Source organism: Nomascus leucogenys, chromosome 7b (genome assembly GCF_006542625.1).
Source record: "Nomascus leucogenys isolate Asia chromosome 7b, Asia_NLE_v1, whole genome shotgun sequence".
Taxonomy (NCBI): Eukaryota; Metazoa; Chordata; class Mammalia; order Primates; family Hylobatidae; genus Nomascus; species Nomascus leucogenys.
In genome coordinates, this window is record NC_044387.1 from 7,729,717 (window position 1) to 7,800,412 (window position 70,696).

General features: G+C 51.6%; 1 protein-coding gene across 1 annotated transcript; it reads left to right on the forward strand.

The window, feature by feature from the left end:
* The first annotated feature begins 2,346 nt into the window (after positions 1-2,346).
* On the forward strand, positions 2,347-30,515 carry A4GALT (alpha 1,4-galactosyltransferase (P blood group)). Its single transcript, XM_030815422.1, has 3 exons — positions 2,347-2,381; positions 26,600-26,740; positions 28,532-30,515. The coding sequence occupies exon 3, from the start codon at positions 28,578-28,580 to the stop codon at positions 29,637-29,639; it is 1,062 nt and encodes a 353-aa protein (XP_030671282.1). The 5' UTR covers positions 2,347-2,381; positions 26,600-26,740; positions 28,532-28,577; the 3' UTR covers positions 29,640-30,515.
* The last annotated feature ends 40,181 nt before the right edge of the window (positions 30,516-70,696 follow it).

Consider the following 70,696-nt stretch of genomic DNA (forward strand, 5'->3'; position numbering starts at 1 on the left):
ATAGCCAGGAAGAGCGTGTGGGTCTGGGCACAGCTCCAGTGATGGCTATTATAAGAAAGCCATTCCCTTCTCAATTCTCTTTTAATCCCTTTGCTTAAGTCCAGAGGCAAGTCTTTGCTGGATGCTGGCCTGCCTTGAATATCTCCCTACACCTTTTGAATCTTCCTTTTTTTTTTGAGATCGAGTCTCACTCTGTCGCCCAGGCTGGAGTGCAGTGGCGCGATCTCAGCTCACTGCAAGCCCCGCCTCCTGGGTTCACACCATTCTGCTGCCTCAGCCTCCCGAGTAGCTGGGACTACAGGCGCCTGCCACACGCCTGGCTAATTTTTTTGTATTTTTAGTAGAGACGGGGTTTCACCTTGTTAGCCAGGATGGTCTCGATCTCCCGACCTTGTGATCCGCCTGCCTCGGCCTCCAAAAGTGGTGGGATGAATCTTCCTTTTAACAAGGAGAGGGTAGGAGGAGCTCAGCTCTTGGAGAGGCAACAGGAACTACCCGGGCTTTATAACATTGTTTTAGTTTTATTTTTACTGTTGCCTTCTAGTCTCTGAGATACTGGTGTTCCATTTAGGGTAGCAATACAAAGTTTCCCTGAAAAATAGATTTGTGATCATGGAAAAGCCAACATAAAGCAAAAGCATTAAAAGTATTACAAGTGGGCCAGGTGCGGTGGCTCACACCTGTAATCACCACATTGTGGGAGGCTGAGGCGGGTGAATCACTTGAGGTCAGGAGTTCAAGACCAGGCTGGCCAACATGGTGAAACCCTGTATCTACTAAAAATACAAAAATTAGCCATGGTTGTGCACGCCTGTAGTCCCAGCTACTCAGGAGGCTGAGGCAGGAGAATCACTTGAAACCAGGAGACAGAGGTTGCAGTGAGCTGAGACGGTGTCACTGCACTCCAGCCTAGGCAACAGAGCGAGTCTCTTCTCAAAAAAAAAAAAAAAAAAAGAATATTACCAGTGGAGAAAGGGTCCACAGGTCCACATTCATTCATTTTTTTTTTTTTTTTTGAGACAGAGTCTGGCCCTTGTCACCGAGGCTGGAGTGCAGTGGCATGATCTAGGCTCACTGAAACCTCCGCCTCCTGGGTTCAAGTGAGCATGTCCAGCTAATTTTTGTATTTTGTAGAGATGGAGTTTCACCATGTTGGCCAGGCTGGTCTTGAACTTCTGATCTCAGGTGATCTGCTTGCTTTGGCCTCCCAAAGTGCTGGGATTACAGGCGTGAGTGCTTGCCCGGCCTCTTGTTTCCGTTTTAAGATGGGAGAAGTAACAGCCTGTGATGGGAATGACCCAGGGAGAGCGGAGAGAGGGCAGGGTTTCGGGATCAGTGTTGGCTTGAAGGGTCGGGATCTTCTGGAGGGGGTGGTGGTGGCCAGGAGCTGGACGGGTTCAGCCCGGTCCCAGGAGGGAAGGGAGTGGGTGCTACCTCAGCGGGTGGGTGGGGGAGCTGGTGGGAATTTTCTACTGATTCCTTCATTCGAAGTGTATTTATTAGGCACCCATTGAGTGCCAGGCTCTTTCTCAGGGCTACGATAGGGGTTCCATTTTCTCAGTGGCTTGAGCACCGGGTCATCAGCCGAGTGAGAGGATGGGCGTCAGCACTCCATAAGTCACCCAATGGTTTCATTTTTTGCAGTCTTTGTTGTCCCAGAGGAGTAAGAATTAAAAGCACTAGGGCTGTGACATGCTGGAAATATGGCATGTTCCAAAGAGAATAAAATACAGTTTTATGATACACGAATTGTGTGTGATACATTCCAATTCTTCACATTGAACAAATTACCAATAGCAATATGCTGTGAAGATGGGCGAGGTGAGAGTGAGGAAGAGAAGGAGTAGAGAAAGGACGGGGCGGCGTTAAGGATACAGCAAATAACTGGAATTCCGCAAACACTGGGGTGATGCAGGCAACGCCCTTAGCACGGTCCCGGCAGGAGGCGGTGGGATCAGGCCGACCCGGGTCCCAGGGGTGACAGCGTCCCTTCTCCACTGCAGAACATCGAGGTACTCAACCTTCTGAACCTCAGTTTTCTCATCAGTTCAATGGGGAAAACAGGATGGTAACCCGTAATACTGGCGGCGCGGAGGCCGGCGAGCGCTCCCTACCTGTTGGCCGGCGGGCTGGGGACGGTCTGCACCCGCCCCGGGGAGGAGCGGGGGCGTGCGGGCGGGGTTGCGGGGACCCAGCAGGGGCTCTGGGGACCGGGACCCGCAGGGCAGGGCGGGACGGGCGGGGCGGGGCGGCGCTGACCCCGCCCCGGGCCGGAGGGGCGGTGCTGCCTCCCGCCGGGCCCCGGGCACTGCCCTCCGGCCGCCGCGCCGCCCGCCCGCCGGAGCCCCGCTGTCCGCCGCCCGCCGCCGCGGGAGCCAGAGGTACGAGGGGCCGCGCCGAAGGTGCGGGGGACGGGGGCTCCAGGCGGATCCTGCGGCTCCCAGTGGAGAGGAGGCGCCTCGGGAAGGCAGGGGCAGGGGCGGAGGGGCTGGGCCGCCGCCCTTGCCCGGTCCACCTGTTCTAGAGGCGACATTTGTGCGCGCACGAACCCCGCGCGGCGGTCCCGGCCACCGCCTCCACCCCAACTGCGCCCCGAAGTGGAGCGCGGCGGCTGGACCCGGAGCCCCGGCCCTCGCGGGCAGGACGCGCCTGGCTCCGGAGCCCTCGAGGGCAGCCCCACCCGGTTGGGTCCCGGGGCTGGAGAGGGGGCGTCGGGGAGAAGCCAGGTTCGAGGCAGGGTCTGCCCGGCCACCGTGGGCGAGTCGCGCCCCTCCGTCCGGGGGAGGCCTGGGCGTCGGGCCGTGCTCGCCCCGGAGCAGATGCGACTGGGGACGGGATGGAGAGCGGCCCGCAGGAGGGGGCTCTGCCGAGCTGGAAGCGTCGGCGCCGGCCTTAGGGAGGGTGAGGATTTGGACCTGCCCAAAAGCGGGAAGGGCCCTCCCCGTGCGGGAAACGGCCTGGGTACGAGCTGGGCACGGGGCGAGCCAATTGGAGTCTCCCAGCCTCCGCGCTCGCCTCGGATCAGCAGGCGCCCCTCCCTCCTCTCCAGCTGGGGAAGGTTGAGGGCTGAGCTAGAGCGGAACTGGGCTTGGGAGAGGCTCTGCTGGGGCACCTGGTCCCAGCGCCCATCCCGTTTCACTGCCAGGGCGAGTCCCCTTCCCTCAGTTTCATCACCTGTCATCCGGAGAGACAAGTTCCCACCTGGATAGTCTCGGCTGAGCTTCTGGCCCTGAGTGGGTTAAAGCGCCATCTCCCCTGCACCCACCTTTCCCTCAAGACACCCTCTCTGCGGCTTCCTCCCCTCCGCCAACGTCGAGTGATTGACTGTTCCGCGAAGGCCCCTTGGGGTCACTTACCCTGCACTCAGCAAATAACCCCGAGCACCTGGTGTATCTCAGGCCAGGTCTGGCCTTCGCCTTCCCGCCACCAGCTGCCCAAAGACTTCCCCTTTGTCACCTCCTCCCAAAGAATGGGGGAGCCACCCTGCCCAGGGTCCCATAGCAGAGTGTAGATGGAGCCAGGCCTCCCTCAATATTTCCCACAGCCCTCTCCAGCCTCAAACCTTCTGCAGAACCCGAAACCCTGCTACACTGTTTCCATAGCTGAAACCCCCAAAAAGAGGGTCCCCAAATCAAAGGAATACAAAGGAAAACAAAATATAAAGGAAAAGAAAGGAAGAGGAGAGATGGAATCCTCTCTATCATTAGTTTTCTGTTTGTTTTTTAGGGTCTCCCTCTGTCACCCAGGCTGGAGTGGCAGCTCACTGCAGCCTCAAACTGCTAGGCTCAAGCGATCCTCCCACCCCAGCTTCCCTAGTGGCTGAGACTGCAGGCACACACCACTACATCCAATGTTGTCATTAGTTTTTCTCTCAAACATTTTTCTAATGCCTTGGGTGCCTGTCGTTTCTTGTCTGCTAGGACAGTTCAGTATTAGAGGATAAACTCCGAAATGGACAGCCATCTACAAAATGTGTTTTGTTTCCTTGTACTAATTGAAGCCCTCTAGCTGCTAGGTTAATGGGTCCATTAATTTCCAGTTCCTGTGATGGGCCCTGGGACCCCAGTGTGGGGCAGGATTGGCAGAATCTCTAGGTGGTTTGTGTGGAACACCAGGAGTTTGTGAACTACCACATCAGCCCCAGCTAGCAACTCCCAAGCCCACCTGGCCATGGGGCCACTGGGTTCAGACCTCCAAGGATGCAGCTCAGCTGGGGATGCAGGTCCCGGAAGGTGGTGGCAGGTGGACTGCTCCACCACTAAGCTGGCCATCTGAGTTCTGAAGTGCACCTCTTCTCACTCTCCCCAGCTGCCTCCTTCTTTGGGGACCTCCTAGGTGTGCTCACAAACTCCGGTTTTTTTTTTTTGTTCTTTTTGAAATAGAGTTTCGCTCTTGTTGCCCAGGCTGGAGTGCAATGGCACGATCTCGGCTCACCACAACCTCTGCCTCCCAGATTCAAGCAATTATCCTACCTCAGCCTTCCGAGTAGCTGGGATTACAGGCATGCACCACCACGCCCGGCTAATTTTGTATTTTTAGTAGAGATGGGGTTTCTCCATGTTGAGGCTGGTCTCGAACTCCTGACCTCAGGTGATCCGCCCACCTCGGCCTCCCAAAGTGCTGGGATTACAGGCATGAGCCGCCGCGCCCAGCCTCACGAACTCCTGTTGATCACCCTGCATTTTCGTTGGCTCACCGCATCCTTCCCTCCAGATTGGAAGCTCCTGGAGGGAAGGACCCTTGTCCGGATCCCAGATCCCAGAGCCTAGTGCCAGGCCTGGCACCTAGCAGGTGCTTCCTGAATATTGTTTGAATGAATTAACCGAAAGAAGTAGGAAAAACCATTCCTGTTTGCATACTTGTAGATAACTATTGTTAACATTTGCCTTTTTTTGCCAGACCTTTAAAAACACGTTTTTCCAGCCGGGCACGGTGGCTCACGCCTGTAATCCCAACACTTTGGGAGGCTGAGGCAGGTGGATCACTTGCAGTCAGGAGTTTGAGACCAGCCTGGCCAACATGGTGAAACCCCATCTCCACTAAAAATACAAAAAATTAACCGGGCATGGTGACACGTGCCTGTAATCCCAGCTACTCAGGAGGCTGAGGCAGGAGAATCGCTTGAACCTGGGAGGCGGAGGTTGCAGTGAGCTGAGATGGCGCCACTGCACTTTAGCCTGAGGAACAGAGCGAGACTCCGTCTCCAAAAAAAATAAATAAATAAAATAAAAATAATAAAATAACACGTTTTTCCATATTTGCATATCTTGTCTATATAAAATATTTTTCCATTAGTATAATTTCATGAGCATTCCTCATCACAAACATTTTTTATATTTTTCAATGCTTGCATTTTGCTACGACATGTTGAGTTATTGGATCTCTTTTGACTTTTTAAAAATATATTTGGCTCTTTTTGATAATGTTACATTGAATTAGGCTGGGCGCGGTGGCTCACGCTTGTAATCCCAGCACTTTGGGAGACCGAGGCGGGCGGATCACGAGGTCAGGAGATCGAGACCACGGTGAAACCCCATCTCTACTAAAAATATACAAAAAAAAAAATTAGCCGGGTGTGGTGGCGGGCGCCTGTAGTCCCAGCTACTCGGAGAGGCTGAGGCAGGAGAATGGCGAGAACCCGGGAGGCGGAGCTTGCAGTGAGCCGAGATCGCGCCACTGCACTCCAGCCTGGGTGACAGAGCGAGACTCCGTCTCAAAAAAAAAAAAAAATGTTACATTGAATTTCTGCATACATTTATACATGGCCAGATCTTTCCTGGGAAGGAATTAACCTGGTAATCAGTGTGTATAAACTTCTAGAATGGCTGTATCTAGACCCAGCTAGATATTTCTTCGTATTTCCTAGAAATGAAATTCCTGGGTCAGAGTATGAGCAGCCAGGTTGTGTGTTGCTTATTGATTGGTTTGAGCTCATCAGTAAGGTTTTACCCCTTGTCTGGTCTCTGTGTGGCAAGGATCTTTTCCCAGTTTATCATTTGGCTCTTATTTGTGGGAGTGTTTGTGTGTGCGTGGGTGTGTGTGTGGGTGTATGTCTGTGAGAGAGAGAGATAGAGAGGAGCAGCAAGTTTTTTTATTTTACTTTATCTGTGTGTGTGCTTTCTGATGAGGGAGACTTGGCTGCATTTATGAGCTGATGGGAAAGCTAGAAGAGAGCGCTCGGCTCCCTCAGTCCCAGGAGAAGGAGGGACAGGTTGATAGGCTGAGGTCTCCAAGGACTGAGGAGGTGGGAGGATGCAGTGCTGCTCCCAAGGATCCTCCTGGGCTGGTGAGGACAGGAGGCAAGAGGGAGGGGCTGGGGGGACACTTGATGAATTGGCTTTGATCTTCCCCGGAGGGAGTTGGAAGTCCTCGGTGCTTCCTCCCTGGGAGGGAGCAGGTGTGAACACTCCCATTGATGACTACGCAGGGAGGAGAGAGCCTAGTTCAGGGTGAGTCCATGCAGGGCCAGGTTCAAAGCAGGCTCTCCACATACCAACCACATGCCCTTGGGAATTGCTCTTCTCTCCAAGGCTCCCTTTCTTGTAGCTGTCAGGAAGTGGCAGCTCTTTGAATAAGTGCCTTTTCCTCTCCCATCTGCTGCCTTTGTCTTCCCTCTGGACAGATCTTGGGGGTGCAGGAGCTTCCAGCTGTGCCGTTGGCCACAGGACTAGGGGAGCCCCCTTCCCTTCCAGACCAGTGTCCGCATACCCTCCCCTGTGCCCACACACCTTCCCCTGTGCCCGCACTCTCACCCACCACAAGCCTACTCCAGCAGGAGCACCACAGCCTTCTGCGGTCACGCTGTGCAGTCTGAGCTGGCAGACGGGGAGCCAGGTGGACCAGCACATGAGAGCGAAACAGGAAGAGTGTCTGTCTTCATCTTTGCTGTTTGAAAGTCATTGTCCCAGATATAGGTACAGGACCCAGAGAGCCCCAATCATCTGTGACCATCATTTGCTCCTTCCCTTCAGTTGGGGGTAGGCCTCTCTCCACTAAGCCAGACACTGTTACCTGACCTTACCAGACCCTCTCAGCCACCATGCTGTTATTCCCACTTTACAGACAAGGAGACTGAGTCTCGGAGTCAAGCGCCTCCTCTTGGCCGCAGTGAGATTGAGCCGCTAGCCCTGGTGCAGCCCCAGGCAAATGAGGCTGGGCCACAGGTAGACCCCTTTCCCCCAGCAAAGGGTGTTCGAACCCCGCTCTGCCTCTGCCCAGCAGGTCTTGGTTTCCTCTGCGCTTACACTGTAGTTAATCATAAGAGGACCTGCCACACAGGATGGTGAGGGATTACACAAGTCAAAGCAGAAAACCACTTTGACCAACGGCTGCACATGGTCAGTGCTCAGAAAACACACGCCATTGTTATTATGAAACCACACAGCTCCAGGCCTGACAGTGAGCTTTTAATAAACGTTAACTCAACACTGGAGAAGCCTTCTCACCCCGTCAGCAGTGCAAACAGAAACAACAGTGAGATCACATTTGCCACTCACCCCAGTGGTGGAGAGGATGGTCATGCACCCCACTCGCCCTCCTATGCCCTGGGAGAGCCTGTGGTGAGGCAAGTGTGCCCTGAGCCTGGAGTAGGAGTGGGAGAGAGCAGGTTAGGGTTCCATATCTGAAGCTTTAAATTATATTTCTGAGGCCGGGCGCGGTGGCTCACGCCTGCAAACCCAGCACTTCGGGAGGCCAAGGCGGGCGTATCACCTGAGGTCGGGAGTTTGAGACCAGCCTGACCAACATGGAGAAACCCTTATCTCTACTAAAAATACAAAATTAGCTGGGTGTGGTGGTGCATGCCTGTAATCCCAGCTACTCAGGAGGCTGAGGCAGGAGAATCGCTTGAACCTGGGAAGCGGAGTTTGCAGTGAGCTGAGATTGCACCATTGCACTCCAGCCTGGGCAACAAGAGCGAAACTCCATCTCAAAAAAAAAAAAGTTGTATCTCTCCGGCCAGGTGTGGTGGCTCACACGTGTAATTCCAGCACTTTAGGAGGCTGAAGGGGGTGGATCGCTTGAGTCCAGGAGTTACCTTTTTTTTTTTAATATAATTTTTGAGATACGTTCTTGCTCTGTTGTCTAGGCTGGAGTGCACTGGTGCAATGATGGCTCACTACATCCTCAACCTCCTGGGCTCAAGCGATCCTCCCACCTCAGCCTCCTGAGTAGCTGGGACCACAGGCACCCTCCACCATTCCCTGCTAATTTTTTTATTTGATTTTTTGCAGAGAAGGGGTCTTGTTATGTTGCCCAGGCTGGTCTGGAGCTCCTGGGCTCAAGTGATCCTCACACCTCCGCCTCCCAAAGTGCTGGGATTAGAGGCATGAGCCACTTTGCCCAGCCCTAAATTACATTTCCTTTGACCCAGAGGGCTCACTTCTAGGAACCAATCCTATAGAAGTAATTAAGGACATGCTCAAAGAAGTAAGTGATGATTACCATGGTGTAAGCGATTCTCCTGTCTCAGCCTCCTGAGTGACTAGGATTACAGGTGCCAGCCACCATGCCTGGCTAATTTTTGTATTTTTAGTAGAGACAGCGTTTCACCGTGCTGGCTAGGTTGATCTTTTTTTTTTTTTTTTTTTTTTGAGACAGGACCTTGCTCTGTTGCCCAAGCTGGTGTGCAGTTATGAAACCCTGGCTCAGTCTTCTGGGCGCAAACCATCCTCCCACCTCAGCCTCCCGAGTAGCTCAGACTACAGGCACATGCTAATTTTTGTATTTTTTGAAGAAACGGGGTTTCACTATGTTGCCCAGGCTGGTCTCAGACTCCTGGGCTCAAGTGATGCTCCCGCCTTGGCCTTCCAAAATTCTGGAATTACAGGAGGGAGCCACCATGCCTGCCATTTTTTTTTTTTTTTTTTTGAAACAGAGTCTTGCTCTGTTGCCCAGGCTGGAGTGTGGTGGTATGAGCATAGCTCACTGCAGCCTCAGCCTTCCGGGCTCACGCAGTCCTCCTACCTCAGCTTCCTGAGTAGCTGGGACTACCACGCCTGGCTAATTGTTTTATTTTTATTTTTGGTAGTGGTGTGGTCTCCCTATGTTGCCCACGCAACTCTTGGCCTCAAGATTCTCCTGCCTCAGCCTCCCAAAGTGCTGGGATTACAGGTGTGAGCCACCTCGCCCAGCCAGCACCTGATGTCTGTCTGTCTTTCTTTCTTTCTTTTTTTTTTTTGACGGAGTTTCGCTCTTGTTGCGCAGGCTGGAGTGCAATGGCAGGGTCTTGGCTCACTGCAACCTCCACCTCCCGGGTCCAAGCAATTCTCCTGCCTCAGCCTCCCAAGTAGCTGAGATTACAGGTCCGCCACCACGCCCAGCTAATTTTTGTATTTTTAGTAGAGATGGGGTTTCACGCTGTTGGCCAGCCTGGTCTTGAACTTCTGGCCTCAAGCGATCCACCCACCTCGGCCTCTCAAAGTGCTGGGATTACAGGTGTGAGTCACCACACTCGGCCTTGCTGCTGGTTATTTTTAATCTTTAAGACAGTAAAACAGGTGAAAGTGAAGCAACATGGAAACTTTCTTTCAAATCGAACAAACTCAGGACTCTTCTAACTCAGACCGAGATTTCTAGATGCCCTTTCCATGGGCATTGCATTTGCCAGGCACGATTTCTCTGTGAAGAGCTTTCCCTGTGACTTGCATCTCTGGGATCTCTGTGCATAGCAAGTGACCAAGTCAGAAAACGTATCCACATCCAGGCAGCCTGGCGCGACAGGATATCCCCACGTGTGCATGTGCGTGTGTCCAGAGTGAAGGTGTAGAAGCCCAGATTCAAGGTCACTCAGTGCTTTCTGAACTGAGATAAAAGCCGGTGGAGGGGTTGCGGGGAATTTCACTCTGCCCCTGAGAAGCCAGCCCCACCCAGCCAGATCCAGCCTCCTGTGCAGAGCTAGAGTGACCCTGGGAGGGAAGGGTGGCCTCAGGGAAGAAAGAAAGGCGCTCTTGGGACTGGCAAGTAGTCGGGTACTTTACCATGAAGAGCTAAAGGCATGTGACTTGATTTGTACCTTCAAATAATGAGGCAGCTGTAATTTGCATCTGCGTAGAGTTTATGGTTTGCAAAGGGCATTTCCCAGGATTAGTTATCACATTTGATCCTGGCTTTGTGGGCAGGACTGGTATCATTTACTCATCCTTTCAAAAAATATGTACTGAGACCAGTCACGGTGGCTCACGCCTGTAATCGTAGCCCTTTGGAAGGCCGAGGTGGGCGGATCACTTGAGGTCAGGAGTTCAAGACCAGCCCGGCCAACATGGTAAAACTAAAAATACAAAAATTAGCCAGGCGTGGTGGCGCGCATCTGTAGTCCCAGCTACCTGGGAGGCTGAGGCAGGAGAATCTCTTCAACCCAGGAAGTGGAGGTTGTAGTGAGCCAAGATCATGCCACTGCACTCCAGCCTGGGCAACAGAGCGGAGACTCGGGGGTGGAAAAAAAAACAAAAAACAAAATACAGAAAATATGTATTGAGCACTTACTATGTGGTAGGATCTGTGCTGGCCCCAGGGGAGATGACAATGAGTAAAAGCAGCATTGGTCTCTGCCCATTTCCATGCTATCATTATGTCATTGTTTATTTAATCAGCCTCTTCAAGAAAGACCTTGGGTTGTTTCTAATCTTTTGCAGCTGCAAACCTGTGACCTTGTGCAAATGTCATTCATCTGTAGGATAAAGCCCCAGAGTGAGATAGATGTTGTTAAATTGGGGCTGAGCACTGTTTGCGTGTCCACTGGCTGTGTATGAGCATGCCTGTTTGCTCACAGCCTTGCCAGAAGAATGTGTCAAGTGTTTTGGATTTTTGCTAATCTGATAGGTGAGAGATGCTAACTGAGTATGTCCATTTGCATTTCTCTTACTTATAAAAAGATCCTTGCTCTAGCTTACTTGTTTAGAGGTCATATTTTGTATGTGTGTGAATTGTCTTTGGCCCATTTTGTTTTGGGGCGTTGGTCTTATTGATTTCTGGGAGCTCTTTATATGTTAGAAAAATTCGACTTATGTGATGTGAGTTGCATTTAAGTTGTCCCAGGTTGTCACTTCTTTTTTTTTTTTTTTTTGAGACAGAGTCCTGCTGTGTCATCCACACTGGAGTGGAGTGCAGTGGTGTGATCTTGGCTCACTGCAACCTCCATCTCTCAGGTTCAAGCAATTCTCCTGCCTCAGCCTCCTGAGTAGCTAGGGTTACAGGTGTGCACCACCACACCTGGCTAATTTTTTTGTATTTTTAGTAGAGACAGGGTTTCGCCATGTTGCCCGGGCTGGTCTCGAACTCCTGAGCTCAAGCCATTCACCAGCCTTGGCCTCTCAAAGTGCTAGGATTATAGGCATGATTTTTCTGCTTAGATCTATTTAATATAAGATGAATTATATTCATGATTTCCTAATTATATTGAACCATCCTTGCATTCTTTGAATAAACCCCACTTGCATTCCTGAATCACCCCCATTTTTTGATTTTTGTTATTTTTTGAGGCAGAGTCTCACTGTGCCACCCAGGCTGGAATGCAGTGGTGCAGTCTTTTTTTTTTTTTTTTTTTTTTTTTTTTTTTTTTTTGAGACAGAGTCTCACTCTGTCGCCCAGGCTAGAGTGCAGTGGTGTGATCTCAGCTCACCACAAGGCTGCATTGTTTTTATTTATTTATTTATTTATTTCGAGCTGGGGTCTTGCTCTCTCGCCCAGGCTGGAGTGAGATGGCACCACCTTGGCTCTCTGCAGCCTCCCCCTCCTGGGCTCAAACTATCCTCCCACCTCAGCCTCTCAAGTATCTGGGACCACAGGTGCATACCACCATGCTCCACTAATTTTTGTATTTTTTTGTGGAGATGAGGTTTCACCATGTCGTCTAGGCTGGTCTTGAACTCCTGGGCTCAAGCAATCTGCCTGCCTCAACCTCCTAAAGTGCTGGGATTACAGGTGTGGGCCACTGCACCCGGCCTCACATAGACGTTTAATATCTTTTGTTAAGTTTAACCCTGGCTGTTGTAAGCGAGGTCTTCTCTTTTACCATACCTTCTAGTGACTTGTTATTTATATTTAAGTGTGTGTGTTTATACTACCATCTTCCAGTATGCTTTAGTTTTACTTTTTCAATTATTTATCTTGACTCTTCCAGGTATACAATAATATCATTTGAAAATAGCAATAGTTTTAACTATTTCTACTGGGTTTTCTTTCCCTTCTCAGATTCCTCTGATGAATACACCCAGTGTAGTGATGGTGGTGGCAGCATCTGTGTCTTCCCTGAGCTTAGTATTAGTGCCCATGTATGAAACTGTGTATTCGTACTCTCTGGAGTGTGAAGCTGTTTCCTGGCTTCTGTGTTAATCTATATAATTTTGTTAAGGAAGTGTCCATTGATTTGTAATTTACTAAGTGTTGGCTATTTTGTTAAATGTTTTTTGGTGTCACTGGGATGATGATTTTTCTGCTTAGATCTATTTAATATATGATGTATTATACTCATGATTTCCTAATTATATTGAACCATCCTTGCATTCTTTGAATAAACCCCACTTGCATTCCTGAATCACCACCATTTTTTAATTTTTTTTTATTTTTTGAGGCAGAGTCTCGCTCTGTCACCCAGGCTGAAGTGCAGTGGTGCGATCTCAGCTCACTGCAAGCTCCACCTCCTGGGTTCACGCCATTCTCCTGCCTCAGCCTCCCGCGTAGCTGGGACTACAGGCGCCCGCCACCTCACCCGGCTAATTTTTTGTATGTTTTAGTAGAGACGGGATTTCGCTGTGTTAGCCAGGATGGTCTCGATCTCCTGACCTTGTGATCCGCCCACCTCGGCCTCCCAAAGTGCTGGGATTACAGGCGTGAGCCACCACGCCCAGCCAGTGGTGCAGTCTTGGCTCACTGCAACCTGTGCCTCATAAGCTCAAGCGATTCTCGTGCCTCAGCCTCCTGAGTAGCTGGGATTACAGTCGTGTCCCACCACACTGGGCTAATTTTTGTATTTTTAGTAGAGATGGGTTTTTGCCATGTTGGCCAGGCTGGTCTCAAACTCCTGGCCTCAAGGGATCCACCTGCCTCAGCCTCCCAAACTGCTGGGATTACAGGCATGAGCCACCGTACTTGGCCTCCATTTAATTTTAATGTGCTGCTGAATTCTATTTGCTTATATTTTATTTTGGATTTTTACAATAATATTCGTAAGTGAAATTGGTCAGAAGGATATTCTGTGAAGCCGTTGTCAGGTTTTGGTTTAAGTATTTGCTTTACTTAAATTTTTTTTTTTGCCTGGCACAGTGGCTTATGCCTGTAGTTCCAGCATTTTGGGAGGCCAAGGCAGGTGGGAGCCTAGGAATTAAAGACCAGCCTAGGTAACATGGTGAAACCCCATCTCTACTGAAAATGAACCTGGTATGGTGGCATGTGCCTGTAGTCCCAGCTACTCAGGAGGCTGAGGTGGGAGGATCATGTACTTGAGCCTGGAAAGTAGAGGCCCTAGTGAGCCATGATCGTGCCACTGCATTCCAGCCTGGGTGACAGCAGACCCTGTCTTTAAAAAAAATTTTTTTTTTAATTTTCCTTTCTATATGTTGCTGTTTAACAGTTTAAATATTATCTGTTATTTCAGAGTTTTCCAGGATTCCCTCCCAAAATGTTTTGTCTTGGTGCTTTTGTTTTGTAATGGTAGTCCTTTTATAATTCTGCTTCTAATGTGGAAGTTGTCCTGTGTAGATTAGCTTTGTCTTCTGGGATCCATTTGATTTATTATTTTTGTCCAGAAATTATTTTATTGAGGTTTTAAATTTTATTTGCTAAGTACTATCTTATTTTTTAAAACAATTATCTGCTTATTTGGTTATTTTCCCATTTGGCTTTCCTAGTTTGTATGGGAAGCTTTCTCCCCACCCTCTTGATTAGGTTAGTTGGTGGTTGTATATTTTATTGGCTTTTTTCCAACGAGCCAGCTTTTTACCTTATTTATTAGTTCTCCTGCTTATTTCCTCCCTAATTTATTTCTTCTTTATTTCCTTCCTTCCTTCCTTCCTTCCTCCCTTCTGTCTTTCTCTCTCTTTCTCTCTCTTCTCTTCTCGAAACAGGGTCTTGCTGTGTCATACAGACTGGAGTGCAGTGGCACCATCATGGCTTACTGCAGTCTTAACTTCCCAGGCTCAGGTGATCCTCCTGAGTAGCTGGCACTGCAGGTACACACTACCACACCTGGCTAAATTTTTTTATTTTTTGAGAGGGAGTTTTGCTTTTGTTGCCCAGGCTAGAATGCAATGGTGCAATCTCGGCTCACTGCAACCTCTGTCTCCTGGGTTATCCTGCCTCAGCCTCCCAAGTAGCTGGGATTACAGGTATGCGCCACCACACCCGGCTAATTTTGTATTTTTAGTAGAGATGGGGTTTCTCCATGTTGGTCAGGCTGGTCTCGAACTCCCAACCTCAGGTGATCTGCCCGGCTCAGCCTCCCAAAGTGCTGGGATTACAGGCGTGAGCCACCTCGCCCAGCCGTTTTTTGTTTTTTTTTTTTTTTTTTGTAGTGACGGTCTCACTGTGGTGCCCAGGCTGGTTTCAAACGATCCTCCCACCCCAGCCTCCCAAAATGCTCTGAGATTTACAGACAGGAGCCACCATGACCAGCCATTGTTTCTGTGTTTTATTTTGTGGTTCTTTTTCTAACATTTTTAAACTGGTGCTTTATTTTTATCTTTTCTGTTTTAATTGTTACATACACTGGTGACTAAAAATATTCTGATCTTGCTGTAGCTGTATCCCGTAGATATGGATACTTGGTGTTTTGATATTTGCTGTTGTTGGTGGTGGTGGTATATTTTGAGAAAGAGTCTCACTCAGTCGCTCAGGCTAGAAAATGATGATGCAATTTCGGCTCACTGCAACCTCTGCCTCCCATTCAAGCAATTCTCGTGCCTCAGCCTCCCGAGGTAGCTGGGACTACATGCCTGTGCCACCATGCCTGGCTAATTTGTTGTATTTTTAGTAGAGACTGGGTTTCACCATGTTGGCCAGGCTGATCTCAAACTCCTGTCCTTAACTGATTCGCCTGCCTCGGCCTCTCAAAGTGATGGGATTACAGGCGTGAGCCACCACGCCCAGTCTGGTGTTTTTATTATTTTTATTTGCTAGGAATCCCATAGATACAATTTTTTAAAAATTTCCTGATTTTTAAATTAATTTCTAGTCATATTGCTTCATAATCTTAAATTTTTAAAATATTTTTTGATTGTTATTGACATTTTCTTTGGACTGAATATGGTCAGATTTCATGACTGTTCCATCAGCTCAGCTCTTGAAAAGAAAGCACAGTCTCTATTGCTAGGGTAGAGAGTTTGAAATATTATAGTACCTTACTGATTATCTTATTTGGGTCTTCTGAATTCTTATTTCTGTTTATGCTACTTAACGTTTCTTGGACTGAAAGTGGTAAATTAAAATCTCTTATTAGTGTTTTGGTATATTTATCCTAGTATCTGTAATTTTTCTATTCTGAGAATTGCTGCAGTATTATTTGATGCATTATGAATTATACGGTTAGCATAATAAATTGCCCTTCTTTGGCTCATTTAGTGAGGTTTGTTGTGATTTTGCATCATTTTGTATTAAGATTATTGCCCCAGCATTTTGTTTGCATTTGCTTTTATATCTTTGTTTGTTTTTTTTTTTTTTTGAGACGGAGTCTCGCTTTTTCACCCAGGCTGGAGTGCATTGGCTCAATCTGGGCTCACTGCAAGCTCCGCCTCCTGGGTTCACGCTATTCTCCTGCCTCAGCCTCTCCGAGTAGCTGGGACTACAGGCGCCCGCCACCACGCCCGACTAATTTTTTGTATTTTTAGTAGAGACGGGGTTTCACCGTGATCTCGATCTCCTGACCTCGTGATCCACTTGCCTCGGCCTCCCAAAGTGCTGAGATTACAGGCGTGAGCCACTGTGCCTGGCCAACTTTTTTTTTTTTTTTTTTGAGATGTAGTCTGTGTCACCCAGGCTGGAGTGCAGTGGTGCGATCTGGGCTCATTGCAACCTCCACTTCCCAGCTTCAAGCGATTCTCGTGCCTCAGCCTCCTGAGTAGCTGGGATGACAGGCACACATCACCATGCCTGGTTAATTTTTGTATTTTCAGTAGATACAGGGTTTCACCATATTAGTCAGGCTGTAATTTTTGTATTTTTAATGGAGATGGGGTTTCACCTTGTTGGCCAGGCTGGTCTCCAACTCCAGACCTCAAATGATCTGCCCACCTTGGCCTCTCAAAGTGCTGGGATTACAGCTGTGAGCCACCACACCTGGCCTGGAATTACTTTTTAAAGTGTTTTTATTTTTAAATTCATGTTGTAATTTTGGATTCAAATTTGTATTCGTCTTATGCCAGTATTTTCTTTTTCTTTCTTTTTTTTTTGAGACAGAATCTCTGTCGCCAGGCTAGAGTGCAGTGGTATGATCTCGGCTCACCGCAACCTCTACCTCCTGGGTTCAAATGATTCTCCTGCCTTAGCCTCCCAAGTAGCTGGGACTACAGGCACACGCCACCACGCCCAGCTAATTTTTTGTGTTTTCAGTAGAGAGAGGGTTTCACCCTATTGGCCAGGCTGGTCTCTCGAACTCCTGACCTCAAGTGATCCACCCACCTCGGCCTCCCAAAGTGCTGAGATTACAGGCATGAGCCATTGCGCCCGGCCTTGTAGCAATATTTTCATAGTGAATTTTCTTTATATATAAGCGAGTATTTGTGCTCCTCACCCCTGTTTCCATTTTGTTTTATACCTTTAAATTTTTTTCCATATTTGAATTAGTTGAATTTTCCTGGAGTGGCAATTAACAGGAGGTTTTGGTGGAAATTGGGAAAGAAGCCAGGAGAGTTCTCTGGGTTTCTCTGGTGAAAGGCTCCCTCCTCTGTTGCCACGGTAATGGGTTGTGCTTTTAAAATATGGCCTTTCTCTGCATCCACTCCTCTTTCATCTCCAGAACTTAACCTGTCTCAAGAGGTCACCTGCCTCCAGCCCTGAGTACTCCCAGTTCATTCTGGCCGTAGCTCCTGCCTTCTGCCGTCTCCCTTTTAGAAGTGGCCTTTTCTGGGGTCTTCCCCTCCTGAGCCCTCCCCACCCCTCCTGCCCCCCCACCCATTGCCATGTCTGCCGCTCGCAGGTGCTTTGGGCCACACTCACCTGTGGTTGGGAGTTTGCGGGTTTTCCCTGCCTCTTAGTTTCTCTCGTTTGTCTTTACCCATGTTGCTTTATATAATTTGGTAGAAGAGGGAAAATTCAGAACTAAGCTGCTGCCTTATTCCTCCTGGAATGAAGTCCACCTCCCTGAGTTTTCTGTTTGTAACGTCCACTCAGAGAGCAAGACTGCTTGCTTGATTCCTGGCTTCTGAGGCGTTAAAGGCCTGGGAGGAAGAATATTTTGTAACCTCTGCTCTGAAAAGAGCCCTCTGCCCTTCTTACAAACAGCCCTTCTTTTTTTTTTTTTTGAGCCCAGAGTCTCACTTTGTTGCCCAGGCTGGAGTGCAGTGGTGCAACCTCGGCTCACTGCAATCTCCTCCTCCCAGGTTTAAGCAATTCTCCTGCCTTAGCCTCCTGAGCCGCTAGGACTACAGGTGTGCACCATCACACCCGGCTAATTTTTTTTTCTTTTTTTGAGACAAAGTTTTTTTTGCTCTTGTTGCCTAGGCTGGAGTGCAATGGCGCAATCTCGGCTCATCACAACCTCCACGCCTCCAGGGTTCAAGTGGTTCTCCTGCCTCAGCCTCCCGAGTAGCTGGGATTACAGGCATGCGCCACTATGCCCAGTTAATTTAATTTTTGTATTTTTAGTAGACATGAGGTTTCACCATATTGGACAGGCTAGTCTTGAACTCCTGACCTCATGATCTGCCCACCTTGGCCTCCCAAAGTGCTGAGATCACAAGCATGAGCCACTGCACCTAGCCACAAACAGTCCTTCTTACGCCAGTTACTTCCTCCTAAAAACTGTCATTCTTACTTCTTGGGTAGAAATATTATATTTATTTGTGCCCTGAAAGATGGTGGGGGCTAGGGATGAGGAACAGGACACTGGGTCCTACAAGCAGGGTTTGGAAGCTCTGGACATGGAGTTTTCACACCAAGGGGGGTCTGAGTTCCAAGACCAAGGAGCCCACCCCCTCCTTTGATGGACAAAGCAGTGAAGGCCCAGGGAGGGGCAGAGGTGGGTCCAAGGTCACAATGCCAAATCTTAGCAGGTGCAGAAGCTGTCAGTCAGGGCCTGGATTTGAATTCGGTACTCGGTGCTGTTTCTTGGCTCCGTGGCCTTCTGCCCCGGATCCCTTAGGGTTCTTGATGCCTCAGGTCTGTGCTAAGGTGTTACTTATCACATGCAGTTAGCAGCAGGTGCCCACGCGTCCCCTCAAGGTTAGAGCATTTGGTTAGCCTGCACCCTCCCTCCCCTGCACTGTGCAGAAGGGAATTTGAGGCCCAAAAAGGAAAGTGACCTGTCTAAGGTCACACGGCAAGTCATCTTCCCGACATCACTGGTGAGTGGGTCAAGGACAGCTTCCTAGTTCTGCACTTTCAGAGTTTTCAAAACACTCTTTATTGCAGGCTGGGCACAGTGGCTCACACCTGTAATCCCAGCACTTTGGGAGGCCGAGGCCTGTGGATCACGAGGTCAGGAGTTCAAGACCAGCCTGGCCAAGATGGTGAAACCCCGTCTCTACTAAAAATACAAAAATTAGCCAGGCGCGGTGGCAGGTGCCCGTAATCCCAGCTACTCGGGAGGCTGAGGCAGGACAATCACTTGAACCCGGGTGGCAGAGGTTGCAGTGAGCTGAGATTGTGCCACTGCACTCCAGCCTTGGCAATAGAGTGAGACTCTGTCTCAAAAAAAAACAAAAACAAACAAACAACAAAAAAAAGCCCACTACTTATTTATTTAATACATGTGGCTGAGCCCTAGGCTGGGCTAGTCTCTGCCCCCAAGGCATTCACAGCCTGGTGGGGACAACACACACACACACACACACACACACACACACACACACACACACAGTGGGGCAGCATGCTCTCTCCACACACACACACACACACACACACACACACACACAGTGGGCAGCATGCTCTCTCCACACACACACACACACACACACAGAGCAGGGCAGCAATGTGCCAGCTGAGGCTGCAGTGTGGAGAGCAGGGGTGCTGTGGCCAGCAGACCACACTGTGATGTACCCCAGCCCGAGTGCCACTGTGGCCCCTTTACTTTTCTGAAAGTTAAACAGGGGAGCAGGGACTGGGATTGGCTGGAGTAATCCCCGCATCCCTCACTGGGGGTCAGGCTGAGCTAAGACAACCTGCTCACCCCATTGTTTGGGCCAGGACCGCCTGACTCCACCAGTGCGTCCTCAGCAAATGGAGGAACCCGGTGGGCGTTCCACCTTATTTGCATGAAGGCTCCTGACCCTTTATCTCCCACTACGTCCCCTCCCCAAAACCACCCAGTTCCAGTGAGTCCAGGTGTCCTCTTCCCAGCAAGGGGGCTCCCATGCCGGTTGGGGGTAAAGAGTGTGTTTCAGTCGGACACGGTGGCTCACGCCTGTAATCCCAGCACTTTGGGAGGCCGAGGTGGGCGGATCACCTGAGGTCAGGAGTTCCAGAACATCCTGTCCAACATGGCGAAACCCCATCTCTACTAAAAATACAAAACAATTAGCCGGACATGGTGGCGCACTCCTGTAGTACTTGGGAGGCTGAGGCAAGAGAATCGCTTGAACCCGGGCGGTGGAAGTTGGCAGTGAGCTGAGATCGCACCACTGCACTCCAGCCTGGGCGACAGGGCAAGACTCCATCTCTGAAAAAAAAAAAAAAAGTGTGTTCCTCTGGCGGGGGAGCCCCTTTTTCCGGTGGGGGACACAAGTCCTCAACAGCAGCTGCGCATCTAGGTGCCTTCAGTCCTGTGAGCCTGGCCCTGGCCCTCTCTGTCTCCTGCCATTGCAGCCCCGCCCCTGATATGACGTTGTGGGGTCAGGGACCAAGAAGGGCATCCTGGTGTCTGCTGAGGGGGATGACGAGGGAGAAAGGAGAGAGAGAGAAAGAGAGAGAGAGAGACCAACCTGGAGTGGCAGGAGTGAGAGAAAGAGGGGAGGGACAAGGAGCCCTAGGGAGAAAAAGCAGGAAGAAGATGATGATCAGGAGGATGAGACATTCATTGATGGATTGAGGAGGTCATCAGAAGGTTCCGTCATTGACTTCTGGGCTCTCCTTTCCTCTTGTGTGGGCTATGTAGGGTAGGATCCACGTGTCATGACAGTGTCGCGTGGGTCTCTGTCTCCTTCCCTTGGCTCTGCTTGCCTCAGGGCTGGCTTCATTCCCCCTGCCCTGACAGTTCCTGGCTCACACCTAGTGACCCCATGGGAAGCACATATCTCTGCTTGGCCCAGACTGGGTTCTGTGTGCCTCAGCCTGACCGCTGCGGCCAGGGGAATGTGGTACTATCATTAGCTGGACCTGAGTCAGTGCTTACGGCAACAGCCAGGGAGCAGGGCCCACAGGCAGGGGTGGCTCCCCACAGGACAGCAGGTGTTCTCAGGAGGATGAATGGGTGCAGGGTAGGTAAACCTAGACGACCCCTCTGCCTCCACTGCAGAACAGCAGTGCATGTGACTTTTCTCCTTTTTCTCCTGCTGCGGCGGGAGCATTCTCTGTGGAGCTGCCATGTTAGTGATGTTCAAAGCCACGTGTGACCTTAGGGTCATGGGGACTCTGGAGAAGGTAGTGGGAGAAGTTTCCTTTCTACCTCACCCTGGCCAGGGGTCCACCTCAGGCTCCTGTCTGAGTCTGGGACCCAGCTGAGCCCTGACCACACTTAATCCCCACAGCAGCCTGTGGCCTGGGTGCTGGTGTTACCCCATCCACAGACGAACCAAGGTTCAGAGAGGTGGCCTGCCTTGTGGGCACATGGCAGGGCCAGGAAGGAAGCTCAGGTATGTTGGTGTGGGCCGTTGTCCTCTAGGCCTGGCCACATAAAATCCTGCTCAGGAAGGAAACCGGAAGGAAACCGTGAGGCAATGGGTGGGAGACCCTGGGGGTGAAGCCCATCTTGGTCCCTGTCTGACCAGGCAAGGCTGGAGGTGGGTGGGGAGGGGACCCGATTTGGCTCCACTAGAAGCAAGTATGACCATGGGACAGGGATGGCAGGCTCTGACCATCCAATTGGTGACAGCTGTGGGACTGGGAGCGTGGTAAAGAGCATGCTACGTCCTGGCTGCATGTCCCTGCTTCCTGACCTTAAACACTATCCTGAGTGGTCCTTCCCTTCTAGCCCCATCAGAGACTTCTGCACACAGATACCCACCAGTTCCCCTGCCGGAGGAAAGGCCTATGACGCGATGGCCGTGGCCACATCTGTTGAGGGCCTGTTCTGTGGGCTGGGCCCTGGGGATGCATTGCCTCCCTCCATCCCTCCAAAGTGGAGTTAATCCCATTTTGTGGACAGAGAGACTGAGGCTCAGAGGAGGAGCATGGCCTGACTGTGGTCACATGGCTGGTGACGCGGTGGGAGCCCCCATGTGACCCTGGCGCTAGTGTCTTACACCTCAGGGGTCTGGGGTCACAATCACAAGCCAGCAGGGGTGGCCACACCCCAGCCTGGCCATGCACAGGGGCCAGCTCCTTATCTGGAGGCTTGGAAGCCACAGCAGGATCCAGCCATGGTCACTGATGCTCCCCCCTTGGCCACTGCTGGGCCTGTTTCTCCCCACATCCCACCTTTGAATGAGCTGCTGGTCTCCCACCACCCGACCGTGGCTTTGCTCCTGGAGTTCCATTTCCTGGGTCCTCTTGTTGAGACCCCAAGAAGATGAGAAGAGTGGAAATAGCCTCAGGCTCTCCTGGAGGGCCATTCCTCATCTCATCAGCTCCTGCTGTCGGCTGAACCTGCGTCAGCACCAGGAACAGAATGAGAGCCGCTGCCCCTTAGGACTGAGACAACAGAAAACACATACAATCATTTCCAAGGGACGAGGGCTGTGCTGGGCGTGGTGGCTCCATCTGGTCCCACCATTGAGCCCTGGAGCCCCCGTCTCCTGGGTGGATTGCCCCCTACCTCAGGAGCAGCCCATCCCCAGTGACCCACTGCAGGCCAATGTTGGTGTAGGCCCTTGGGTTAGTCGGGGCTCTCCAAAGAAACAGAACCAGTTGATGAGAAGATGAAATAAGACGTCTCAGCTCAGCACTGAGGCAGGAAAACAGGGGCAAATTCCTCCGTCCTCAGCCTTTCCTTCTACTCAGGCCCTTGAGGGTTGGGGGCCCACCCACACTGGGGGCCATCTGCTTCCTGCGTCCGCCATTCGAGTGGTAATCTCATCCGGAAACACCCCCAGACACACCCAGGAGTAACGTTTAATTGGGGCACCCTGTGGCCTGGTCAAGTTGACGCATGAAATTAACCATGATAGCCCCCACTCTGGTTTGGAACAAACATCTCTGAAGGCCACCCCAACTGCAGAGCTCCTATGGGACTGGCCGAGGCCTCTGTGGCAATGACAGCCTCACAGCTCAACCTCTCCCTCTGTGCAGTCTTGTGTCCCTTGTCCTCACAGGGACCCAGAGCCCTCCCCTTGCCCTGCGTGGGGCTCTCCAAGTCCTCAGTCAGTCAGGCCCATGACCAAGGGCATTGAAGGAAATGTCGAGTGACGTGACCGAGAGTGACAGGAGGGTCGTGGTCACTCACACCAAGGGGCAAGAATTCAGGGCGAGTCCACAGTGCAAAGTGAAAGCAAGTTTATTAAGATTGTAAAGGAGCCAGGCGCAGTGTCTCATGCCTGTAATCCCAGCACTTTGGGAGGCTGAGGTGGGCGGATCACTTGAGGTCAGCAGTTCAAGACTAGCCTGGCGAGCTTGGTGAAACCCCATCTCTACTAAAAATACAAAAAATCAGCCAGGCATGGTGGCGCACGCCTGTAATCCCAGCTACTCAGGAGGCTGAGGCAGGAGAATTGCTTGAAGCCAGTAGGAAGAGGTTTTAGTGAACCGAGATCGGGCCATTATACTCCAGCCTGGGCGACAGAGCAAGACTCTGTCATAAAAAAAAAAAAAAAAAAAAAAGGTAAAGGAATAAAAGAATGGCTACTCCATAGAGCAGCCCCTAGGGCTGCTGATTACCCATTTTTATGGTTATTTCTTGATGATATGCTAAACAAGGGGTGGATTATTCATGTCTGCCCTTTTTAGACCACATAAGGTAACTTCCTGACGTTGCCATGGCATTTGTAAACTCACAGTGCTGGTGGGAGTGTAGCAGAGAGGACGACCAGAGGTCACTCTCATGGCCATTTTGGTTTTGGTGGGTTTTGGCCGGCTTCTCTACTGCAACCTGTTTTATCAGCAAGGTCTTTATGACCTGTATTTTGTGCTCAACTCCTATCTCACCCTGTGACTTAGAACGCCTTAGCCATCTGGGAATGCAGCCCAGTAGGTGTCAGCCTTATTTTACTCAGCTCCTATTTAAGATGGTGTTGGTCTGGCTCACATGCCTCTGACACCTTTGCCTCTGGGGCCTCTGTGTTCCCGTCAGGACATCGGAATCTCCAAGGGCACAACCCTGGCGCTCTGGGAGCCTCTGTGTCAGCACTCAGCCTGGATGGAGGGCTCAGTGCGGATTCCGTTTTGTTGGGTCATGGTTGGCCAGTGCTAGGCTGAGCTGGGCTGGACACAGGGCTGGAGGGGTAGCGCCCTTACTGTAGGGACAGGTAGGGGTGCAATTCGTGTAGGGATAAAAAGCACCAGCTTGGAGGGCCTTTTCTAGGCCCTTGGGCCTGGCCCCTGATGCTGATGCCCCTAGTTGGGGCCTCCAGAGCTGGTGCCAAGAACCTGGCCAGTAGGGGTCTGACCCAGCCTTTGGCCCTCTGTTTCCATTGCCCTGCACCTCTTGATTTTTTTTTTTTTTTTTTTTTTTTTTTTTTTTTTTTTTTTTTTTTTTTTTTGAGATGGAGTGTTGCTCTATTGCCAGGCTGGAGTGCAGTGGTGCGATCTCAGCTCACTGCGACCTCTGCCTCCCGAGTTCAAGCGATTCTTCTGCCTCAGCCTCCCGAGTAGCTGAGACTACAGGCGTGCACCATCACGCCAGCTAATTTTTGTATTTTTAGTAGAGACGGGGTTTCACCATGTTGGCCAGGATGGTCTTAATCTCTTGACTTCATGATCCGCCCGCCTCAGCCTCCCAAAGTGCCGGGATTACAGGCGTGAGCCACCGCGCCCGGCCATGCCCTGCACCTCTCCTCTCTCCTCACTTCCTGCCTAAGATGAGTCATTGGGGATCCTGGCGATGGGAGCCATGGAAGGGCTTAGAGCAGGGGAGTGGCCACAGTAACAGGCTAACTGGGAATAGCTCCCTGGTGACAGGGCGGGAAGTGGTGAGCCTGGAGGCAGGGGCAGGCAGCAGGGGTGTGCCAGGCCCAGCTGACAAGGCCCAGGACATAGGCCGAAACTGCGAGGCCCGTCTCGGGGGCCAGGAGCATGCTTTGGGCCTGAGGTCACCCGGATATTGGGCTGTAGCCAACTTGGCCCCATACACAGTTTCTATTCCTGGGTCTTCGCTCTGACACCAAATATGGCGTGGCCTGAGTCTGGCACCCCCAACTGTGGTCTGGCGACATATCCTGCCCCTCCAAGTGGGCCCGGACCCCGCCCACACCATGGAGTCAGATCATGCCGGCACTCGGGGCCCCCAAGTGGGCAGAGGCTTCTGCTGCTGCTAGTGGCCCTCCAACTGTCCACCCGTCTGCGTGGTTCACATGGGGTTAAAAGTACTCAGGACCAAAATAGCCCCTCTCCCTGCAGAAGAAAGACAGGCGCAGGGGGCACCATGTCTTGGTTTATGCCACAGCCCTGTCCTTGCTGCCCGCATCCCAGGGAGTTCACCCGGCCTCTGCCCCCCACCTTTCGCACTGGCCCACTTGGTCACGCAGCGATCTACACACTCATTGGTTCACTCTTACTGGTCACTCACTCGTTCACTCATTCATTCATTTACTGATCATTCATTAATTCACTCGTTGGTTAACTCATGGAATCACTGACTATTGACCACATACTAAGAGCTGGACACCATTCTACCATTCCAGAGCTGAACAAAACACAAAACATACCTATCCTCATGGGGTTATGTTCTAGACAGACAGCTAAAGCAAATAAGTAGGATGTACCGTGTGTTAGAATAAATGCAAGGATGAGGAAACGAGGGGGCTCTGAGGTGATGGGGGGAGTTGGAATTTCAGGGGGTCCAGGGAGGACCTGGTGGGAAGGGGACTTTTGAGTGGGCATCTGAGAGAAGAACCTTCCAAGCAGAAGAACAGCAGGTGCCAAGGCCCTCACAACCGTGTGAGGCCTGAGAAACAGGCGGCCAGGTGTGGCTGGGGCACAGGTGGCGGGGAGAGAAGCAGCACACGAGGTCAGGGGTATGGGGGACACACGGGGCCCAGTGGATCAGGGCCTCACATCATTCAGGGTCTGAGCTGAGAATGACGTGGCCGATGTACTTGTAAAGCATCCTGCTGGCTGTTGAGTGAATGGGTCAGAGTGAGCCGTTTTCCCATGTGCCTACTGCGTGCTGGGAACCTAGCTGGGTGCCGGGGAGAGAAGATGCAGGTGAACACTAGATGCTTGTTCCCATGGTGCTTGCAGAGGTCTGGAGCCACCACTGTCTCCTCCGTCTGACGTGCTCATCCTTGGTGCTTAACCATGTGTCACCTCCCTGAGGGAGTCACCATCTTTGTCTGTTTCCTTTTTTCTTTTTTTTTCCTTTTTGAAACTGAGTTTTGCTCTTGATGTCCAGGCTGGAGTGCAGTGGTGTGATCTCGGCGCACTGCAACCTCCGCCTCCTGGATTCAAGCAATTCTCCTGCCTCAGCCTCCTGAGTAGCTGGGATTACAGGCACGCGCCACCATGCCCGGCTAATTTTGTATTTTTAGTAGAGACAGGGTTTCTCCATGTTGGTCAAGCTGTTCTCGGATTCCCGACCTCAAAAGTGATCTGCCCACCTTGGCCTCCCAAAGTGCTGGGATTACAGGTGTGAGCCATCGCGCCTGACTTTTTTTTTTTTTTTTTTTTTTTTTTTTTGAGATAAGAGTCTGGCTCTGTCACCCAGGCTGGAGTGCAGTGGCACAACTCGGCGCACTGCAACCTCCACCTCCCTGGTTCAAGCGATTCTCCTGCCTCAGTCTCCTGAGTAGCTGGGATTACAGGCGCACACCACTGCACCTGGCTAATTTTTGTATTTTTAGTAGAGACGAGGTTTCACCATGTTGGCCAGGCTGGTCTTGAACTCCTGATCTCAAGTGATCCACCCGCCTCGGCCTCCTAAAGTGCTAGAATTACAGGGGTGAGCCACCACACCTGGCCTCTTTGTTTCTAAATGATGCCCCCACCAGACTGAGAACTCCTTCAGGGAAAGGCTGTGTCTGATTCTCCCCTTCTCCCGGGTACCAGTGCAGGGCCTGCCCCTATTCCAAGGGTCCCCTGAGAGGTGGAGCAAGTGAATGAATCAGTGAACACATCAGCCCCAGGCCTGACCTGCCTGTGGGGCCAGGGGGACGAGGCCTCTGAGAGCCGGCGACCTATTTCACTCTCTTCTTGCCATCTTTTGCAGATGGATTTGCAGCCGCTGCAAGTGTGTGGCAGGGCCGTGTTCGTGTTGACAAAGAAGGTCGGCTGCTGAGCCAGGGCGTATCTCCCGGAGGCCTGTGGGCTGCCAGGATCCCCACCTCTCTGCAATGGGCTGCCCAGGCTGGTCAGTTACCAGCCAGTGACATCATCGAGGTTCCCTGCTCTCTACCCTGGGAAGGGCCCAGCCTAAGTTACCAAGCCCCAGGCTCCCAGTACCACCCTCAGCCTGTGTGGATTGCCACCCCACCTTTTGCCTGTCCTTGGGAGGGGACTGACTCTCAGCTCCCCTTAGCAACCAGGTTGCACCCAGTCCCTTGACTTTGTGCTCGGGTTTCCTGGCACCTAAAGTAGAACGATGCAACTGCCCCCTGGGCTTGCTGAGGGCCAGAGGGGCTGTGACTTTGTCATGGATTGTAGAAGTCAGAGTCGATGGTGATCCCGCTGGCTGTTTTTTTTTTTTTTTTTGAGACGGAGTCTCACTGTCTTCCAGGCTGGAGTGCAGTGGCGCGATCTCTGCTCATTGCAAGCTCCGCCTCCCGGGTTCACGTCATTCTCCTGCCTCAGCCTCCCGAGTAGCTGGGACTACAGGCGCCCGCCAACACGCCCGGCTAATTTTTTGTATTTTTAGTAGAGACGGGGTTTCACCGTGTTAGCTAGGATGGTCTCGATCTCCTGACCTCGTGATCCACCCGCCTTGGCCTCCCAAAGTGCTGGGATTACAGGCGTGAGCCACCGCGCCAGGCCCCCGCTGGCTGTTGACATCGATACAGCTCAGGTCAGCACACACCAAGTTCCTCCAACACACCAGGTACATCGGCTAGCCACCTCTCCCAGGCAGGGCGGTGCAGTGGTGAGAGCAGGGACCCCGGCCAGGTGGCCTGGGACCTAACCCCTGCACTGTCACTGCTGACTGTGGGACTCTGCACAAGGTACTGCAGTTCTGTGCGTCAATTTCCTCATCTGTAAGGTGGGGGTGGTTATAAGGGGCCACACATGTTCCCATGTGTGAGATGCTGAGAAAGTCACCTGGCATGGACAGGATGGACAGCCAGTATTTATGGAATTATGAATGAATGAATGTTACCCTTTAGTGGGTTCCAGCGTCCTGTCCTGTTGGTGGGAAGACTGAGGCTCAGAGAGCTCCGTAACTTGCCCCAGGTCTCACAGCCGGTTCAGGCAGAGTTGAGGTCTCATGCCTCCCAGGTGTTCACAGTCTTTCCCCCAGGAGCAGGGTCCAAGCCTGCTGCTCCCCCAACCACCTGCGAGGCACTTGGGCATGTTCCTGGCCACCGGCCAAGTGGCATCACCAGGAAAGAGAGGTCTAAGGGCAGTAGTACCAGTCAGTGTCATGTGCCTGGAGCGAGCGCCCTGTGAGTGCACCTGCCAGGCCAGCCCTTAGCAAGCCAGCGCCCAGGCCTGCTGGAGCACCAGACCTCATGCTGAACATCCTCAGGGCCCCTCAGTGGCCTGTACTTGGACGAGCCCCAGGCCTGATTCATGGAGCTGAGGCGGGCATGAGCTGGGCCTCAAATCCCAGGCTGCCAATCCTAACAGAGCCCTGTGTGTCACATGGCGAAGCCATCACTTCTGACAGTCCTTACGCAGACCAGACTCTGGCCTGGGCCTGTAATGGTTACACACCATGGGTGGCACTGGCCTGGTCCTTGGGGGAGCTCATAGGTGTGTCACAGAGAGTGGAAGGGACCCTGCTCAGACCCCAGTCCATGGCCCACTGTGCTCCCATTTCGTAGGTGGGCAGCCAGCAGGCTGGGGTTCAAGCCTTGGCCCCTGTGGGCCCAGGAGCCCATGGGCTTGGAAGCCAGCCTTGGCTCTGGCTGATGTTCACAGGAAGCGTTTTCCTTGTGGATCGGGAATGCCAACGGTCTCCCTGATGGCAGCTGCTCATCTCTTGCAGACCAGCCGGTTCCTGCTGGAAGCTCCTGGTCTGATCTCGGGATACCATGTCCAAGCCCCCCGACCTCCTGCTGCGGCTGCTCCGGGGCGCCCCAAGGCAGCGGGTCTGCACCCTGTTCATCATCGGCTTCAAGTTCACGTTTTTCGTCTCCATCATGATCTACTGGCACGTTGTGGGAGAGCCCAAGGAGAAAGGGCAGCTCTATAACCTGCCAGCAGATATCCCCTGCCCCGCCTTGGCAGCCCCCACCCTACCCTCCCACGGCCCTGCTCCAGGCAACATCTTCTTCCTGGAGACTTCAGACCGGACCAACCCCAACTTCCTGTTCATGTGCTCGGTGGAGTCGGCCGCCAGAACTCACCCCGAATCCCACGTGCTGGTCCTGATGAAAGGGCTTCCGGGTGGCAACGCCTCCCTGCCCCGGCACCTGGGCATCTCACTTCTGAGCTGCTTCCCGAATGTCCAGATGCTCCCGCTGGACCTGCAGGAGCTGTTCCGGGACACACCCCTGGCTGACTGGTACGTGGCCGTGCAGGGGCGCTGGGAGCCCTACCTGGTGCCCGTGCTCTCCGACGCCTCCAGGATCGCGCTCATGTGGAAGTTCGGCGGCATCTATCTGGACACGGACTTTATCGTTCTCAAGAACCTCAGGAACCTGACCAACGTGCTGGGCACCCAGTCCCGCTACGTCCTCAACGGCGCCTTCCTGGCCTTCGAGCGCCGGCACGAGTTCATGGCGCTGTGCATGCAGGACTTCGTGGACCACTACAACGGCTGGATCTGGGGTCACCAGGGCCCACAGCTGCTCACGCGGGTCTTCAAGAAGTGGTGTTCCATCCGCAGCCTGGCCGAGAGCCGCGCCTGCCGCGGCGTCACCACCCTGCCCCCCGAGGCCTTCTACCCCATCCCCTGGCAGGCCTGGAAGAAGTACTTTGAGGACATCAACCCCGAGGAGCTGCCGCGGCTGCTCAATGCCACCTATGCTGTCCACGTGTGGAACAAGAAGAGCCAGGGCACACAGTTCGAGGCCACGTCCAGGGCGCTGCTGGCCCAGCTCCAAGCCCGCTACTGCCCCACAACGCACGAGGCCATGAAGATGTACTTGTGAGGGGCCCGCCAGGTCACCTCCCCAACCCGCTCCTGATGGAGGGGGCACTGGGCCGCCCTTCCTGGGGAGGCAAGATTGGGGGCCCGGGAAAGGGAGGCCCGAGCTGCCACCGGGCTTAGGCAGGCTGTTGAGGAGCTGTGGGAGCAGGCCCAATGGGAGGCTATGGACACCCCCAAGACAGTGTCCTGTCTCGAGGCAGGGCTGACACGTGGTGCCATGGCCAGCAGAGCGAGCTCAGTGAGTGCCCCAGGCCTTCTAGACAACAGGCAGGAAGGATGAACCTCAGGGCACCCCCGGGTGGCGCGGGAAGCCGGGCAGTTGGGACAGAGGTGCCCACGAGGGCAGAGGCCGGTGGCACCCCAGGCCTTCTAGACAACAGGCAGGAAGGATGAACCTCAGGGCACCCCTGGGTGGCAGGGGAAGCCGGGCAGTTGGGACAGAGGTGCCCACGAGGGCAGAGGCCGGTGCTAAGGGGATGGGGAAGGAGGGACGAGATTCCCAGAGAGGAAAGGAGGCTGTTGGTAGGAAAGCGGCAAGGCTGGGGGAGACCCAGCCCCAAGGGTCTGGGGCGGAGAATGCTTTGCTCTTTTCTGGTTTTGGTTCCTCTTTCGGGGGGGTTAACAGGGACTGAGTGGGGCAGAGGCCCAGCAGTGCCAGCCTGGGGAGCCCTTTAGGGGCAGCCCATCCTGCCCATCCCATCCTTCCTCCTCTCCAGAGATGCCAGGGGGCCGTGTATGCTCTGCCCCTTCCCTCAGATGGGGGCTGGGTGGGGAGGCTCTTTAGGCTCAGGAGAAGCATTTTAAAGAAACCCCCACCCCGCCGCACACATTATAAATGCAGGAGAATAATCAATAGAATAAAAGTGACCAACTGTCACTTCGGGCCTTGTGATTGGTGAAGTGCGTTCAGGCTCACAGCCTCCTCCGCTCCATTCTTCTGACGGGGAATCCACTGGGTGGATTGGTGGTGACTTTGCCGAGATCTGACAACCTGCCCAGCACGGAAGGGCTCGGGACCTCGCTCATAGCCCGTGTCCCTGGTGATGGAGAGCCCCCGCGGTGGGGAATGGGGGGAGCCTGTTTTTCCCTCCTGCTTTTTCAAGGCTCGCAGACACCCAAGGTTGGGTCCCACCAGCACAACTCCCGCCATGACAAGCCTGAATCTGTTTAACATAAATGGGACCAAATGTGGACACGGAGGAGCCCACCGCCGGAGCAGGGCTGAGCCGCCATCCATCCAGGGAGGGGTCCCAGTGAGGGAGCTGTGAGGGCCTGTGGCTGAAATCCCAGGAGGGACCTGAAGTGCCTTGTGGGCAGCTCCAGGACTGGGCCATAGGAGTATCTGCTCCCTGCAGGGTGAGACCCCAGCTGGTTCGCATTGTGGAAGCCGCCTAGGCGTTCCCACCAGGCTGGAGGAGAGCTCCCCACCAGGACTGGGGGTGCTGCCAGGAGCACTGGGGCCCAGCAGGCTGCTTTTTGGCATCTGAAGCGGGAGGCATTCATTGGCCTCCGTTTTCTGCCCACAGACCGTCTTGGGCAGTGTGGGGAGGAGGTGAGCTCCCTGGCTCTTAGGAGGATTCAAGAGCAGGTTATGTGTAGTTTTCTTGTTTTTTTTTTCTTTTTTCTTTTTGTTTTTTTTTTTTTGAGACAGAGTCTTGCTCTGTCACCCAGGCTGGAGTACAGTGGCCCTATCTCGGCTCACTGCAACCTCCGTCTCCCGGGTTCAAGTGATTCTCCTGCCTCAGCCTCCTGAGTAGCTGGGATGACAGGCACACGCCACCGCGTCGGCTAACTTTTTTGTATTTTTAGTAGAGACGGTGTTTCGCCATGTTGGCCAGGCTGGTCTTGAACTCCTGACCTCAGGTGAGCCACTGTACCTGGCCCAGGTTTTGTTTTTGATGAATACAAAGGATTGTTAAGTCAGTGATTTCTCCAGCCACAGCAGCATTTCAAATGAGCAGGTTTTACTTAAATAATACAAATCCTATACTAACTATATATGTATGTGTACAAGCGAGATGACCTTTTAGAGTCCAGCATTGTTTAGTCATTTGAGCATCATACAGTGAGTGCCTACTTGGTGCCAGCATGAGGTCAGGAGTTCAAGACCAGCATGTCCAACATGGTGAAATCCCGTCTCAACTAAAAATACAAAAATTAGCCAGGCGTGGTGGCAGGCGCCTGTAATCCCAGCTACTCAGGAGACTGAGGCAGGAGAATCGTTTGAACCTGGGAAGCAGGGGTTGTGGTGAGCCAAGATCGCACCACTGTGCTCCATCCTGGGTGACAAGACCGAGACTCCCTCTCAAAAAAAAAAAAAAAAAAGCCAGGCACGGTGGCTCACGCCTGTAATCCCAGCACTTTGGGAGGCTGAGGCAGGCAGATCATAAGGTCAGGAGTTCAAGACCAGCCTGGCCAATATGGTGAAACCCCATCTCTACTAAAAATACAAAAACTAGCCGGGCATGATGGGGGGTGCCTATAGTCCCAGCTACTCCGGAGACAGAGGCAGAATTGCTTGAACCTGGGAGGCGGAGTTTGCAGTGAGCCAAGATCGCACCACTGCACTCCAGCCTGGGTGACAGACCGAGATTTCATCTCAAAAAAAGGAAATTATGTGCATAAATGTCTGCTTAGGGCAGAGAGGTGGGTAGGAAGTGCCAGTTCCCAGGGAGGACGCTGTTGACTCCTTATCCACCGCCATTCTCCTCCGCCTTCTTTCTTGCTAAGGAAACCCCAAGTTTCTTCAACCCTCAGGTAGCTTAGGGCTATAGAGGAAGTGGGCCCTCCCTAGGCCTGGGGGTGAATCTCTTTTGGTCTAAGCCAGTCCTAGTCATTCCAGCCCCTTCCTAGTAATTTGAGTGGAAATGGGCATATAATGCTATTCTGGCCAACGAGAGGGCAAGTCAGCTGGAAAACGAGGCTCTGAGAAAATTTTCATAGACAAGAAAGCAACATTTCTGCATTTGGCATAAGGGTGTAATGCTCCAAGCAATGGCAGCCATCTTGAGGCCGTGAGGGCACAAGTCTGAGATCAAACGTCACCACACTGCATCCTTGAAGACATGAAGACCTCAACGAGCTGCTGAATTAACCCTGCAAGCGCCCTATCCCGACTCCTTGCCTCGTGTGTTAGATGCTATTTACCACCCTCAAGTGTCTGTTCTTCTTGTGGTCCTTAGAAAAAGAACACAGCGAGTTCTAGGCAGACAAATCACCTCCCCTTGGCAGCTGGCTGTGGCCATGTGACTAAGTCCAGGCCAATGGGATGTGAACAGGAGTGATGCGGGCAACCCATGGATGATTTTAAAGACATTTGCTTTGGGCACTCTTCCCCGCTTCCCACTGGCTGGAGCATGGCAGCAACTGGAGTGCTTTGCAGGGCACATTTTGGGGGTGGCAGAGTGGCCCCAGTGGCCTTGGAGCACTCACCTTGGGACTGTAATGTGAGACAGAAACAATCTTCTGTTTTTTTGTTTGTTTTTGTTTTTGTTTTTTTGAGACAGAGTTTGACTCTTGTTGCCCAGGCTAGAGTGCAATGGCATGATCTCGGCTCACCGCAACCTCCGCCTCCCGGGATCAAGCGATTCTCCTGCCTCAGCCTCCCAAGTAGCTGGGATTACAGGTGTGCGTCACTACACCCAGCTAATTTTGTATTTCTAGCAGAGACAGAGTTTCTCCATGTTGGTCAGTCAGGCTGGTCTCAAACTCCCAACCTCAGGTGATCAGCCCGCCTCGGCCTCCCAAAGTTCTGGGATTATAGGCATGAGCCACCGCACCTGGCCTAATTTTTGTATTTTTAGTAGAGACGGGATTTCACTGTGTTGGCCAGGCTGGTCTCGAACTCCTGACCTCAGGTGATCTGCCCACCTTGACCTCCCAAAGTGCTGGGATTACAGGCATGAGCCACCGTGCCTGGCCTAGTCTCTTTTCTCTCCTTGGAAGTTGGTGCGGGCCGGGGCCGGGTTCTGATTTTTGGCAGTGAACTAGAGCTGGGAGGAATGTCTAACGTCTCACCTCCCTTTGGTTTCCTGCTGCTGCTGCTGCACCCGCCCTGAAAGGGGATGCTCCACCTCCCCCACCCCCCACCGCAGCACAGATCACACCTGAGTCCAGGGCCTGTTGTCAGGGCCTGAAGCCTGGTCCCACCCTGACCCCCAACCTCACAGCAGAATTCCGAGCACGCCTTGCACTGGGCTAGTCCAAGTTAGAACAAGCAGAGATTTAGGAACAAGTGAACCATGAAACCAGACTTCCAGGAACACGGGGGCTCACTCATCCTCGATCTCTGTTGGGCACTCAGATAGAGGACATTACAATTTAATATTTAAACAAGAAGTTGAATATTGATACACCAGCAAGGGGGAATTATTTTCCTTCCCCTAGAGCTGCTGGGAAAACAACTCCCTGCTTGCCTGTGCCTGGCCAGCTGGGCAGATTCTTAAATAACCCGACAGGATGCCGGCCCCAGGCCACGCAGTGCCCCCCGCCAGTAAAGGATGGGTCCATATCTTTCTCAGTCCTGGCCAAAAACGTCTGTGAACACACCCACTAGAAACAAGCCAGGAACAAACCGCTGCTCTGAGGATCTGATTACATTTCCCCAGGGCAGGTTTCCACCAGAGCGAGGGCCCCTCCCTCCTCCTTTCCCAGAACTCAGTTGCCAAACAACTGTTCCGGCTCCTGCTTCTGAAGCGGGGGCAGCCTGAGGAAACCAGCGCCTCAGGCGACAGCCAGCTCTGTTAGGCAGGGGCAGGACAAAGTGCAAGGTCCCTCTGGAATCCCCCAAGGCAGAGGGCAGGAGCTAGACTCCTCCGGTAGCTGTGGGGGCTCAGAAGGGGACATTAGACTCTGGTCTGTGGCTGTTGGCGCAGGGAGGTGAAGAGTGGTAGCTGCCACCCGAGGCAGGCACTGGACCCCTTCTTAGCTCCCCAGCCAGCCTCCTTCCTACCCTGTGCACAGAACAGTGAAGGTCTGGGTTCAAATCCCAGCACCGCCACCTACTTGCTGAGCTTCTGTTTCTCCGTGTGGAAAGTGGAGGTGTGATGATAACACCACTCTGCTGTAGAGAATGTGCTCTGTGCCAGGGGCTGGGCTGGCTCATTTGATCATTACAACCATGCTGGGAGGGGGCACCACCCATCTCTCTGCAAAAGAGGAGACGCACAACTCTGACCAGGGGTCGGAGGCCAGGAGGCAGGAACAGAGGATCTTCAGGACCCCTGCCCTGCCCCAATGAGGCCCGTTGCTCCCGGCCCAGAGGTGCAAGAACACAGCGCTGTGATGGGAAGAGGCTGGGGTCCTCACCTGGCCGGGTGGTGTAGTGGCAGCGGGCATCTTCTGGCCTTCCAGCCTTTCTGCTGTTACCCATGCCCTGCCTGTGCCTGTCCTCACTGCCTCTGTGTTCTCCAGGATGCTACTTTTATTTCTGGCCAGCTGGATCCTGACCCATTTACAGCAGTTGCATTAAGAGGCTGGGCTGAGGCCAGGTGCAGTGGCTCACACCTGTAATCTCAGCACTTTGGGAGGCCGAGGCGGGCGGATCACTTGAGGTCAGGAATTCAAGACCAACCTGGCAAACATGGTGAAACTCCATCTCTACTGAAAATACAAAAATCAGCTGGGCGTGGTGGCGCATATCTGTAATTGCAGCTACTTGGGAGGCTGAGGCACAAGAATCGCTTGAACCAAGGAAGTAGAGGTAGCAGTGAGCCGAGATGGTGCCGCCACTGCACCACCACCCAGGTTGGAGTGCGGTGGTGCAATCATGGCTCTCTGCAGCCTCAAATTCCTGGGCTCAAGAGATCCTCCCACCTCAGCCTCTCAAGTAGCTGAGACTACAGGCATGGGCCACCACGCCCGCCCAGCTAATTTTTAACTTTGTTTGTAGAGTCGGGGTTTCACCATGTTGCCTGGGCTGGTCTCAAATTCCTGGCCTCAAGGGATCCACCTGCCTTGGCCTCCCAAAGTGCTAAGATTACAGGTATGAGCCACCGCGCCCGGGCTGGTTGTTGTTTCGTGATCTGGTGCTGGTTAAGTGGTGTGTAATTTGGTGAAAATTCACTGATTTTAGATTTAGAGTTTGTGGACTTCAAGAACATTTACATGAACAAGACAGAGGCCGTGAGGGCGGAGGAGAGGGCGGTTGGAGAGGCACTTGGGCCAGGGAACAGGGCTGGATGTTGGGGATTTAGGGTGCAGCCTGGCTTCTGGCCAAGTGGCTGGAGAGATGGAAGGATGAGCAGATGAGACACTCAGCTGAGACTGAATGCGAGGGGCCCCCCAGAGATGTGGCTCCCAGGGACCCAGATTGAGGAGCTGACTGACCTTAAGGTGATGGGAATTGGTGCCATAGGAAGGAGGGCTGGTTCTGGGCAAGGGAGCTGAATGAGGGGCATAGAACCTGAGCACCCATTCTAGGGGCCGCCTGCCCCCAGAGAGTGGGTTCTGGAGGAGGGCCTGGGGGAGATGGGGAGAGGACCAGAGCCAGCAGCGTCCAAGGAGTGAGCAGGGTAGCATGGAGAAGTTCTGGAGCTGCTGCTGACACGTGGCCTCAGGAAAGCGAACCAAAAGCTGGGGCCCTCAGAGCCCCTATGTCAGCAGCACCAGGCACCCTGGTCTGGGACAAAGGCAAGTGGCCACACCCACTTATTTATAGAAGGCAGCTGGCAGGGGATGATGAAGGCTCTGCCAGGTCTCTGCCAGCCCCGCCCATACCCTCAGAGCAGAGGCCAGGCCAGAGTGCAAGGAGATGTGGGACAGATGTGGGCCGACTGCACCCTGCAGGCACAGCTGGGCCTAAGGAGCAGGGGCTTGTGTCCATCTGTGCTCTGTGGGGTGAGGGAGCTTTTTCTTCTGTGGCCTTGCTGTCCTTTCCTGTGGTATAGGAGACCCCGTTTGTCTATGCCATGAGACCACGTACTCCTCCTGGAGCCCAGGGTGGGGTTCCCTCTTGGCCCCAGCCCAGTCCAGGGTTGGACAGGACATGCCTGCTTACTGAAGAATGAATAAATGAGAAACTCACGTCCCAAGAGGCTGAGGGACCTGCACAAACCCCAGGCCTTCTCCTGGCCACTCACACCCCTCTGATGTTGCCCTAAAGACCTCAGGGCCTCCAGGTGCAGAGGCTCACACCTGTAGCCTCAGCACTTTGGGAGGCCAAGGTGGGTGGATCACTTAAAGCCAGGAGTTCAAGACCAACCTGGCCAACATGACAAAACCCCATCTCTCCTAGAAATACAAAAATTAGCCAGGCATGGTGGCAAGCGCCTATAATCCCAGCTACTCAGGAGGCCGAGGCAGGAGAATTGCTTGAACCCAGGAGGCTGAAGTTGCAGTGAGCCAAGATCATGCCACTGCACACACCAGCCTGGGCGACAAAAAAAAAAAAAAAAAAAGCCTCAGTGCCCCCAACAGCAGGGGCTGCTGATAGGGTGAGTTAGGCCTCCAGACCAGGGAGTGGGGAGGGGCCAGGCTGGGCCTTGGAACTTAGAGCCTTGGAGACCCTGGGAAATTCACCTCAAAAATTATGTTAGAAATTCAAGAGAGGGCCAGGCGCAGTGGCCCACGCCTGTAATCCCAGCATTTTGGGAGCCTGAGGCAGGTGGATCACCTGAGGTCAGGAGTTTGAAACCAGCCTGGCCAACATGGTCAGACCCCGTCTCTACTAAAAATACAAAAATTAGCATGGTGGCGTGGTGGCGAGTGCCTGTAATCCCAGCTACTCGGGAGGCTGAGGCAGAGACTTGCTTGAACCCAGGAGGTGGAGGTTGCAGTGAGCTGAGATCGCACCACTGCACTCCAGCCTGGGCGACAGAGCAAGAAACCGCCTCAAAAAAAAAAATTAGCTGGGCGTGTGGCGGGCGCCTGTAATCCCAGCTACTTGGGAGGCTGAGGCAGGAGAATCGCCTAAACCTAGGAGGCGGAGGTTGCTGTGATCCGAGATCGTGACATTGCACTCCAGCCTGGGCAAAAAGAGCGAAACTCCGTCAAAGAAAAGAAAAGAAACTCAAGAGACAGTTAATTGAGGATGTGCAAACCACACTTGAGAGATCCCTTGGAGGGCTGCCTTGCAGTGTCATGGACAGAATGTTTTTCTAGCAGCTGGTAGAACCTGCCACAAACTCCCTGTGAGATCTGAGCAAGTTACATCTTCTTGGAGCCTCAGTTTCTTCATCTGCAAAGCTGGGCAGGGAACTGGGGAGCCTTTACCCAGTTTCTGGCCCTAAAATTCCTGATTGGATGAAGATCTTCAGGGGTCTCGGGGTAAGAGCTGGAATGTGGCCATAGGCCCTTTGTGAGGCATGGGTGGGATCTGGGATTGGGGGTTTGGACCCAGCTACCTTGGAAGCTGCCTGTGTCAGGGCTTGGGAGGAATGGTCCAGATGCAGCCCGCAGAGCCACGAGAGGGTATCCATGCCAGGAGGCCACATCCCAAAGTCCAGGGACAGTGGAGGCCCACGTGATGTCCCTGGATGGCAGGCATGGTCCAGGGGAAAGTGCCCACCACATGCTACCTCACCCAGCCCTCTGACATGGGTATCATGATTGTCATTTTGCCAAAGAGGAAATGGGTGCCCAGAGAGGGCAAGTGTATCTTCAGAGTCACACAGCTGTGTCCAGGGCATCTTCAGCTCATGCCATCCAGAACGGCGGCAGCAGCTTAATCTTGAGCCCAGAATGACTCCCACCTCCAGCCTGGCCCTATGGTCCTCTTCTGTCCTCTATCCTAGACCCTCTGTCCATAGAGCACCTCTGTCTCCCTGCAGGCTGTAAGCATCTTAAGGACAATACCAGGTTGTAGAATAACCCCTTTCACCGGCTACAGGATTTTACCTTTCACAAAGCACTCCCTCTCCCTCTTCTGCACAGAACTCTGAAAGGCAGATATGAGCCCCGTGTGACCCAGGAGAACTCCGAGGCCCTGAGAAGTTGGAGGCCTTGCCCGAAGTTCACAGCTCCTAGGAGGCAGGGCCACAGTCCAGGTCTGTCTGACCCAAGCCTGGGCTTATGTTGTGCTCCACCTCAGATAAACCCAAGAAGGGCCAACTTGCTAATGGGGAAATGCAGGTGGGGCCACAAGACCACCCCTGTTTCCACACAGTCACATTGCAAGCCACAGTCAGGTCCATTCCGTCAGGGAAAGTGCAGACTGTTAGAAGCCAAGAGACTGACTGTAACGTGGGCATCCAGGCGGAGTGAAGCCCTGGGGAGTAAGTTCCCCTAGCTTGCCCTGCTGCTGGCAACCATGCCCAGTGCCTGGCTCAGCCTCCCTGGCTGCTCTGAGAGGCCTGGCCCTGGCTCTGCAGGCGCTGGAGCCAGCGGAGGCATCTGGATCCCATAAGCTTGTCATGAGCTGGTTTGAGCAGAACGGCCTCAACAGCCCCCAGAGAGCCCCCCTCACCCCTGGCTGCGCTGATGCAACTCCCATCTGTCCCCAGCCCGCAGCAGCTCCCAGGGCTGGAGAGTGCGAATCCTTAGGGAGGGTTGTCTAGAGGTCCTGGGCTGGACGGGGATCCCAGGCTGACCCATGGACCCCATGCTGACCCGTGGACAAGGCCCCGAATCCCCCTGCACTGCACTTGCTGCTCTGTTTTGCCTGTAAGCATCTCCCCCGTCAGACTGAGCTCCTCCAGGATAAGAACTGTGTCTGATTTATCTGTGAGCTGCCAGCATTGTCCTGCCTGGGACCTGGCACAAAGAAAATGTCAGGTGACTGCTAAATGAATGAGCAAAGGAATGAATGGATGAAGCATCGTCTCCATGGGTCAGCCAGGGTCCAGTTAAGAAAACAGGAACCTTATTTTACCATAAAGTATTTAATGTGTAGGGAGTTAGCTAAAGAGGCATTGATAAAGCCATAAAGAGAACCCTGAAGGCAGCAGAGAAGGCCACCTCCAAGAAGCAGCTACCACACCAGAGGAGGCGAGACGAAGAGGTGGGAGCTACTAGAGCCTAGAAGCTTGGAGGGGGTGCCTGGGGCTAGAAGTCACACCTCTAGGCAGGGCACAGTGGCTCACAGCTGTAATTCCAGCATTTTGGGAGGCCGAAGCAGGTGGATCACTTGGGGCCGGGAGTTCGAGACCAGCCTGGCTAACATGGCGAAACCCCATCTTTACTTAAAAAAAATACAAAAAATTAGCTGGGCATGGTGGCAGGCGCCTGTAGTCCCAGCTACTCGGGAGGCTGAGGCAGGAGAATCGCTTGAACCTGGGAGACAGAGGTTGCAGTGAGCTGAGATAGCACCACTGCACTCCAGCTTAGGTGACAGAGTGAGACTCTGGCTCAAAAAAGAAGTCACACCTCTGAGGAGGAGGAGAGGCTGCCCAGCCTCAGGATCTTGGAGAAGGGAACCCCCCTGAGGCAGCACCCAGGCCTCAAAGGAGGGAGTGCCAGAGCCTCTGAGCAGCTGGTTCTCGGAGCATGGAGAGAACTTTGAAACTGGAACTGCATACCGCTGCTGACTGAAGAGCCATCAGCAGGGTGATTTTGGCAGGACACTGAGCAAATAAGGAATAAGTCCTTCCTCTCTCCTCCAGCCTTCCAGTCTCTCTCTAGTCCCTCCTGTTGGCAGAGCACAACAGGCTGCCAGATGGCAAAGGAGACACGCAGTGTGCAGAGGCTCCCACCCAAGCAGGGGGCCGGGAGCCCAGCCCCAGAGCATGGGCGGCCCCACTAACACAGGTGCACCTCCATCAACAGCAACAAGCATGTCATGCTTCTGCTTCGAGTGAGGGACCTTCTCTTCCTAGAAAGATACTTTCACCCCCTTCCCCCAAAGGAGACACAAAGTCCCAAGGATCACTGTATCCATCTCTGGGAAAGGTTAGTTACTCTTCCAAGTCAACCACAACCTCACCTGTGTGTTCTGCAATCTAAAGAATACATTTTAGGCTGGGCGTGGTGTGGCTCATGCCTGTAATCTCAGCACTTTGGGAAGTCGAGGCAGGAAGATCACTTGAGCCCAGGAGTTTGAGACCAGCCTGGGCAACATGGCAAAACCCCATCTCAACAAAAAATACAAAAATTAGCCGGGCATGGTGGCGCATGCCTGTAATCCCAGCCATTCAGGTGGCTGAGGCATGAGAATTGCTTGAATCAGAAGGCGGAGGTCGCTGTGAGCCGAGATCACATCACTGCATTCCAGCCTGGGTGACAGAGTGAGACTCCATCTCAAAAATAAAAAGAGAGAGAGAGAGAGAGAAGGGAGGGAGGGAGGGAAAAGGAAGGAGGGAAGGAAGGGAGGGACGGAGGGAGGGAAAGAGAAGAAGGAAAGAAGAAAGCAAAAGAAAAGAAAGAAGAAAGAAAAGAAAGAAAAAGAAGGAAAGAAGGAAGGAAGGAAGGAAGGGCGAGCCGGGCGCGGTGGCTCACGTATGTAATCCCAGCACTTTGGGAGGCCGAGGCAGGTGGATCACGAGGTCAGGAGATCAAGACCATCCTGGCTAACACGGTGAAACCCCGCCTCTACTAAAAATACAAAAAATTAGCTGGGAGTGGTAGCAGGCGCCTGTAGTCCCAGCTACTTGGGAGGCTGAGGCAGGAGAATGGCGTGAACCCGGGAGGCAGAGCTTGCAGTGAGCGGAGATCATGTCACTGCACTCCAGCCTGGGTGACAGAGCGAGACTCCAGAAAAAAAAAAAGAGAGAGAGAGAGAAGGAGGGAGGGAGGAAGGAAGGAAGGAAAAGAAAGAGAAAGAAAGAAAGAAAGAAGGAAAGAAAAAAGAAAGAGAAAGAAAGAAAAAGAAAAAGCAAGCAAGCAAGCAAAGCAAAGAAAATGTATAGATGTATAGGCCAGGCATGGTGGCTCATGCCTATAATCCTAGCACTTTGGGAGGCCAAAGCAGGCAGATCCCTTGAGCTCAGGAGTTCGAGACCAGCCCAGGCAACATGGCAAAACCCTGTCTCAAAAAAAAAAATTAATTAGTTAAATATATATAAAATATTTATATAATACATTTTAAACGTAATCACCAACATCAATGCTGAAATAAATCAGGGGAAGGAGGAAGAGAGGAGAAGATAATAGGAAGTCAGACAGGAGGGGAGAAGAGTGAGGAGGAGGAAAAGAAGAAATGTATGTATGTATGTGTAAAATACATATGTGTGTGTGTGTGCATGCATTATTTTCTTTTGTGTGTGTGTGCATGCATTTTTGGTTCAGTGGATAAGCAGCCTAACATGGCCAGGTGGCAATCTCAGCTTCCGACTAAGTGGAACCATTGTTTGCTGGTAGAAACACTCCTCTCTTGGGGACCAAGACCTTTACCCCAGCAGAGCTCCAAGTTTCAAGAACCGGAAATGACAATTCTGTGGGTGATGACTCAGTGCAGTCATGATTCCTGGCTGTGTGTTCTGTCATGGAATGTGCGGGTCTCTGAGTCACCACACACTGTATCCTACAAGACAGAGCCTCATCTTTTCAGTGTGTTGCCTCCCAACTGGGGTTGTACCTGAGCTTTCAGGAGGTCATGCCACCACCATGCTGCTGGACCAGCTGTTTCTGGGTGGAGGGGTATCTCAGAGACAATAAGGGCCTACTGTACCCTGGAAGGTCCTCCACTAGGTCATGGAGGAAGCCCACCCAGCAGTCCTTTCCCGTGCTGCTGAGCCAGGCTGGGGGCTGAAGGCAAAGGGTGGGGGTTGGGTGGTGGAACATCACCTTTGACCCCAGCTTGGTCTAAAGTCCCCAAATGTGATCCCCTCCAGGCTAAAATATCAGCGGGAGTTCATTCTATTTGAGTCTGGGAGGAAACAACAGGGATTGATCACAGTGAAGGCTCAGTGAGAAACAAGAAACGTACACCTCCACAACCCTGCAGGGTAATATTCAAAATAAAGAGGATGATGCCCCACAACAATGTGAATGCACTGAACACTCCTGAACTGTACACTTACACGTGGCCAGAAGGATCGATTTTTATGCTGTGTATATTTTACCACAATTTTTTTGTTTTGAGACAGGGTCTCACTCTGTCACCCAGGCTGGAGTGCAGTGGCTCAAAATGCCTCCCAGAGTGCTGAAATTCAGGCATGAGCCACTGCACCCGGTCTTATTATTTTTCAATAGAGACAGGGTCTTGCTATGTTGCTGAGGCTGGTCTCTAACTCCCGGCCTCAACCAATCCTCCGGCATCAGCCTCTCAAAGTGTAGAAATTACAGAAGTGAGCCACTGCACCAGGCTTGTTTTGCCATAATTAAATTAAAATAATAATAATGAGATGGGAAGTGTGAGGTAAGGTCAGTGTATTACTCCATTTTCACACTGCTATGAAGAAATACCCTAGACTGGGTAATTTATCAGATGAGATTGTGCATATTCAGGGTGGTACAGCCATCCACGAGACTGGGTAATTTATAAAGAAAAGAGGTTTAATTGACTCACAGTTCTGCATGGCTGGAGATGCCTCAGGAAACTTACAACCATGGCAGAAGGTACCCCTTCACAAGGTGGCAGGAGAGAGAATGAGCACTAGCAGGGGAAATGCCAGACACATAAAACCATCAGATCTCATAAGACACACTCGTTGTCATGAGAACAGCATGGGAGAAACCACCCTCCATGATCCAGTTACTTCCACCTGGTCCCGCCCTTGACATGTGGGGATTATGACAATTCAAGGTGAGATTTGAGTGGGGATACAGAGCCAAACCATATCATTCTGCCTCTAGCTTCTCCCAGATCTCATCTCCTCACATTTCAAGACACAATCATGCCCTTCCAACAGTCCCCCAGAGTCTAAACATACTCCAGTATTAACCCAAAAGTCCAAGTCCAAAGCCTCATCTGAGACAAGGCAAGTCCCTTCTGCCCATGAGCCTGTAAAATCAAAAGCAGGTTAGTTATTTCCTTCCTAACACAATGCAGGTACAGGCATTGGGTAAATTCACCCATTCAAATGGGAGAAACTGGCCAAAATAAAGGGGCTATAGGCCCCATGGAAGTCTGAAATTCAATAGGGAAGTCACTGAACCTTTAAGTTCCAAAATGATCTTCTTTGACTCCACGTCTTGCATCCAGGTCATGCTGATGCAAGAGGTGGGCCCCCATGGCCTTGGGCCTCTCCACCCCTGTGTCTTTGCAGCATATAGCTCCCCTTCCTGGCTGCTTTCACAGGTTAGTGTTGAGTGTTTGTGACTTTTTCAGGCACACAGTGCAAGCTGTTGGTGTATCTACCGTTTTGGGGTCTGGAGGATGGTGGCCCTTTTCTCACAGCTGCTCTATGCAGTGCCCCAGTGGGGACTCTGCATGGGGGCTCCAATCCTACATTTCCCTTCTGCACTGCCCTAGCAGAGGTTCTCCATGAGGGCTCTGCCCTTGCAACAAACTTCTGCCTGGACATCCAAGCATTTCTATACATCCTCTGAAATCTAGGCAGAGGTTCTCCAACCTTAATTCTTGACTTCTGTGTACCTGCAGGCCCAACACTTCGTGTAAGCCACCAAGGCTTGGGGCTTGCACCCTCTGAAACAATGGCCTGACCTGACCTTGGAACCTTTTAGACATGGCAGGAGCTGAAACAGCTGGGACACAGGGCACTATGTCCCAAGGTGGCATAGAGCAGTGGGGCCCTGGGCCCAGCCTAGGAAACCATTTTTCTCTCCTAGACCTCAGGTCCTGTGATGAGAAGGGGAGCCGTGAAGGTCTCTCACGTGCCCTGGGGACATTTTCCCCATTATCTTGGTGGTTAACATTCAGCTCTTCATTAGGCAAATTTCTGCAGGCAGCTTGAATTTCTCCCCAGAAAATGGGTTTTTCTTTTCTATCGCATTGTCAGGCTGCAAATTTCCCAAACTTCAATGCTCTGCTTCCTCTTGAACACTTTGCCACTTAGAAACTTCTTCTGCCAGATACCCCAAATCATCTTTCTCAAGTTCAAAGTTCCACAGATCTCTAGGGCAGGGGCAAAATGCTGCCAATCTCTTTGCTAAAGCATAGCAAGAATGACCTTTACCCCAGTTCCCAACAAGTTCTTCATCTCCATCTGAGATCACTTCAGCCTGGACTTCATTGTTCATACCACAATCAGCATTTTGGGCAAAGGCATTCAACAAGTCTCTAGGAAGTTCCAAACATTCCCACATCTTCCTGTCTTTTGAGCCCTCCAAGTCTCTAGGAAGTTCGAAACTTTTCCACATTTTCCTGTCGTCTTCTGAGCCCTCCAAACTGTTCCAACCTCTGCCTGTTACCCAGTTCCAAAGTTGCTTCCACATTTTCAGTTATGCTTATAGCAGCACCCAACTCCTGCTACCAATTTACTGTACTGGTCTGTTCTCATGCTGCTATGAAGAAATACCCAAGACATTGGGTTTTGTTTTGTTTTGCTTTATTTTATTTTTTGTTTGTTTGTTTTTGAGAGGGAGTCTCAGTCTGTCACCCAGGCTGGAATGCAGTGGTGTGATCTTGGCTCACTGCAACCTCCACCTCCAGGTTTAAACAAGTCTCCTGCCTCAGCCTCATGAGTAGCTGGAGTTACAAGCACCTGCCACCACCCCTGGCCAATTTTTGTATTTTAGTAGAGATGAGGTTTCGCCATGTTGGCCAGGCTGGTCTCAAACTCCTAACTCAAGTGATCTGCCCGCCCTGGCCTCCCAAAGTGGTGGGCTTACAGGCATGAGCCACTGCACCTGGCCAAGACTGGGTAGTTTATAAAGAGGTTTAATTGACTCACAGTTTCACATAGCTAGGGAGGCCTCAGGAAACTTAGAATCATAACAGAAGGCACCTCTTCACAGGGTGGCAGGAGAGAGAATGAGTGCCAGCAGGGCAAATGTCAAACGCTTATAAAACAATCAGAGCTCATGAGACTCACTCATTATCATGAAAACAGCATAGGGGAAACCGGTCCCATAATCCAATTACTGCCACTTGGTCCCACCCTTGACATGTGGGGATTATCACAATTCAAGGTGAGATCTGGGTGGGGACACAGGGCCAAACCATATCAGCTAGGGACCACTATGACAAAATCTGTGTCTGAACTTGAAACCCATCCAACAAATATGTGTCAACACTAATTGTGCTTAAAGAACACAAATGCCAACGCTAAAGTTCCTCAAATTTCAGGAGAATCTCAGCATCTCAGCACCTTCCTTCTTTGCCTTTAGCAATTCAATATTTTTTTTTTTTTTTTTTTTTTTTTTTGAGACGGAGTCTTGCTCTGTGCCCCAGGCTGGAGTGCAGTGGCGCGATCTCGGCTCACTGCAAGCTCCGCCTCCCGGGTTCACGCCATTCTCCTGCCTCAGCCTCCCGAGTAGCTGGGACTACAGGCGTCCGCCAACACACCCGGCTAATTTTTTGTATTTTTAGTAGAGACGGGGTTTCACTGTGTTAGCCAGGATGGTCTCGATCTCCTGACCTCGTGATCCGCCCGCCTCGGCCTCCCAAAGTGCTGGGATTACAGGCTTGAGCCACCGCGCCCGGCCTCAATATTTTAATAGCAGTGTGAAACTTCCTCATGACAAAACCTTTTTTTTTTTCGAGACAGGGTTTCGCTCTTGTTGCCCAGGCTGGAGTGCAACGGCGCAATCTCGGCTCACCACAACCTTCGCCTCCTGGGTTCAAGCGATTCTCTTGCCTCAGCCTCCCGAGTAGCTGGGATTACAGGCATGCGCCACCAGCCCGGCTAATTTTGTATTTTTAGTAGAGACAGGGTTTCTTCATGTTGGTCAGGCTGGTCTTGAACTCCTGACGTCAGGTGATCCACCCACCTCAGCCTCCCAAAGTGCTGGGATTACAGGCATGAGCCACTGCACCTGGCCGACAAAACCTTTCTTGGTCAAGAAAAACCAACTCCAGTGAATAGTTGCCTACAAGTACAGGCCACCATCCCTGGCAAAATTTTTTTATTTTTAGTATAGATGATCTCCCTATGTTGCCCAGGCTGGTCTCAAACTCCTGGGCTCGAACAATCTGCCCACTTTGGGCTCCCAAAGTGCCTGGGTTATAGGCGTGAGCCACCATGTCCAGCCAAGTCTAAAAGATCAAGGACCACCTTCCAAGTCAGGGTGATTCACTTGTGGTCAATGTCATTTTGATGTTGGCCTTTAACCAATTTTCTCTTCTTCCAGGTTTGGCCAGCCCGACTCCTCTGGGTGCTGTGTACTGGGACCCCCTGGACAGGAGCGCCTCATCTGAGAGATGGGCTGGTCTTAGGAGCTGTGCCCCTGGAAACAGCTACCTGTCTTCCCAGGATCAGGTCTCTATTCTTGGCCAATACTGCTGGGTGCTGGGTCACCTCCTCCATTTCTCTCTCTTTTTTTTTTTTTTTTTTTTGAGACAGAGTCTTGCCAGGCTGGAGTGCAGTGGTAGGATCTTGGCTCACTGCAAACTCCACCTCCTGGGTTCAAGCAAGTTTCTGCCTCAGCCTCCTGGGTAGCTGGGATTATAGACACACGCCACCATGCCTGGCTAATTTTTGTATTTTTGGTAGAGATGGGGTTTCACCATATTGGCCAGGCTGGTCTTGAACTCCTGACCTCAGGTGATCTGCCTGCCTTGGCCTCCCAAAGTGCTAGGCATGAGCCACTGCACCCAGCCCATTTCTCTTCTTTTCTCTCTCTCTCTTTTTTTTTTTCTTTTGGAAGATTTGAGTAAGACTTTGAGGTCTTGCTCTGTCACCAGGCCGGAGTGCAGTGGCACGATCATGGCTCATTGCAACCTTGACCTCCTGGGCTCAAGCCATCCTCCCACCTCAGCCTCCCGAGTGGCTGGGACCAGGCACATGCCATCATGCCCAGCTAATTTTTATATTTTTTTGTAGAGATGGGATTTCACCATGTTGTCTAGACTGGTCTTGAACTCCTGGGCTCAAGCAATCCGCCTGTCTCAGCCTCCCAAAGTGTTGTGATTGTAGGCGTGAGCCACCGTGCCTGGCCCCCTCCTCCATTTCTGCCCCTGCCTTGAGCCTCTCCAGGGTTTGGGCTTGAGCCCCACCCACTCCTGCCCCAGAAACCCCTCCCCACTTCAGTTCTACTTTTGTAAACTCCAGCCTCTGCGCCCCCTCATCCTGTTCCCTGTCCCAGGGAAGTCCCCCACCTGCCTAACAGGCCTCAGAGCCAAATCAACCCAAATATTTCTTCAACAGGAAACTCAACATCCCAGCCATGCTGGGAAAACAAGGCTTAAAAAAAAATGAGAGGCAATAAAAATCCCCAAATGACTCTGTTGTGTTTTGACAGAAGGGGAAAAAAAAAAACAGGATTTCACAAACTGGATTTTTGGCATTGCAAAATGGTCATCAACCCTCCCAACTTCCCAGAGAGACTGAAAGGAAAATTCCCAAACAGCTTCTTACTTTCTTATTTTCCATTAAGTGCAGTCCATCTCCTAGTTCAATTACAGAAGATCAGAACTGAGGTTGAGGGAAAAGACTTCACATGAAAAAAGGAAGGAGAGAAAACATCAGGCTGGGTGTGATGGTTCACGCCTGTAATCCCAACACTTCGGGAGGCCAAGGCTGGTGGATCAATTGAGCCCAAGAGTTAGAAACAAGCCTGGGCATTACGGCAAAACCCCGTCTCTACAACAAATACAAAGAAATTAGCCGAGCGCCTGTAATCCCAGCTACTCAAAAGGGTGAGGCAGGAGGATCACTTGAGCCCAGGAGTTTGAGACCAGCCTGGGCAACATAGCAAGATCTGTCTGTACTTAAAAATCTATATATATTAGCTGGCATGGTGGCATGAGCCTGTAGTCCCAGCAACACAGGAGGCTGAGGCGGGAGGATCACCTGAGCCCGGGAGATCAAGGCTGTGATGAACAATGATGCCACTGCACTCCAGCATGAGCAATAGAGTGAGACCCTGTCTAAAAGCAAAGGAAGGAAAGGAAAACTCAGAATCCAGTCCAGAGCCTTGAAACTTTGGGGGTCCTCAGCCTAACCGAAACCTGTCCCATCCTATAACCACAGAATTTCAAGACTGGGAGGGGCTGGGCTCGGTGGCTCACACCTGTAATCCCAGCACTTTGGGAGGCCAAGGTGGGTGGATCACTTGAGGTCAGGAGTTTGAGACCAGCCTGGCCAACATGGTGAAACCCTGTCTCTCCTACAAATACAAAAATTAGCCAGGCATGGTGGCAGGTGCCTGTAATCCCAGCTACTCGGGAGGCTAAGACAGGAGAATTGCTTGAACCCAGGAGGTGGAGGGTGCAGTGAGCCAAGATGGCGCCATTGCACTCTAGCCTGGGAGATGGAGCGAGACTCCATCTAAAACAACAACAACAACAACAAACAGAAACAAAAAACAAACAAACAAAAAAACTGTGAGGGACCATAGACCATAGAGATCTACTGGTCCATCTGGCACATCCCTAGAGAAGCACACATCTCCCACCTTAAGACAATCTGGGCCGGGCACGGTGGCTCACGCCTGTAATCCCAGCACTTTGGGAGGCCAAAGCAGGCAGATCATGAGGTGAGGAGATCCAGACCATCCTGGCTAACACGGTGAAACCCCATCTCTACCAAAAAAATTTAGCTGGGCGTGGTGGCACGCTCCTGTAGTCCCAGCTACTTGGGAGGCTGAGACAGGAGAATTGCTTGAACCCAGGAGGTGGAGGTTGCAGTGAGCCAAGATCATGCCATTGCACTCTAGCCTGGGGGAGAGAGCGAGACTGTCTCAAAAAAAAAAAAAAAAAAAAGACAATCTGTAAGTTACCACACAGTACCATACAGAATACCCAGGAGACCCACACAGGGTGGCAAACACCCTCCAGTAATAATGGCCTAAAGGGCCGGGCTCGGTGGCTCACGCCTGTAATCCCCGCTCTTTGGGAGGCGGAGGTGAGAGGATCACGAGATCAGGAGATCGAGACCATCCTGGCTAACACGGTGAAACCCCGTCTCTACTAAATATACAAAAAATTAGCCGAGCGTGGTGGCCCAGCTACTCAGGAGGCTGAGGCAGGAGAATGGTGTGAACTCAGTGGGTGGAGCTTGCAGTGAGCCGAGATGGCGCCACTGCACTCCAGCCTGGGCGACAGGGCGAGACTCTGTCTCAAAAAAGAAAAAAAAAAAGGAAAAAAAAGAAAAAAAAGAAACCTCATTTCTACTAAAATATAAAAATTATCCGGGCATGGTGGTGAGTGCCTGTAATCCCAGTTACTTGAGAGGCTGAGGCAGGAGAATCACTTGAAACCTGGAAATGAAGGTTGCAGTGAGCCGAGATCGTGCCACTGCACTCCAGCCTGGGTGACACAGCGAGACTCATCTCAAAAAAAAAAGGGGTGAGGTGCCCCCTGGTTTCGTGGTGTATGTGATTGGCTTGTTTGTATAATTCCATGGGCTGGCAGGGAACTGAAACCAGCTACTCAGGGGGAAGCAGGGTACAGTTGTACCCGGTCCACTTCATAAGGAGGATTGCTTGGCACTTGGCTAGAGTATGTTATGTTGAAATGTTGAAAATGCCAGCTATTTTCTTTCTTTTTTTTTTTTTTTTTTTTTGAGACGAAGTCTCACTCTTGTCCCCCAGGCTAGAGTGCGATGGCGCGATCTCGGCTCATTGCAACTTCTGCCTCCCGGGTTCAAGCGATTCTCCTGCCTCAGCCTCCTGAGTAGCTGGGATTACAGGCACCTGCCACCACTGGCTAATTTTTGTATCTTTAGTAGAGACGGGGGTTTCACCATGTTGGCCTGGCTGGTCTTGAACTTCTGACCTCAGCCTCCCAAAGTGCTGGGATTACAGGCATAAGCCACCATGCCCGGCCAACCAACTATTTTCTTTTAGCTACTTATGATAAAATTCAAGATTATAACGAGTGAAAAGGGAAGGATTCAGGTCTCAGGTAGAATTAAGAGGGCTTATAAAGGAGCCAGGATTTGCTGGTTTCAAACATATAAATTATCATGTAATTTATTTTTCTTTCTTTCTTTCTTTCTTTCTTTCTTTCTTTCTTTCTTTCTTTCTTTCTTCTCTCTCTCTCTTTCTTTTCTTTCTTTTTTTTTTTTTTTTGAACGGGTCTCTCTTTGCCAGCTGAGTGCGTGCGCTTCCTCTGCGTCCCTCCGGTTCCCTTCTCCTCTCCTCTCCTACTGGTACGGCCCCGCCCCTCTTTTTTTTTTTTTGAGGTTTCACGTTCTCAATTCCTGATCTGTCCCCCTCCCTCCGTCTTTACACGTGCCCCGCCTCCTTTCTTTTTTTTTTTCTTTTTTTTTTCTTTCTTTTTTCTTTCTTTCTTTTTTTTCTTTCCTTCTTTCCTTCTTCGTTTCTTTTTTTTTTTTTCTGAGATAGGTTCCAGCTCTGCCACCCAGGCTGGAGTGCAGTGGCACAATCTTGGTTTAGTGCAACATCTGCCTCCCCGGCTCAAGTCATCCTCCCACCTTAGCCTCCTGAGTAGCTGGGTGCAAACTACCATGCCCGGCCAATTTTTGTATTTTTAGTAGAGATGGGGTTTCACCCTGTTGCCCAGGATGGAATCCAGCTCCGGGTTCAAGCGATCCTCCCGCCTCAGCCTCCCAAAGTGCTAGGATTACGGGCGTGAGCCACTGCACCCCACCTAATTTCAGTTTTTGTTTGTTCCTTTTTTTTTTTTTTTTTTTTTGAGACGGAGTCTCGCTCTGTTGCCCAGGCTAGAGTGCAGTGGCGCGATCTCGGCTCACTGCATCCTCCGCCTCCCGGGTTCAAGCAATTCTCCTGTTTGAGCCTCTCGAGGAGCTGAGATTACAGGCACCCACCACCATGCCTGACTAATTTTTGTATTTTTAGTAGAGATGGGGTTTCACCATGTTGGCTAGACCAGTCTCGAACTCCTGACCTCAAGTGATCCACCTGCCTCAGTCTCCCAAAGTGCTGGGATTACAGGCATGAGCCACCGCGCCTGGCCCTAATTTCATTTTTTAAACAATGAGGTTAGTTTCTTTTATAATAAGCCTCGCAGTAAAAGATTTTTAAAAATATCTTGGCAGTCTTTGCGCCTAGGACAGAACCTGGCATGGTGCTTATCCACATTGACATCTGAACAAATACAGTCTGAGGCCTGTTCTTCCTCTATTCTCAAGTTCCTGCCTGCAAACGGACAAGAATCTGTTACCTCGAAGAGAGCAAGGGCAGAGCATGTGACTCCAGCAAAAAGTAGGGCATCTGGGGAGCTGAGATGACTGAAAGCCACCAGGAAGGTACTTTCCAGGCAGTTAAATTTTTTCTTCTGGTATCCCCCACCTCCCTCCATCAGCCACAGATTGCTCCCTAGAAGAGGTGATCTGTGATGCCAAGTCAGTGATGCCCAGGGCTGGGTACTGTGATCTTCCTCCAGGTGTCAAGGAACTTGCAGGAAATGGTCAGGCCAATTCGGGCTGCTACGACGAAGCAGGTGAGGCTCAGGAAAGTAGTCACCCAGCCAAGATTTGAACTGTGGTCTCTCTGAGGATAAACTCATGCTCTGTCAGCTACATCAGGGGGTTTCAAGCTTTCTCCCAAAGCCCTTGCCCTCTGAATACCAGGAAACCCATAAAAGTCCCAGATCTCAGATGAGGATAAAAATACATGCCATCATTTGCATGTTACAATGCAAAACCTGTGGTACTCACCTGCTTCAGCAAGCAGGATGGTGTGTGGATGCCCTCAAACCACTCCAGTCTGACCTGGGTACGTTGGAGCAGCTGTGCTGGACCTCCACTCTACAGGCACTTTTGCGGTGTCATTCATTCAACCGTTATTTATTGAGGGCCACCATGCTCCAGACCCTGGAACAGTGGACTGTACACAGGGAGGTAGCCTGGGCACAGGGAGGCAGCCTGGGTACAGGGAGGCAGCCAGTGAGGCTAGACTGCCTGCATCTGCAGCACGTTCAGCTGTGTGATGCGGAGTGTGTGAATTACTGGTCTGTTTTCTCTTCTGTGGGATGGCAGTAATATAGACTTTCTCCTCCCAGGGTGACCAGGAGAAATGGATGAGTTAAGGCATGTCCATAGTGCCAGGCATATAGCAAGCAGTCTCATTTCTTTTTTCTTTTTCTTTTTTTTTTTTTTTTTTTTTGAGACAGGGTCTGGCTCTGTCACCCAGACTGGAGTGCAGCGGTGTGATCTTGGCTCACTGCAACCTCCGCCTCCCAGGCTCAAGCCATTCTCCCACCTCAGCTTCCCACATAGCTAGGACTACAGGCATACACCACCGTGCCCGGTTAGTTTTTGTATTTTTTTTTGGAGAGATGAGGTTTCACCACGTTACCCAGGCTGGTCTCAAGTTCCTGGGCTCAAGGGATCCACCTGCCTCAGCCTCCCAAAGTGCTGGGATTACAGGCGTGAGCCACCGCGCCCAGCCTCTCATTTCTTTATTACTATTATTTGATAACTGATGGATGGATTTATTTACAAAATTGTAAGATACACAGGAAAGGCCATCGTTAAGACCATTTTACAGATGAGAACAATTGAGGCTCGGGGCCATTGAAAAAGGTTGCCAGGAATAGAGTAGGTAGAATTATTCCCACTTTATAGACAAGTAGACTGAGGCTCAGGGAGTTAAGTCACCAGCTCAAGGTCAGTATCAGTGTCAGAGCCCAGGCCCAGGCCCCTCTGGCCTCAGTAACAGCCGCCTCTTTGAACTCTGAACTAACGGGGCAGTGTTTCACAGAAGGCACAGGTGGCCTCAGTGACAGGAAAGGCCCAGGACAGGTGGCCTGAGATAGCTGAGGTCCTGCAGCAGCATGTACTCCTCCAGCTGAATTGGCCTGGGCCTCGCCTCCATGGTCCTCACCTGCTCAGACTCTGCAGGAAGCCCCCTGGGAAACGGCTCAATCCAGAGTTTGTGCTCAGGAAACCCATCCTCCGAGGGCCACTGGGCCCAGCACCTAGGCCTGGCTCCATGGCTGACAGGGATTGATTGATTGATTGATTGATTGATTGATTGATTTGAGACAGAGTCTCGCTCTGTCAGCCAGGCTGGAGTGCAGTGGCACAATCTCGGCTCACTGCAACCTCCACCTCCTGAGCTCAAGCGATTCTCCTGCCTCGGCCTCCTGAGTAGCTGGGATTACAAGCATGTGCCACCATGCCCAGCTAATTTTTGTATTTTTGTGGAGACGGGGGTTTCACCATGTTGGCCAGGCTGGTCTCATACTCCTGACCTCAGGTGATCTGCCCACTTCGGCCTCCCAAAGTGCTGGGATTACAGGTGTGAGCCACCGCGCCCGGCACTAATAGGGATTTAAACCCGTAGACCCCCAGCAGCCCTTCCTCACCCGGCAGCTCCCAGAGCACCCCCTGGCTCCTGGCTGGATTAGAGGCACCTGGCACTGTGCCTGAAATCAACACTTCCTTTGGGTTTTGGGTTCTCATTAGCCAGAACTTTCTCATGAAATAGAAATGATACCCTGAGGGAAAACTATTAAAAGTTTGTAATTGGCTGGGTGCGGTGGCTCATGCCTGTAATCCCTGAACTTTGGGAGGCCAAGGCAGGCAGATCACCTGAGGTCAGGAGACCAAGACCAGCCTGACCAACATGGTGAAACCCTGTCTCTACTAAAAATACAAAAGTTAGCCGGGGCATGGTGGCGGGCGCCTGTAATCTCAGCTACTCGGGAAGCTGAGGCAGGAGAATCGCTTGAACCCAGGAGGCAGAGGTTGCACTGAGCCGAGATGGTGCCACTGCACTCCAGCCTGGGCAACAGAGAAAGACTCCGTCTAAAAAAAAAAAAAGTTTGTAATTATAGAAGAAGGGGAGGAGCTCCTGTCTTTCCTTTCCTTTTTTTTTTTTTTTTTTTTTTGAGACGGAGTCTCGCTCTGTCACCTGGCTGAAGTGCAGTGGCACCATCTCAGTCGACTGCAACCTCCGCTTCCAGGGTTCAAGCGATTCTCCTGCCTCAGCCTCCCGAGTAGCTGGGACTACAGGCATGCGCCACCATGCCCAGTTAGTTTTTGTAGTTTTAGTAGAGACAGAGTTTCACCATGTTGGCCAGGATGGTCTCGATCTCTTGACCTCGTGATCTGCCTGCCCCAGCCTCCCAGAGTGCTGGGATTACAGGCATGAGCCACCGAGCCCGGCCAAAAGGACGCGGAGTCTGTTTTGAAGGAGGAGGTGGAAAGGGATGGAAGAAACTTCCAGAGCGTGCCGTTTTCTTTGTGACAGGCTCTGCCCTCGGCAGGGGCAGGCGTGACCTCTCTGAGCCCGTGAGCGGGAACTGTTTTTGCCCTGGACACCCTGGGATGGGCCCTCAAGGCGCTGGGCATCCCCTGCCCCGCTGCCCTCTCGGCCTCCATTCAGGAGCTTCACATCCCCCTCCCCTCACCCCCACCCCTGGGGCGCTGGAGTCCTGGGGGACCAGCTGGGAGCTCTGCGGGGAGTAACCCCACGAGGGCAAGGGAGGGGAGGGCGCCGCCCAGCGCCCAGTGGAGCTTCCGCCGCCTCGAGGCAGCCCGGGATCCAGAGGGCGCCTGGACAAGGTAAGGCCCCCATCCCAACCCCCGGCTCCGCGTAAGAATCTCCACGTCACCTCCTCCCGCTCCCGGGCCTCCCCGGCAGCCCCCACGACCGTCCACCCCGGCCCGGCCCGGCCCCGCCCGGGCTCCCGCTCTTTCAGCCGCTCTCCGCGGAGCCCGAGGGGCAGCACCCATCCCGGGGACCGCGGCCTCTCTTCCCCACCGAGGCGTCTGCAGGGCTCCCCGTAGCAGCGCGGGGCTCGGGGACACGGACGCGAAGGAACCTGAACACCTCCAGAGCGTGGAGGTTGTGGGGGATGAGCCCCAAGAGGCGCACCCCTCCCAGGCTGCCGGGACCTAAGGTAGGCACGGGCTGGGTCCAAGGAAGGGGTAGAGGAGGCAGGATTTGGGGCTAGGTTGGCGCAGAGCAGCAGCAGAACCCCCAGCCGAAGCCGGTGGGAGTGGAGATTTCGGACGCAGCCCGCTGGACCCGCGCCCCGGCGCCGGGAGCCTTTTCCTGGCTCGGGCGCGCCCCCTGGAGGCTGGAACCTGACATCAAGCGCACCCAAATTGCTAGGATTACAGACCGGGCCACTGCACCCAGCCCGTCCTCCTCAACTGCAAATGCCCCCTTTTACACTTGGGTCTCCTTCTGGACTCTCAAAGATCCATTGAGGTCTATTCTGCATTGGTTGGACAGAATCAATTTTCTTCATCTACAGATAATAATAGTACTCTTTTTTTTTTTTTTTTTTTTGAGACAGTCTGGCTCTGCTGCCCAGGCTGGAGTGCAGTGGCGTAATCTCCGCTCCCTGCAGCCTCCGCCTCCCGGGTTCAAGCAATCTGGGATTATAGACATATGCCACCACTCCAGGCTAATTTTTGTATTTTTAGTAGAGACAGGGATTTCACCATGTTGGCCAGGCTGGTCTCGAACTCCTGACCTCAGGTGATCCTCCCCCGCCTCGGCCTCCCAAAGTGCTGGGATTACAGGGGTGAGCCACCACACCCAGCCAAGTTAATTCAATTTTTTAAAATAAATAATTTTTTTTCTGAGACGGAGCTTCGCTCTTGTTGCCCAGGCTGGAGTGCAGTGGTGCGATCTCTGCTCACTACAACCTCTGCCTCCTGGGTTCAAGCAATTCACCTGCCTCAGCCTCCTGAGTAGCTGGGATTACAGACGTGCACCACCACATCCAGCTAATTTTGTATTTTTAGTAGAGATGGGATTTCGCTATGTTGGTCAGGCTGGTCTCGAACTCCTGACCTCAGGGGATACACCCGCCTCGGCCTCCCAAAGTGGTGGGATTACAGGCATGTACCACTGCACCCAGCCAAAAAAATAAATTTAAAAATATGTAAATTAATAATATATATTATTAAATACAATAAATAAAAATATATAGAAATAAATAGGCCTGGGCGCGGTGGCTCATGCCTGTAATCCCAGCACTTTGGGAGGCCAAGGCGGGTGGATCACATGAGGTCAGGAGTTCGAGACCGGCCTGGCCAACATGATGAAACCCGTCTCTACTAAAAATACAAAAATTAGCTGGACGTGGTGGCGGGCACCTGTAATTCCAGCTACTCGGGAGGCTGAAGCAGGTGAATCACTTGAACCCAGGAGGCAGAGGTTGCAGTGAGCCAAAATCATGCCATTGCACCCCAGCCTGGGCAACAAGAGCAAGACTCCATCTTAAAAAAGAAAAAAAGAAAAGAAAAAAAAGAAAGAAATAATGGATGGGGTTGGGAGAGCTTCTGGACAGCTGAACACTTACTGGTGCCTGGAGGGTGGTATGCCTGGAGAGCACATGGAGGTGCCACGCACTTCCCCTTCCCTTACCCTATGGATCTCTTCCATCTCGTTGTTCTTCTGTATCCTTCTGAATATCCTTTTATTTTATTTTATTTATTTATTTATTTTTTTTGAGACGGAGTCTCGCTCTGTCGCCCAGGCTGGAGTGCAGTGGCACAATCTCGGCTCACTGCAAGCTCCGCCTCCCGGGTTCACGCCATTGTCCTGCCTCAGCCTCTCCGAGTAGCTGAGACTACAGGCGCCCGTCACCACGCCCGGCTAATTTTTTGTATTTTTAGTAGAGACGGGGTTTCACCGTGGTCTCGATCTCCTGACTTTGTGATCCGCCCACCTCGGCCTCCCAAAGTGCTGGGATTACAAGCGTGAGCCACTGTGCCTGGCCTATTTTATTTTATTTTATTTTTGAGATGGGGTCTCAGTCTGTCGCCCAGGCTGGAGTGCAGTGGCACCATCTTGGATCACTGCAACCTCCACCTCCCAGGCTCAAGTAGTCCTCCTGTCTCAGCCTCTCAAGTAGCTGGGACTATAGGTACACACCACTATGCCCAGCTAATTTTTTGTATTTTTGGTAGAGATGGGGCTTTGCCATGTTGCCTAGGCTGGACTTGAACTCCTGAGCTCAAGCAATCCACCTGCCTCAGCCTCCCAGAGTGCTGGGATTACAGGCATGAGCCATCACACTCGGCCCCTGAATATCCTTTATGATAAACCTGTAAATGTTAGTGTTTCTCTGAGTTCTGTGAGCCATGCTACCAAATTAATCAAACGTAAGTGGGGGGTCTTGGGAACTCCAACTTACAGCTGGACAGTCAGAGGTGTTACCAGCACACTGGGTTCTTGTAATCTTCCAGGATAGAAATCAAGAGAGATCACCAGACATAGCAGCAAAAAGAAAGTTTATTTTAGCTTGTGCACAAGGAAGCCAGCAGTGAGAAAGGAAAAGGAACGGGCTGCTCCCCAGGGGTGTTGTGTGGGTGAGTTTTATAGCAGTGGTCCCCAGCCTTTTTGGTACCAGGGACCAGTTTTGTGGAAGACAACATTTCCACGGATGGGGGAGCTGAGGGGGTGGTTTCAGGATGATTCAAGCACATGACATTTATTTGCACTTTATTTCTTTTTTTTTTTTTGAGATGGAGTCTCGCTCTGTCACCCAGGCTGGAGTGCAGTGGCGCGATCTCGGCTCACTGCAAGCTCTGCCTCCTGGGTTCACGCCATTCTCCTGCCTCAGCCTCTCCAAGTAGCTGGGACTACAGGCGCCTGCCACCACGCCCGGCTAATTTTTTGTATTTTTAGTAGAGACGGGGTTTCACTGTGTTAGCTAGGATGGTCTCGATCTCCTGACCTCGTGATCCACCCGCCTCGGCCTCCCAAAGTGCTAGGATTACAAGTGTGAGCCACCGCGCCCGGCCTATTTGCACTTTATTTCTATTATTATTACATTGTAATATATAATGAAATAATTATACAACTCACCATCACGTAGAATCGGTGGGAGTCCTGAGCTTGTTTTCCTGCAACTAGATGGCCCCATTTGGGGGTGATGGGAGACAGTGACAGATCATCAGGCATTAGATTCTCATAAAGAGTATGGAACCTAGATCCCTCACATGCACCGTTCACAATAGGGTTCACGATAGGATTCTCCTATGAGAATCTAATGCTGCTGCTGATCTGACAGAAGGCGAGTTCAGATGGTAATGCAAGCAGTGGGGAGCGGCTATAAATACAGATGAAGCTTTGCTTACTCGCCCCCCACTCACCTCTTGCTGTGTAGTCCAGTTCCTAAAGGCCATAAACTGGTATCAGTCCATGGCCTGGGGTTTGGGGACCCCTGTTTCATAGGGTTGTGAAAGGAGAATAGGGCCAGGCACGGTGGCTCACACCTGTAATCCCAACACTTTGGGAAGCTGAGGCAGGCAGATCACCTGAGGTCAGGAGTTTGAGACCAGCTTGGCCAACATGGTGAAACCCTGTCTCTGCTAAAAATACAAAAAATTAGCCAGGCGTGGTGGCGCACACCTGTAATCCCAGCTACTCGGGAGGCTGAGGCAGGAGAATCACTTGAACCCAGGAGGTGGAGGTTGCAGTGAGCAGAGATCACGCCATTGCTCTCCAGCCTGGGTGACAGAACAAGACTCTGTCTCAAAAAATTAAAGTAAGAAAAGAAAAGAAAGGACAGGGGAGGGGAGGGGAGGAGAGGAGAAGGGAGGAGAGGAGTCTCAAGACCCTTAAAATCACTAAGCCAAAGGGAAAAGCCAAGCTAGGAACTGCATCAGGCAAACCTGCCTCCCATTTTATTCTGTTTTTGTTGTTTGTTTTTGTTTTTTGAGATGCAGTCTCTCTCTGTCACCCAGGCTGGAGTACAGTGGTGCAATCTAGGCTCACTGCAACCTCCGCCTCCCAGTTTCAAGCAATTGTTCTGCCTCAGCCTCCTGAGTAGCTGGGACTATAGGCGTGCCCCATCACGCTCGGCTAATTTTTGTATTTTTAGCAGAGACGGGATTTCACCATATTGGCCAGGCTGGTCTAGAACTCCTGGCCTCGTGATCCTCCTGCCTCAGCCTCCCAAAGTGCTGGGATTACAGGCATGAGTCACCTTGCACAGCCCATATTATTCTTAAATAAGAAAGCTACAGATATTAAAAAAAAAAAAAAAAAAACCTACATACCTGCCTCACAATTTGCCCACAGGGAAATTCCCTGTAGGCCCCAAGATCTTTATCTTAAAATAATTTTGTTGAATTTCACCCTGGCAATGTAAATTGATAGCTGATCTTCACAGGTGTGGGATAAAGCACAGAACTCGAAGGCAACCCTCTGCTCACCTGAGACAAATGCCTATCTGATTGCTTCCTCTGCCCCACTGTTTATGCTATAGCTAATGTAAAATGCGGATCCACTGAGCCAGACTAAGGCATCAGTGACTACTCCTCTACCCCACTCCCACATGGAAATTGTGTATTCAGCGAAAGGCTGATCAGACTCAAAAGGATGCAACTATTTGTTTCTTATCTACCCACACACTTTTAAAATTTCTTCCTCTTCCCCCAATATCCACCCTTTCCCCTTTAAATATTGAAGCTCAAGCACAAGTCCTTAACCTTTGCAAAATAAACTTTCTAAATTGACTGAGACCTGTCTCAGATACTTCTGGCTTATAGTGTCTTTCTATAGGAAGGATTATGTCAGGGCATGTATGGGAAGGGATTGTCTAGCTCTTGCATGGTGGTTCAACATACTTCTTCATACATTATGTGTAGCATTAGCATTTTATTTTTTTTTTTTTTTTTTTTTTTTTGACGGATCTTGCTCTGTCCCAGCTGGAGTGCGTGGCGATCTCGCTCACTGCAACTCCGCTCCCGTTCACCCATTCTCCTCCTCCCCCTACTACACCCCCCACCCCTATTTTTTTTTTTTAGACTTCACTGTTTACCAGATTCTCTCCTACCTGATCCCCCCTCGCCCCATGCTGGTACGCTGACCCCCCCGGCATTAGCATTTTAAATCTCTACCCCTGGAAATGATTTTTAGCATTAAAATGAAGAAAGGGGGCCAGGTGCGGTGGCTCACGCCTATAATCCCAGCACTTTGGGAGGCCAAGCCAAAGTGCTGGATCACCTGAGGTCAGGAGTTCCGGACCAGCCCGGCCAACATAGCAAAACCCCGTCTATACTAAAAATACAAAAATTAGCCGGGTGTGGTGGCGCATGCCTGTATTTCCAGCTACTTGGGAGGCTGAGGCAGGAGAATCGCTTGAGCCCGGGAGGCGGAGGTTGCAGTGAGCAGAGATCATGCCACTGCACCCCGGCCTGGGTGACAGTGAGACTAAGTCCCCTCGCCTCAAAAAAAAATTATGGCAGGGGCCTGACTTTTGGTAAGACGTTTTCGTTTCTCTCTGACCTGTTCCTCCCCTTCACATGGTTGCACGCAGGCAGTCATTTCCATAAGCGGTAGTCACTAATAATTCATTGTCTTCCTGTCCTAACCACCCCCTGCAACCCTGGCAGGCTGCCTGCAAGATTAATAAACTTGTTTTTTCTTTTAAAGAACAATGGGACACCAGTAGAAAAAAGAAAAATAAATAAAAATAAAGAGCAATGATCCTTAGATAACACAGACCCCTTTGATGGCTTCTAGGAGTTGGGACTGGCCAAGGGGGCACTCGGGCAGCTTTGACCACAGGGGTCTCACCTCCTGCATTCTGCTATGCTGTAGGCAGAGTTAAACAACAACCCCGGCTGGGTGCGTGGTTCACTCCTGTAATCCCAGCACTTTGGGAGGCTGAGGGATCACTTGAGCCCTACAGTTTGAGACCAGAGTGGGCAATACGATGAGACCCTGTGTCTGCAAAAAATTTTTACAATTAGCTCGGAGTGGTGGCATGCACCTGTACTCCCACCTGCTCCTGAGGGGAGGCCCACTTGAGCATACGAGGTCAAGGCTGCAGTGAGTTGTGATCACACCACTGTACTCCAGCTTGGACAACAGGGCAAGACCCTGTCTCAAAAAAAAAAAAAAAAAAAGAAAAGAAAAGAAAAATAAAAGGCCGGGCGCTGTGGCTCACGCCTGTAATCCCAGCACTTTGGGAGGCCAAGGCGGGCAGATCATGAGGTCAGGAGATCGAGACCATCCTGGCTAATGCGGTGAAACCCCATCTCTACAAAAAATACAAAAAATTAGCCAGGCGTGGTGGCGGGCGCCTGTAGTCCCAGCTACTCAGGAGGCTGAGGCAGGAGAATGGTGTGAACCTGGGAGGCAGAGCCTGCAGTGAGCCGAGATCGGGCCACTGCAATCTGGCCTGGGCAACAGAGTGAGACTCCATTTCACGAAAGAAAAAAATATATATATATATTTTTGGGGTAAACTATTTTTATTTCCTTCAAAGCCACACAGGAAATAGCTAGAATGTTCACCAAATCATGTTAAACAAGTGAGGCTCTAATAGTAAAATGGGACGGGAGGTGGCTAAAACAAGGACAGGGCAGTGCCACCGTCTAGAGAGCCTGCCCAGTACAGGGAAGTGAGGGAGTGCAAGGGCTGAAGAAAGCAGAAGTAAGGAACGAAAAGCAGACTGGTCGTTTCCATCCGACCTTCCTTACAGGGTAAAACAGAGAGGACTTCCTCACAGGTAAACTGGGCCCGGCATGCTACCATTCATGGGTGGAACATGCACCCCTGGAGAGGGGAGCAGAGGAGACTCGCTCCTCCCCTCATAATCTTTTTCATTTCAATCAATTTCCTGAAGTACAAAGAACTTTTTCCCCCTGGGAACCATGTGAGCTTAAGTTGAAACATCAACCCCAAACATTTCCTACAAAGATATTCTCCACAAAAGCACAATCAGGAGTTAATATTGACCCATCGATGATCTATACATCAAGTTCAATTGGCCGTAATTTTTTTTTTTTTTTTTGAGATGGAGTCTCGCTGTTTGGTTCAGGCTGGAGTGCAGTGGTGTGATCTTGGCTCACTGCAACCTCCGCCTCCCGGGTTCAGGCAATTCTGCTGCCTCGGCCTCCCGATTAGCTGGGATTACAGGCACTTGCCACCATGCCTGGCTAATTTTTTGTATTTTTAGTAGAAACCAGGGTTTCACCATTTTGGTCAGGCTGGTCTCGAACTCATGACCTCAGGTGATCGCCTGCCTTAGCCTCCCAAAGTGCTGGGATTACAGGCATGAGCCACTGTGCCCGGCCCAAATTGGCCATTATTTTGGACAGAGCTCTTGCCCCAGGCCCCAACAGACCAGACCAAACTGGAATTGAATCACTCGTGCTAGGTGCCACATAATCAAGCCAAACTTTGAAATGGGCCAGTTGTCCAAAAAAATAGAAGATTCACACCAACCAACCAAAAGATGCCCAGTTTATCTGAGCTCAAGAGTTCAGGGTTGTAGTGTGCTATGATCGTACCTGGGAACAGCCATAGCACTCCAGCCTGGGCGACATAGCAAGACCTCATCTCTCTCTCTCAAAAAAAAAAAAAAAAAACCAATTAGCTCTTCAAACTAATTTTGTTGAAATTTTGTCTTTTGACATAGTGACCCATTTGTGACTTATGAGTGAAGTTCAGTCAGAACACAGCCAAGTTCATTTGTTTACATTTGGTCTATAGCTGTTTGGTTTTGTTTGGCAGAACTGAGTAGTTTCATCAGAAACTATATGGCGTGGCTGGATGCAGTGGCTCATACCTGTAATCCCAGCACTTCGGGAGGCCAAGGCAAGAGGATTGCTTGAGGCCAGGAGTTCAAGACCAGCCTGGGCAACATAGTGAGACTGTCTCTACAAAAAATAAAAAAAGGCTGGATGGGGTGGCTCACACCTGTAATCCCAGCACTTTGGGAGGCCAAGGTGGGTGGATCACCTGAGGTCAGGAGTTCGAGACCAGCCTGGCCAACATGGTGAAACCCCGTCTCTACTAAAAATGCAAAAATTAGCTGGGCATGGTGGCGCACGCCTGTAATCTCAGCTACTCGGGAGGCTGAGGCAGGAGAATTGCTTGAACCTGGGAGGCAGAGGTTGCAGTGAGCCAAGATTGCGCCACTGCACTCCAGCCTAGACCAGACAGCGAGACTCCATCTCAAAATAAATACATTAATTAATAAAATAAAAAATAAAAAAGATTTGCCAGGCATGGTAGCACACACCTATGGTTCTAGCTACTCAGGAGGCTGAGGCAGGAGAATCACTTGAGCCTGGGAGGTCGGGGCTGCAGTGAGCTATGATGGCACCACTGCACTCCAGACTGGGCAACGGAGCAAGACCCCATCTCTGAAAAAACAAACAAACAAAACCATGTGGCCCACAAAGCCTAAAATATTTGCTACCTGGCCAACCTCTGTGGCAGAATATCCCTCAATTCAGGTTTGTCTGGCATTTCCTGATGATTCGATCCAGGTTATGCAACTTGGCAGGGAGATCTCAGAAGGGATGGTACATTCTGATTGCGTCTTAGCAGGTAGCATGATTTCAATTTGTCCTGTTGCTGCTGATGGTCACCGGGATCACTTGGTTAAGGTGGCATCTGCCAGGCCTCTCCACTATGAAGTTACTCTCGTCCCTTTTGTAATCAATAGGTATTTTGTAGGCAGTTACTTTGAGACTATATAAACATCTCATTCCTGGTTACACTTCCAATGTATTAATTCATTTATGTCCATATGGACAAATGGATCTCTCCTCATTTTGTTCAACAGGTTATAATGTGTCACTAGTATTTATTTGGAAGCTCAGGTGTCCCTGATTTGGCCAATGGAGTCCACTCAAGGCAAAGGGAAAGAGAGAGGAAGACAAATTGTGTAGCCTTCTGGACTGTTGGGGTTTCTTTCTTTCTTTCTTTCTTTTTAATGGAGACAGGGTCTTGCTATGTTGCCCAGGCTGGTGTTGAACTCCTGAGCTCAAGTGATCGCTCCATCTTGGCTTCTGAAAGTGCTGGGAGTAGAGGCATGAGCCACAGGACCCGGCCTATTGGGATTTCTTTACGATGTGAATATATTACTCCTTCAAAAGGAAACCTTATGATATATTTGAGTGTTTCCAGTGGCAGGAACGTGGGCACGCAGAGTCAGAGATGGCTGGGGACACCCAGGGGAGCATCCTGGAGACCCTGGACACACAAGTCTGTGGTGAGAAGCACCATTAACCAGCTCTGCTCTCAGAGGAAAAGTGGAAGAAAAAAAATTCTAGATGCTTGATGCTTGGCAAGGTCTTTCTTTTCTTTTTTTTTTTTTGGAGACAGAGTCTTGCTCTGTCACCCAGGCTGGAGTACAGTGATATGATCTCAGCTCACTGCAACCTAGGACTCCTGGGTTCAAGCAATTCTCCTGCGTCAGCTTCCCGAGTAGCTGGGATTACAGGTACACACCACCACACTCAGCTAATCTTTATATTTTTAGCAGAGACAAGGTTTCACTATGTTGGCCAGGTTCGTCTTGAACTCCTGACCTCAAGTGATCCACCTGCCTCAGCCTCCCAAAGTGCTGGGATTACAGGCGTGAGCCACCGCGCCAAGCATTTTTTTTTTTTTTTTTCGAGATGGAGTCTCTGTTGCCCAGGCTGGAATGCAGGTAGTGGCTCGATCTTGGCTCACTGCAACCTCTGCCTACTGGGTTCAAGTGATTCTCCTGCCTCAGCCTCTCAAGTAGCTGGGACTACAGGCACACACCACGGTGCCCGGCTAATTTTTGTATTTTTAGTAGATATGCGGTTTCACCATATTGGCCAGGCTGGTCTTGAACTCCTGACTCAGGTGAACCACTCACCTTGGCCTCCCAAAGTGCTGAGATTATGGGCGTGAGTCACTGCGCCTGGCTGGCAAGGTCTTTATATCTACCGTCTCTCTGGCCAAGATTTATTGAGGGCGACAGGACTATTGGGGTAGGGGAGGCAGGACTCATCCAGGCTCCCGAGTATGTGGCTTGCTGCTCCAGAAGCACCCTGCTGCAATCTCAAGGGGGTGGCAAGGAGAAACCCTCAAACCAGGCTTGATGGAAGAGAGATGAGCATATACGGCCTCAGGGTGGAGGCATGGTTGCAAAGGGGTGGATCTAAGGTGGGCATGACGGGAGGCCAGGTTCTAGTGCGTCTGGGCTCAGATGAAACTGAAACGGTTGAGGCTAGGCATGGTGGCTCATGCCTATAATCCCAGCACTTCGGGTGGCCAAGGTGGGTGGATCACCTGAGGTCAGGAGTTTGAGACCAGCCTGGCCAACATGGTGAAACCCCGTCTCTACTAAAAATACAAAAATTAGCTGGGCATGGTGGCATGTGCCTGTAATCCCATTTACTTGGGAGGCTGAGGCAGGAGAATCCATTGAACCCAGGAGGCAGAGGTTGTAGAAAAGAAAATGAAATGGCTTTTGCAAAAATTGTAACAGTGAGAAAATTATAACAGAGAAAGAGATCTGACCTAACCGACTCCATCTTGCCTCTAACCTCCAAGGTGTCATTGTTCATTCCTGGGTGTAGGCTGAACTAACTTGGGGAGGAACTTAATTTATAGTTTAACTTTGTTTGGGGGTTTTGTTTTTTGTCTTTTTTGAAACAGGGTCTCACTGTATCACCCAGGCTGAGAACATTGGCGCAGTCATGGCTCACTGCAGCCTCTGCCTTCTGGGCTCAAGGGATCCTCCTGCCTCAGTAGCTGGGACCGAAGGTATGTGCCACCATGCCTGGCTACTTTTTTATGTTTAGACATGGGGTCTATATTGCCAGCCTGGCCTCAAACTCCTGGGCTCAAGTGATCCTTCCACCTAGGCCTCCTAAAGCTGAGATTACAGGCGCGAGCCACTGCATCCAGCTTCTGAGATCGTATAGGTCACCGTGTGGCTGTGTCATCCTGTCACCAGTTGGCCATGCCAGTGAAAAACAAATGGTGTAGGGTATGGGGAGGCACCTACAATCATCTGAGGTCCTTCTAGGATTGAACCCCATTTTATTTTATGATTATTATTTTTTGAAACAGGGTCTTGCTCTGTTGCCCAGGCTGGAGTGCCATGGTGAGATCATAGCTCCCTGCAGCCTCCAACTCCTAGGCTCAAGAGATCCTCCTACCTCAGCCTCACAAGTAGCTGAGACTACAGGCATGCGACACCACCCCTGGCTAATTTTTCTTGAATTTTTGTTGAGATGGGGTCTCACTATGTTGCCCAGGCTGGACTCGAACTCCTGAGCTCAAGCGATCCTCACACCTCGGCCTCCCAAATTGCTGCACCCGGCCTAAATCCCGAGGTCCTGAAGCAGGTAAGGGCTGGAAGCCAGATTCCAATAAGTTGTCAGAGGCTGCCTGGCAAGGTGACTTCAGCCCCCTATCCGGGAAGTAGGAGCTCCTTTCTCCTTTTTCAGTGTTTTCAGTCATTCTCAAATTAACCACCTGAGGGCGCTGGTGGCCTCTGGCCGCTCTTGCAGCAAGGAGACCAGGGCTGCCGCTGGCTAAGGAGGCTGTGGTCAGAGCTCTGCAGAGAGACCTCAGGCCTGGCCAGCCTGGATGTCTTCTCTAAGGGCCCCACGGCCCCCTCCTGCCTCCCAGAGCCAAACTCACAGCCTTCTCCACCTACACCTCCGCCACACCCACCCAGGCCTGGGCAGACCACCACCTAGGTGCCATCTTTGGCTCGTCTCCCCAACCCATGCCAGCTTTAGCCCTGGACGGCCTAGAATCCCAACTTTGCTGGCATGTCAGCTGGCCAGCCAGGCCCCAGCCATGCCCACCTCACCTCTTCCATCTCTGGAACTCCTCCTTGGACGCTGTCTTCTCTCTGAACCTGGCCCAGTGGCCTCATGGGGTGCTCCCTCCTTGTTGCCCCCATTGCCCATCTGTCCTATCATCACTGCTTCTGGGCCTGAGTCCCAGGATCTTCAGCTCCCTGAGGGCAGGCCCTGAATGGTCTCCAGGGCAGTCTCTGTGCAGGGCGTGGAGTGAGTGAACAGCAGACGGCTTCCGTGGGGGCAGAGGGAGGGTGTTCAGACATGTCAGGGCTCTGGGGGATGGGGACGCTGTGGTTGGGTCTTCTGTGCCAGCATTCTCAGCATTAGGTGGCCACAGGACTGGCTTTCTGCTAACCAGACTCCAAAAACTGGCCAAGAACCCACAGTGACAAGGTCCTAATCTACCCAGATGGACGTACCTGGGGGGGTGACCTGGCCGAGCCGCAGGGGGCTGGGGAGCCCTCAGGCCGCAAGCCCAGCAAGCCCTGCGTCAGGGACTTCCGGGTTCACCAAGCAAGGCTTTCCCACCCCCATGGTGTAGGTATGGCCTGGGGCTGGGCCTTGAAAATTCTTGCCTTTACAAGTCTCTTTCCAGCCTTTAGACCCAGGGAAGAGAAGGCCCAGGCTTAGTCCTCTGGCCAGCAATAGACTGGGGTCTGGCTAGAATTGAATTACATTATTTCTGTCGTGCTTATCTTTATGGTTCCTTTCTATTTCTGTCAAGTAATATTTGTTTTCCACTGTGAGGATGCCTTAACACAGCCCTGTGCAGTGCTCCCTCCGTGGGGGAGGGAACTGAGCTCCAAAGGAATAGGTATCATGATCTCCACACTGCCGATGGGGAAAGAGACTCCAGCAGCGTGCTGTGCCCAAGGCCACACAGCTAGAGGGTAGGAGGGCTAGGATTGGAACCCAAGCTCGTCTCACACCAGAGCCTGTGTTCATTCGTTTGTTCTTTATTTTTTTATTTTATTTTTTTATTTTTGACGGAGTCTCGCTCTGTCGTCCAGGCTGGAGTGGTGCAGTGGCTTGATCTCGGCTCACTACAACCTCCGCCTCCCGAGTTCAAGTGATTCTCCTGCCTCAGCCTCCCAAAGTGCTAGGACTACCAGCCTGAGCCACTGCACCTGACCATTTTTGTATTTTTAATAGAGACGGGATTTCACCACGTCGGCCAGGCTGGTCTTGAGCTCCCGACCACATGTAATCTACCCACCTCAGCCTCCCAAAGTGCTGGGATTACAGACCTGAGCCACAGCGCCCAACTGAGCCTATGTTTTTGTTGTTGTTGTTTTGTTTTTGTTTTTGTTTTTTTTTCTTGAGACGGAGTCTTGCTCTTTTCCCCCAGGCTGGAATGCAATGGTGCGATCTCGGCTCACTGCAAACTCCATCTCCAGGGTTTAAGCAATTCTCCTGCCTCAGCCTCCCAAGTAGCTGGGATTACAGGTGCCCGCCACCACGCCTGGCTAATTTTTGTATTTTTAATAGAAACAAGGTTTCGCCATATTGGCCAGGCTGGTCTCGAACTCCTGACCTCGTGATCTGCCTGCCCTGGCCTCCCAAAGTGCTGGGATTACAGGTTTGAGCCATCTGGCCAACATTTTGTCTCTTATTTACCTATGACCTGGAAGCCACCATTTTGAGTTGTGCCACCTTTCTGGACTGAACCAATGTACAGCTTACACATGTTGACTGACGTCTCATGTCTCCCATAGGTACATGAAACCAAGCTGTGCCCTGACCACCTTGGGCACATTTCGTCAGGACCTCCTGTGTCATGGGTGCCTCCTTAACCTTGGCAAAACAAACTCTTTCTTTCTTTTTTTTTTTTTTTTTTGAAACAGAGTCTTGCTCTGTTACCCAAGCTGGAGTACAGTGGCGTAATCTCTGCTCACTGCAACCTCCGCCTCCTGGCTTCAAATGATTCTCCTGCCTCGGCCTCCCGAGTAGCTGGGATTACAGGCACCTGCCACCACGCCTGGCTAATTTTTGTATTTTTAGTAGAGATGGGGTTTCACTATGTTGGCCAGGCTGTTCTTGAACTCCTGACCTCAGGTAATCCGTTCGCCTCGGCCTCCCAAAGTCCTGGAATTACTGGTGTGAGCCACCGCGCCCAGCAGCAAAACGAACTTTCTAAATTGATTGAGACCTGTCTCAGATACTTTTGGGTTCACAAGACAAACCTCCTGTGAATTCCAAATTATGAATATCGATACTCCACCCTCGAGCAAGTGAAGCCCAGCTCCCCAGTCCTTAAATGTGGGCTGTGCATGGTAATTTCCTTCCGAACAGAACCTCTGACGGGATCCTTTGAAGAACTCCATTAGATGCACACCATGATTATCCCCATTTTACAGATGAAGAAGCTGAGCCTCATGGAGGACAAGCTCTAGGGTGACTGTTCCAGGTCCCACAGCTAATAAGTAGGGAGCTTTTCGATTCCTTGAGAGCAGTCCATTCTGTTCCTCATCTAGCCAGTTCCCCCACTGTATGCCCCAGGATCTAACAAGGTGTGACACTTAATAAAATTGTGGAATGAGTGAAAGTAGGAATGAGCAGGGAGGAGAGGACAGCAGGGGAGAGAGATCAAGTTGGAGATGGGGTGCAACCTGGTGCCACTGCTGTGAGGCTGTGTGGCTCTAGGCAGCCACCTTGACCTCTCTGTGTCAGTCTCATATGCCTCATCTATAAGATGGGGACAGGCTTTCCTACCTCACAGGGTTGATGTGAGAATGAAATGAGGCCACTAGTGTGTGCTGGCTAGGAATTTCACTCCATGTACATGGTTGTGTAAGAAAAGTTTTCCGTTTTCGGCCAGGTGCAGTGTTTTTGGGAGGCTGAGACAGGAGAATTGCTTGAACCCAGGAGGCAGAGGTTGCAGTGAGTTGAGATCGTGCCATTGCATTCCACCCTGGACAACAAGTGAAACTCTGTCTCAAAAAAAAAAAAAGAAAGAAAAGTTTTTTGTTTTCTAAAAGGTATTTCCACAGCCGGGCACGGTACCTCACACCTGTAATGCCAGCACTTTGGGAGGCCGAGGTGGGAGGATCACAAGGTCAAGAGTTCGAGACCAGCTTGGCCAATATGGTGAAACCCTGTCTCTATTAAGAATACAAAGATTAGCTGGGCGTGGTGGCCTGTGCCTATAATCCTAGCTACTCGGGAGGCTGAGGCAGGAGAATCTGTTGAACCTGGGAGGCAGAGGTTGCAGTGAGCTGAGATCTTGCTGCTGCACTCCAGCCTAGGCAACAGAGCAAGACTCCATCTCAACAACAACAACAAAAAGGCATTTCCAGGCCAGGTGTCAACTCCTGTAATCACAGCATTTTGTAGAGGCCGAGGCAGGCGGATCACCTGAGGTCAGGAGTTCAAGATCAGCCTGGCCAACATGGCGAAACCCCATCTCTGGTAAAGATACAAAAATCATGGCCAGGCGTGGTGGCTCACGCCTATAATCCCAGCACTTTGGGAGGCCAAGGCAGGTGGATCATCTGAGGTCGGGAGTTCGAGACCAGCCTGACCAACATGGAGAAACCCCATCTCTACTAAAAATACAAAAAAAAAAAAAAAAATACAAAAATTAGCCAGGTGTGGTGGCGGGTGCCTGTAGTACCAGCTACTCGGGAGGCTGAGGCAGGAGAATCGCTTGAACCTGGGAGACAGAGGTTGTAGTGAGCTGAGATCCCGC

Coding starts and splice junctions, on each gene's coding strand:
- A4GALT (XM_030815422.1), top strand. CDS start 28,578: ATGTCCAAGCCCCCCGACCTCCTGCTGCGGCTGCTCCGGGGCGCCCCA.